The sequence below is a fragment of the Pipistrellus kuhlii genome, unplaced genomic scaffold, assembly GCF_014108245.1.
Source record: "Pipistrellus kuhlii isolate mPipKuh1 unplaced genomic scaffold, mPipKuh1.p scaffold_m20_p_1, whole genome shotgun sequence".
Classification (NCBI taxonomy): Eukaryota; Metazoa; Chordata; class Mammalia; order Chiroptera; family Vespertilionidae; genus Pipistrellus; species Pipistrellus kuhlii.
This window is the reverse complement of record NW_023425404.1, coordinates 10,280,631-10,351,686: the sequence shown is the minus strand read 5'-3', so window position 1 is coordinate 10,351,686 and position 71,056 is coordinate 10,280,631. Positions and strand designations below refer to the sequence as shown.

General features: G+C 50.2%; 1 protein-coding gene across 1 annotated transcript; it reads left to right on the top strand.

Annotated features, from left to right (window-relative positions):
- Positions 1-49,153: 49,153 nt before the first annotated feature.
- On the top strand, positions 49,154-69,745 carry VASH1 (vasohibin 1). Its single transcript, XM_045578414.1, has 7 exons — positions 49,154-50,807; positions 56,939-57,027; positions 58,135-58,191; positions 59,627-59,701; positions 62,351-62,732; positions 64,650-64,762; positions 65,752-69,745. Exons 1-7 carry the CDS (start codon positions 50,511-50,513, stop codon positions 65,822-65,824), a joined length of 1,086 nt encoding a protein of 361 aa, XP_045434370.1. The 5' UTR covers positions 49,154-50,510; the 3' UTR covers positions 65,825-69,745.
- Positions 69,746-71,056: the final 1,311 nt, after the last annotated feature.

Genomic DNA, 71,056 nt, shown 5'->3' with positions numbered 1-71,056 from the left:
TCTGAGATCACAGAACCCTATGCTTTTGCTAAATTCCCAGGATGAATTTTATGAAACACTTTGGACTGGAAGGAGACCCGGACTCAGCTCTAATCTACACTGATTGGAGTGTGTGGCCCAGTGGTTTGTCCCTATGGAGAGTCATGGACCTCTCTGACAATTTGATTGATTAAATCTAAATGCTCTCCCCAGGAAAATTCTCACAAGTGTGCACATTATGGCATATTATAAAGCCCACGCATGGTCACCAGATTAACAATCCATGGTGTAGACTGCAGGCGTCCTCAAACTTTTTAAAGTGGGGGCCAGATCACGGTCCCTCAGAGAGCTGGAGGGCTGGACTATATGAACTACTAATTCCTACTGTAACACCTCAGCTGCGCTCACTGTCCAAAAAACCTGGCGGGCCGGATCAGACTCCTCTGCGGGCCGCATGTGGCCCGCGGGCCGTAGTTTGAAGACCCCTGGTAGAGGGTAAACTCTCTGATTAGAGTTGATCCAAGAAGAAATCAACCTTGAGGGCTGAGGAAAAGGTCAATGTTACTTAGTAGTCACTTTATTTTCTGATCAACTCATGTGACTCAAAAAGACAATGTCTTTAGAGAGAGAGAAAGGGGAGAGAGATAGAGAGAGAGATAGAGAGAGAGAGAGAGAGAGAGAGAGAGAGAGAGAGAGAGAAAGAGATTGATTTAAAACTCCTCTGCATACAATTCTCAACCAGGTATTTTATTTTCTTTACACTTGCCTTGCTATCTGGAGAATCTAACAGTATTTCCATTTCCTTGAAGACCTGGAAGTTTATAATAAATTTAATAAAAAATGTTGGTCTGTAAATGCCCTCTCTCTCCCAGGATGGTTGTCCCTTCCATCCATCTGGCAGCCACGTTCCTTGACCCACATACACAGGAATAGATTACCAAGTCCATTCCAGAATCAGAGCCAGCCAGAATGTGGGAGTCCACCCAGCACTGCAATGCCAACTTTTAAATATCATAGGAGTCAGCTCTGCAAATTTTGACATTTTTCTACAAATTCTTTGGGGATCACTAATGCTTTTTTTAAAAATCTTATAAAATTATGTATCCCCTCAGTAAAAAAAAAACGCACAATGTGCACAGAAAAAAACATTTGCAACCAATTTTAAGGGGATCACAATCTCCCTAAAGTTTACCCCTGAACCATCTAGACTAGCACCATCCAAGATGGCAACCACAAACCACATGAGGCTACTTGAAATGTGGCTAGTTGGAATTGAGAAATGCTGTAAGTGTAACATGCATGATGGAATTGAAAGACTTACTATGAGCAAAAGAATGTACATTATCTCAATATTTTTTTATGATTACAAGTGATAATCTTTGCATATCTTTAGTTAAACAAAATATGCTATTGAAGTTAATTTCACCTATTTCACAAGCCTGAAGAGACCTTGGATTCCCAAATTACAGGTATTTGCTTAACTCCTGTCCTACTATATTCCCCACTGCCCTATTCCTCATGTCTTCACAGTGGCTGTGCTAGGAGAGTGTCCGATGACACACCCCTCCCCCTTCCCTTCCCTAGCAACCACCCCAGGGCTGAAAGGAAGCTTGGGGTCACGGAGAGGCCCTCCTGAGAAAGGTTTCTGGTCAGGCTCTAGGAAGATGGTGCATTCCCTTGGCAGAGACAGACCACCAAGCCTCCAAGTGTGGCCAGGGACCTCTCAGCATGAGAAATGCCCCAACGTGAGTTTCTGCTCTTCCTGCCCATCCACCAGCCTCAGGGAGAAATCCTTAGGCCCAGGGTCTGGGTCCTGCAGCTCCTAAGACCCCACTGGGCACAGAAAGAGCTCCCATGGCCCCAAGGATACGAGAAGACCTTCGGTGATTTAAACCACAGCTCCTGGATGTATTCAGCTAAGAGGACCCGAAATGCCACCTAGTCCAATCCCAGATGTTGAAAAAATTGAGTTCAGATGGGCCAAGTGACTTGCCTAGCCACTCAGCTGCTTAGTAATATGACCAGGTCTAGCACAGAGCCTGGCTCAGTAATTACATAAATAGGAAACAATTGATTCAGGGAGGAATGCAGATTCCTACCTGCACAGGCCAGCACTCATCTTGCTACCCCCACTGACATCCTTTCAGTCTGCAGGCCGACGCTCTATCCACTGAGCCAAACCGGTTTCGGCTCCACTGACATCCTTTATCCTGTTGGCAACCCAGGGGAAAGATGTGGGAGAAAAACGTAAGAAATGGAACAGGATTTGAAAGGAGAGATTTGACTTGACAGTGTCTATTGGTTCTAGTCACCCCTCCCTCCTCAGTGGGGATTGTAGGATCTCTGCAAATCCGAGGTACTCTCACTTCTGGAGACCCCAGCCCCCTGCTTATCAAGCACAGTCAAAGCCTCCCATAGCCTACCTTCGAGAGAATTTATACCTAACTACTTAGGAGTTGATTTGCAATTACAACTTGCTATTGACATAATGTTATGATTTAGAAGTATTTAGCTAAGACAATATTAACTTTAATATTTAGGGTGTATGTTGTTAAGTCTCAAGCATTTTCATAGAACTTTGCAAAGCTCTCAACCCAAAGGCAGGGCAGATATCCCGCTGATGCACTCAGTGCTGCTGTACCTCTAATTGGCCACAGCCCATACCCTCCGGAGGCTAAGTCCTAGAACAATGCCCTTGTCCAAAGGATAAGATGGCCCTGTCTCCCATGGGCCATCTCCAACAAGCAACAGCCTTAATGAACAACCTCTGCTTGTTCTTTTGCAAAAGGAAAGAACAAGTCATGGAGGGTCTAAAACTCAGAGGTCCACTTGGGCCCCATCCTCATGATGGATAACTCACATGCCAACCACATGATTTCACCGCCGCTGACCATACAAGCACCAACATTGTTCACCAAGAACAGTAAGCAATGGACACACACAGAGCACTTCAGGGTTTGCAATGTTGCATGTATATTTTCGCTGTAGGGGGATGGAGAACATGCGAGTGCAACTGCGGACATCTGCCCTTCTCACCACCTGGACACTTAATTCCTGATGCCAACATCTGGGCCCCTCATCAGCTGCCGGGAGGATCACATAACCCCTTCCCCACATCTAGTTCATCTGAGTCATGGGCCTCTGGACCCCATCCCTGTCAGAACATCTCACGGCTGGTGTGTCTGGCTGGTACCATAAGTCATCCAGGGGTAAAGGGTGGCGCATGGGCTTTGCAGTAGGTCCCTCCTCAGTGGGAACCTTGGCTCTGTTGCTTGGTAACTGTGAGACTTGGGAAAGGTTACTAGATAGCGCTTCCGTTTCCCCTCCTACCTCACAGGGCTATTGTGAGGGTTATGGGGATGTTGCTTTTGGTTGTCAATCAAGTCACCTGCTTCCCAGTTCCATGGCACATGCTCTTTGGAATACTCTCAGTCCAGCCCAGGAGTAAGTCACATAGCTGGAGGGTTGAGGTCCGGAAGTCAGGGAGTCTGGATCTGAACCCATGCTCTGCCACTTACTGTGTGACTTTGGGCCAGTTAATTCATTTCTCCGGGCCTCCTCATCTATACAAAAAGGAAATAAAAATACAACATAATTCTAAGCGTTGTTTGGAGATTAAATGACTTAGTAGATGAAAGTATCTGAAACAGTGCCAGGCACATCAGAAACCCTCATTAGCTACTGACTGTTGTTCCTATTTTAGTGGCTGCTCAATAAATTCTGATTGAATTCAAGTTTATCCACAAGATATTCCGGGGAAGAGATGGGACCTCCTCTCTACTAAGATTCCCTGAGTATTTTCATTTTCAAAACCCACACTTCCCTAGTAGAAAACCCATAGGAGGGTGGAGGCCAGAACCTGCCAGGATTCTGATTTTCATGGCAGGTAAGGAAGTGTCATAAAAACTAGAAGCCGTCTTCTTTATTTGTCATAATTCTTTCCTACTATGCTCTCATCTCCATTGTACTAAAAATAGAAGTCCATACAAATGACAGACAGAGAAGCTGGGAAGGGCCATGGAGGGGTGTGACCCATTAGGGAGTCACTGCCACATAGGGATAGTCTGTGCCACCGCACGGCGCCATGGTCTAGAACAGTGGTTCTCAACCTTTGGATGTGAGGGTAGAGCACACTCACGTTGAAATGATGGCGCTGCACCCAGAGCTGTTCCTGCTTGGGCAGGATCATTGCCACCATTTCCCAAGGCTCCCATGTGGACTTACCGGACCAGGCAGCCTCCCTGTGAGGCCCAGGCGTCTTCAAACTACGGCCCGCGGGCCACATGCGGCCCACAGAGGAGTCTGATCCGACCCGCCAGGTTTTTTGGGCAGTGAGCGCAGCCGAGGTGTTACAGTAGGAATTAGTAGTTCATATAGTCCGGCCCTCCAGCTCTCTGAGGGACCGTGATCTGGCCCCCACTTTAAAAAGTTTGAGGACCCCTGCGTGTGAGGGGAGGCCAAGCTGTCCACACAACCCCTGGGAGAGCTGACAGATTAACACTCATGAAGCCATAAAGAGGGTCTCCCTGGAGTATTGCAAAGAATATGGGCTACAGGGCCTAAAAGATATGGCTTTAAATTCTGGTTCTGCCACTTTATCGCTGTGACCTTGAACAAGTCAGCTTAGCTTTCTGAGCCTCAATTTCTTCATCTATACATGAAGCTAAAAATACAGACTCTCCCGGATTATTGTGAGATAACATACTATGTGAGGCGTCTAACACAGCACCTGGCACACAGGTGCTCAATAAATGACGCTGTAACAGTAGTGACTATGATAACCAATAGGATTATTATCATGCCCACTCTCTGTTTTCCCAATGACCACGAGGAGCTTGTTTTAGGCAAATCGTTTGAGGCTGGAATAGCTTAGAAGACATATTCATTCGCTGGCTCATTGTGCAAGCACGTATTAAGCTGCAGCTGTATGCAGGAAGCTCTGTGTAGCAAAAAGAGAACAGACTGTGGACTGTTCAAGGATTCTAGAATGTGTCAGCTTTTATTTTTATTATTTTTTAAAATATATTTTATTGATTTTTTACAGAGAGGAAGAGAAAGGGATAGAGAGTTAGAAACATTGATGAGAGAGGAACATCCATCAGTTGCCTCTTGCACATCCAGTACTGGGGATGTGCCCGCAACCAGGGTACATGCCCTTGACCAGAATCGAACCTGGGACCTTTCAGTCCAAAGGCCGAGGCTCTATCCACTGAGCCAAACCGATTTTGGCCTGTGTCAGCTTTCAGAAGAGGATCAATTCTGTCATCAAATCAGGGGAAAATATATGACTGAGGGCAAAAGGGAGAATAGAAGAGGGCTCAGCATCAGCCCACTTCACAGGGAGTCCGGGGCAATCCCACCCCCAGCACAGAGCAAATAGAGCAGTCTCCATATCAAACCAGAGCAATGTTTGATTTCCGATTCTTTGATAGCTCAGGACACACTGGAAGTCAGGATAATGCTTTAGAGCAGCAATCCTCATACTTACGTGGGTATCAATGTTACCGAGAAAATTTGTTAAATATATAGGTTACAAGCTATAGTCCCAGAGAATCTAATTCAGTAGGTCTTGGAATCACATATATAACACATGTTTCTGATGCAAGCGAAAGAAAACCTGCCTTAGGGACAGAAACCTACTTGTTTTGACTCAACATTCTGCTTTTTTCTATCACACTAATGTCCTTTGGAAGGAAGGATAGACAGATGAATGGATGGGTGGACAGATGGACAAAGAAAATGAATAAGTTTCCCCCACACAGGCCCACAGGCTGTAAAGGAATAATAGGCACTGGGGTCCTGATCTTGTTTGTCTCTTCTGTTTCCTGATCTCGGTTCCTGGGAAGGATTCCGGAGCTCTGGATGCTGGCCAGGTGATTAGGGGACCAAAGCTGGCCCAGTGTGGCTGAGAGGGTCTGGTCTGGGAGTTAGAATACACATGTTCAAGTCTACTGGTCCTCCTCATAGTATGACCACATGGAATTCACACCTTTACTGAACTCTGACTTTTCTTGTTTGTAAAAAGAGAATAAAAATGCCCAGCCCACAAGATTGTTTACTACTAACATATAACACAAGCTAGCTAATTCCTCCAGATAAGGACACAACCTCCAGTCTCCCCTCCCTTTCCCCGCCTGATCTGAAACACCCACGGGGGATCTATTTATCACTCACATTTACCGGGATGTGCGCACCACTTTCAGGTACGTAGTGCCATCAGAGTCTTGACAGTGTGTTGCCTCTTGTGAGGTGGTTGAGTTTCTGATTTGCTAACTGACAGGTGACTGAGGCAGTCGGAATGCACAGAACACACAGCCTCTTCTTCAAGGTCACTCTGAGAGCGGTTGGGGAGCTACAGATCTCTAGGTTCTTTTTCACCTGCTCCCCCCTGCCTCCTCCTGAGCAGGAGCTCTCACATTCAACACTAAAGTTCCTTAGATAGCTCAGGTCACAGTTAAAATTAAATTGGTCCCTTACATTTGCTACTAGATTATAACTGGGCGCATTTGAATTATCAATTCCTGCACATCTGCGTCTTGCTGCTTGAGAGTGGTAAGCTGAAGGCATTCCCAGAGACTCCCTTGAAATATTTCCTTTTTGTTGTTGTTGTTGTTGTTGTTGTTGCTAATCCTCACCAGAGGATATTTTTTCCATTGATTCCAGGGAGAGTGGAAGAGAGAGGAAAAGACAGAGAAAAACATCGATGTGAGAGAAACACATCAATCGGTTGCCTTCTGCATGAGCCCCAACCAGGGCCCGGGCTGGGGAGGAGCCTGAGACCAAGGTATGTGCCCTTGACCAGAATCAAACCTGGGACCCTTTGGTCCACAGGCCAAAGCTCTATCCACTGAGCCAAACCATCCAGGGCCGAAATCTTTTCAAGTCTATTTCCCAGGCCCTTCTCCTCTGGCCTTCAGAAGACATTTGCGTCCTGGTACCTGATAGAGGAGGCGCTGCCAGGGGATAGTCTGTTTATTCTAACTTGCTCCATCGCCTCTAATGTTCTATCACACAAGTGACTTGCTGTGCGGTGCCAGAAAGGAGATAATAAAATGCACGATTAAGAGTGTGGCTAATGCCTCCCAGGGAGTTGGGCTCTCTGGAGGTCACATGTCCCCATGAATTCATTGCCCATGGATGGTTTCCCTGTGGCCTTCAAGGGGGAGTCTGCAGGGGGAGCCTCACTTGCCCTTTTCCCTGCTGAGTTGGGGATCTAGTGGGAAGTGGGGAGGGAGAAACAGAGCAAAACCCATTCTCAGCCCCCTCCCCCAGGGGCCCTCCAAGGTGACAATAGACCTGTCTCACTTTCCCCGTGGGAGGTGTCTCCCTCACTCTTGAATTCAACCCTTGCTTCAAAGAGCCTGTCCAGCTCTGGCTCTTCTGACTCGAATGACCTAGGATAAATACACCCACCTTGAGCTATTATTTTCTGAGTTTTTAAGTAAGACCAAGTCTTCCTGGTTCTTTTGGTTGATGGAGAAACTGAAGGATTAGCATCTTCCTTGGATTCTTTTAACAAAGCAAATTGGCTTGCCAAGAATGTCACTTCCCTCCCACCACACAGTCCCAGCTATCAGGACGACATTACCCCCATATTGTCAACAGATGGGGTGGCAGGGACCCAGGAATAAGCTCCAAGAAGGGAACAAATGTGTATTGCGTGCTGGACGTTTACATGACTGTCTCTAATCTCACACAGTCAGATGTGGTGGCCCCTTAGTCCAGCAGACTGCAAGGCAGTGCTCTTCCTCCGATAATCCTAACTGTGGCCTTCTCTCGGGAGGTCCATTGGGCAAGAGAAAGTCAATGGAATCATTTGCAACAGGCGTATGTGACCCAGCCCTGCTGGGCCTGTCATAGGGAAATTGGACCTCACTCAAGAGGCTGAATCCACGTAGCTGCCCAGTTGTCCTTGACCCCACTTTTGGGGGAGCCCATACACGGAATTCCACATCAAGGGCACATAAGGACAACACAGGGACTTGGTAAATTGTGAAATGGGAAAGTTGGTTTCTATTTCCTTTGCTCTCTAAAGCCTGGGAGCCTGCCTGGCTTATACCCTATTGGCACATTTGTCCTGTCCCTCAAGCCCCCAGGATGCCAGGTGCCACATGGTCCATCTTATAAAGTTGCCTGCCTTCCTGAAGGTCAGCACAAAAGCCAGAGGAGCAGCATTCACGGGGGCTCTGGAGCTGAGATCAGTGCCTGGCAGGCAACCCTCATTGAGTCTCTACCCTGACAACTTCGAGGGGCATGAGGCATGAACACTCACTCATCAGGAGGAGGGGCCATTTGGCATCCTTCAAGTCATGTCCTGGTAGCACAGGGAGCCACACCTTTCAGGCTCCTGAGGCTCCAATCTGTGGGCTGATGCCCTAATAGAATTCCCTCCGACACAGGCTCCTGCGGTCTGAACAGAGGGGCTGGCGTCTCTACCTCCTCCATGTAGCCAGTCACAGCTGTGCAAGGTCCCAGGACAATCACCTGCAAGATTCTGCCTCTCCTTGGAACCCTCTCTTCTATCTCACCTCCAGGCCTTGCTACTCCCACTATATCCAGTCTGAGGGGGGAAGAGGGAGCAGCAAAAACTCAACCCTGCTCATCCTCCCAGCCTCCCAGCCAAGGAAGGTCTCTTTCAGGAACTCATGTGGCCCCTTGAGTGCTGGGTTGGAAAGGGGCCCATCCCTGGGAGGGCTGATGCTGAGTGGAGCCAATTGGGGGGATAGAAGAGGCTTGGCTCTGGGGTAAAGAGTTCCAGCACAGAAGCTGCTCGGCCCCCTGCTGCTCAGAAGGAGGGGCAGGGTTTCAGAGCGGGGCACAGTCCCCCTGGACACTACAGGTATCAAAAGAGACATCAAGAGAGACATCAATTAGGGGTTGTCTACTCAGAATAAAAGAAACCTACACCTGAGTAAAAAATAAAAGTGTGGCCAGTGTGGCTCAGTGGTTGAGCATTGGCCCATGAACCAGGAGGTCATGGTTCGATTCCTGGTCAGGGCAATGATTCTCTCTCATCCTTGATATTTCTCTCTCTCCCTCTCTCTGAAATCAATAATATATATATATATATATATATATATATATATATATATATATATATATGTGTGTGTGTGTGTGTGTGTGTGTGTGTGTGTGTATATATATATATATATATATATATATATATATATATATTTTTTTTTTTTTTTAAGCCCTGGCTGGTTTTGTTCAGTGGATAGAACATTGGCTTGCAGACTGAAGGGTCCCAGGTTCGATTCCAGTCAAAGGCATGTACCTTGGTTGTAGGCACGTCCCAAATAGGAGGTGTGCAGGAGGCAACTGATGGATGTTTCTCTCCCATCAATGTTTCTGTCTATCCTTCTCCCTTCCTCTCTGTAAAAAAAACAAACAAAACATCAATAAAATATTTTAAAAAAAAAGCATAACCACAGGGTTGTCTGACTAGTGATCACCCCCGGGGGCCCCCCCCGCCTGCTTCCAGACACCTCTTCTTCCCCCCCACTCCCCCACAGACACACACCTGGTGAAAGCTCTCCCGACATCCCTTCAGGCCCAGCCTTTGGCAGCAGGGCGCCCAAGAAGCTGAGGACAGACAGCAAGAAGGCTTCCAGGAGAGCAGAAACGCGATGGTACAGACTGTGAAGATTCATATCAGCTCATGTAAGAGCAGGGGCAGAGCATCATTCTTCCCTTTATGTGTGTAACTTGGGGCATCTCAGTCAGCCCAGGGCTGGAGCTGGCCGTCAGTTGGGGGTGGCAAAGGGGTAGGATGGGTGGGCGTGGGGGAGATGGACTATCAGCTCAGAGCAGAAGGCAGGAAGGCCAGAGGGAGAAGCTGAAGGAGAACCAGCCGGGAGGAAACAGAAACACGGGGGGCTCTGTGGGCCTTGCCGCTCCGGAGCTGAACTTGTAGCTCCAACAGAGCTGACTTTAAGCCGACCTTCAGCAGCGCTTCTTAGCAATGTACACCCGGCAATCGCTGGTAAATCTTTATTAATTTTAATTGGCGGCACCCATTTATAAGAACCATTAAAAAGGATAAATTGAGCCCATCCGGCGTAATGTCTTTTGTTAATTAGTTTGTCAGCACTGTTTTAATATCCCCTAATGACTTCATATTTCAGACCTGACATTAAAGGAGACGCTGTGAGAAAGGAAATGGTCTTATCACAGTGTACGGTAACGTTTTTCTTTTCCGAACAAAAAGTGTCCTTCCCAGCGCTGACCAAGGTTAGATGTCACTTAATTCTCAGAGGTGGGTGCTCGGGGACTCCCGGGGCCCCCAATTCTGTTTCCAGGCCCCACCTGCCCATCATCTCTCAACTCACCTTTCTGCCAGCCACCTCACACAGCCCCCAAACACTCATTCATTTCTTCCTCCCTTCCTTCGTTCGTTCAACAAGCATGATTGAGTCTCTCCGAATCAAGCAACACAAATACATCCTAGAAAAAGACGTAAATGCTTCGCATTCTCCATCCCAAGAAGGGCATTTCTCACGAATTCAGGGCCATTGTTGTTTGGGCAGGGAAACAGTGATGGGAAAGAAGAAAAGACAATAGTTCAGATGGGCATTGACTCCTGCTGCCAAAGATTCTGCTCTAAGACCAAATGGAAAGCAAAACTGGCACCAAGGTGGCCTCCCATGGCAGGAACACAGGTGTAGGGGTGTGTGTGTATGTGTGTGTGTGAGAGAGAGAGAGAGAGAGAGAGAGAGAGAGAGAGAGAGAGAGAGAGAGAGAGAGAGAGAAGCACCACCTTTGCCCACACTGTGCCTTGGAGTTCAAAGGAGAGGGCACTTGAGAGCTGGAACGATTGACTCCCTTCTAAGGTCTAAACAAAAAGAAGGAAGGAAGCCTTGACAAGGCGGAATGAAAGGTTTCACACCTCCACTCTGCCCTGGTCTGCATGTCCGAGGGCCTCTGTGACGCAGAGCGAGGGTAAGAGGCAGCGTAAAGAGGGAGGAAAGGACACCACATCCCACGTGGGCTTGGCAGCCTTTCGCATGTAGTCCCACCACAGCTCGCCTTTGCCTCACCCCCCACCACAGCTCGCCTTTGCCTCATCCCCCAGCACAGCCCACCTTCACCTCATCCAGTGAATTTACAGGTCTCATCATCAAGGCTGGACTGAATAGCTCTCACCATTAGAAATCTCGCTTGAAGCTCAAGTTCACATGAAAAATGACAGAGCTGAAACTTCTCCCAGTCCTGGTACAAGCTCTTTGTCAACTGTATTATGAGGTAAAAATGATGTTGATCTAATCACATCTGACAAGCAATTGGCAAAAAAAAAAAAAAAAGGTATGAAAAATTATCAAGAAGACTACTTGAAATGTGGATTTACTAGCTAGTGATCGTGAGACTAATTTATGTTTTATGGATAAATAAGTACATAAATGGAGGTGCATGCATGTTTCAAAAAATTCTTACTGATAGGGAATGAGACAATAAGGATTGTTGTAATGACTAAAGATGAAGCATTAAAAGTGCCCATCGCAGCCATGGCCAGTGTTGCTTAATTGGTTGGGCATCATCCTATGCAACAAGAGGTCACCAGTTCAATTCCTTGTCAGGGAAGCTGCCTGGGTTGTGGGCTCAATCCCCAGTGAGGCATTCAGGAGACAGGAGATCTATGTTCCACTCCCACATCAATGTTTCTCTCTCTCTCTCTCCTTCTCTCTTTCTCTCTCTAAAATCAAAAGCATGCCGGGACCGGTTTGGCTCAGTGGATAGAGCTTCGGCCTGCGGACTGAAGGGTCCCAGGTTCGATTCCGGTCAAGGGCATGTACATTGGTTGCGGGCACATCCCCAGTGGGGGGTGTGCAGGAGGCAGCTGGTCGATGTTTCTCTCTCATCGACGTTTCTAACTCTCTGTCCCTCTCAGTTCCTCTCTGTGTAAAATCAATAAAATATATTTAAAAAAATAAATAAATAAAATAAAATAAAATCAAAAGCATACTTAAAAATAAAAAATATAAAGAGCTTATCACAAAGCCTGACATGGATGTGTAGGGGCATCACAGGAAAAGCTATATATATTCATCCTCATTAGCAAGCAACATTCTATGGTTCCTTTCAACATAGTCTATAGCGACTATTGAATCACTGAAGATTTAAAAAGAAAAGAAAAAACTCAAGTCCCCTTTAAAGAGACAATAAGAGTAGAGTTTCTTGCAGGGCGTGAAGCTTTCTGGATTCCCTTTCTCAGAACCTCCTCCTCTCTCCTTCAGCTCATGGATGCTGTGGAGAGGGCTCAGCAACTCCAGCAGACGGATACTGGTAATGCATTCTAACGAAGACAGCCTGGGGTGGACCATCTCATACTGTGCTTTTCTTTTCTTTTTTAAAATACATTTTATTGATTTTTTACAGAGAGGAAGAGAGAGGGATAGAGAGCTAGAAACATCGATGAGAATCATCGATCAGCTGCCTCTTGCACATTCCCCACTGGGAATGTGTCCCCAACCAAGGTACATGCCCTTGACCAGAATCGACCCTGGGACTATTCAGTCCGCAGGCCGATGCTCTATCCACTGAGCCAAACCAGTTTTGGTATCATACTGTGCTTTTCAACTCTAGATATGCATTCGATTCTCTTTTCTATCATTAATTTATCCCATTGTGATCTCATGTTTTTCTTAAATCCATGAGTATTGGGCATTTTTTTTCTTTCAAATATTATTTTTAGAGTAGTTTTAGGCTCACAGCAAAACTGAGCAGAACGCACAGAGTTCCCATAAACTCCCTGCTCCTACTCTCAACACCCCACACCAAAGTGGTCCATTTGTTACCACTGATGAGCCTGCACTGGCGCCTTATTATTACCCAAAGTCCACAGTGCGCATCAGGGTTCACACCGGGTGCTGCACATCTGTGTTTGGACAAACATATAATGATATGGAGCACACGGGCTAGTTTCAATGCCATGAAACAACCCTCTGGACCCAACTAACCAGGAAACTGTAAGCCAATTGACCCGGTCCCTCCTCTCTCATCCCTGGCAACCCCTGTCCTTTTCACTGTCTACATAGTTCTTGCCTTTTTCAGAACTTCATAGAGTTGGAATCATACAGTGTGTAGCCTTTTTCAGGGTTCCTAACTTAGTAATATCCATTTCTGTTTCCTCCATGTCCTTGTGTGACTGGGTAGCCAACTTTTTTAAGCTCTGGATAACTACATTTATTTATTTGTAAATTTATCCATTGTAAATCCTGAGTGTCTAAGCTAGGTTTTCCCACAACAACCAGATGTCATTCCCGAGTGACCTGACAGCAAACTCCAGAGACAGAAAACTGCTAGCAAAACATAGCAGTCACTTCTCCAGCTTCAGAAAACAAAAAGCTTTTAGATGTGTTCCTCTTGGGTCATACCCCCGTGCTTCCGCGGAACCACCCTGTCAGGCTCAGAGCAGCAAGTTTTAACTGGCACGTCTGCCAGGTGACTAACTGCACATCCACAGCCCCGCCCACACACAGGCACAGGCCTGACCCCACGCCCCTCTCAGTGCTGACAGGGGTTCCCCCACAGACACGTGGCAGCTATTCTTACGGGTAGCAGGCCTGCCTCCCGCCATGGAGGCCGGGACAAGGACCGGTGACCTAACCTTGGGACCCACGTTGATGTGGAGGAGTGGGGACTGAGATGATCCTGCCTTAGTGATGACAACAACCCCCAGTTTTCAGGAGGGTGGCCATGCCTGCAGCCCCATGCCCGTGTCTGACAGCGAGACCCGGAAAACGGAGCGTCCCATGTTTGACAGCAGCGATGGCAGCTCTGTCGTCATCGGGCTGCTCCATGGGACCATCTCTGCACTTCTAGATGCCTGGTCTCCATATCTGTCTACACGGATTCCCCACCCTTCCCCAAAGGCTGGAGGCTTCCCAACATCCATCCCAAAAGACCTACTTTCGTAACTTACAACTAAAGCATTCCTTCCCCACATCAGCCCTACAACACAACTTCAATGTAAGCTCAAGGTTGAGTGAGTGAATTCATAAGAGCCAAGAACCCCAACTAACTGTCATCATCACCAGTTAATGGCTGTTTCTCATGACCTGTGCAATGTTGTAGGCAATGTCATACCCCAGAAATGATTAATGTTTTTAAAGTGTAACCTTCTATTTCAGAAGACATAACAGGTACACGGGAGACAAAAAACAGAGAACCAAAGCAAAAAATAAAAAAGAAATATAATTTATGGAGTACATAAAAGGCACAGAAAAACAGTCTTCAAAGTTATTGGCGGGGGGGGGTCGGGGGGCAGAGAATAAAGAGAAATGTTGCTACTTTATTAAATGGGGCCAGAGAGGAATGAGTAGCAGATGATAGAAAATAAATAAATAATATTTTGATCTGGTTTGATCTTGGTCAATATTAAAAAATGATAAGGTGCAGAAAAGCCTAGTTAACACGTGGACTTGGAAAAGGAAAGATAAAGTTGTAGTCAGCTTGAAACTAGGTAAGAAACAAAGACAATTCATTTAAATAAGCCTGCAGACAGTGATCTTCGGAAGCCAGCAATTCCAAGCTCGACACATAGGTATGGAATGTTATTATGTTCACAGTGCTGGTGATTTCAGACACATCCCACTTGATCCTCACAGCAGTGTTTTCCAGTAAGAATTCTTACCCCTAATCTAGAGGTAAAGAAATTGGGGGGGCAAAAGTCACGTGATAGAAGTGGTAGAGTTGGGGCTGAAATGCCAAGTCTTACCTAGTGCATCCTTCCCAGGTGGGGAGATGGAGAGATAGAGAGGAAGACACCGAGAGAGCCAGCCTTGACCCTGGGCCAGACTCAAGTTAGCAGACACTGGTGGCTAAGTAACTGCTGGCAGAGACAGAAAAGCCCTCTGGGCCACCAGTCAAATCTAGGTCCTGCCCCAGCCCTGCAGTATAAGCTGTGTGACCTTGAGAATGTTCATCTGTGCTGGGCCTGTTTCCTAGTAAGTTGGATCCAGATGACCTTTTCCATTGATTCAGAGTCTAAGTCTATGGTCTTGGCCATGATCCCAACATTCAGAGACAGATTCTGGAAAAACCTGTGAAGCCGAGAAAGACTCTAGCTTTCCATTTGGGGAGCAAATACATATTTATCTGGATTTTTGTTGCTTTGCCCAGCATCTTTTTCATTTTCTTTCTGAGGATAACACCCTGCTCTCACCTTCCTGTCTTTGTTTTGATGCACTACCCTTCCCATGTCCCATGGAATTCTGAAAGCCTGTACTGAGCCCACCCCTGGACATAGCAACTGGCCCAAAGGTTGGGCATCTGACCTAAGATGACCAATCAGAATCTTTCTCTGAATGTTTATATGTGGACACAGATACTCACCTTTGGGGTTGTAGGACTGATACACAGAAAATATCCTCCACCCACCCTCATCCCTACCACCACCACCCTTCCATACAGGCACTTTCTCACTTTCACTTCACTGAGGCTTACCTAGGGTAGGAGAGAGAAGCAATGGCAGGAGATAGCAGGAAGGAGGGAGGACAGGCTCTATTGGACCATATTGCTTGAGCACCTCAGATGTCAGCTCCATTCAAGGTTCCATAGCATATAAACCACCAAATTCCACCTACTTGGGGGATATTCGTTTCCTATGGCTGTTGTAACAAATTGCCACAAACTTGGTAGCTTGAATACAATATTTTGAAACAACAAAAATTCATTATGTTACAGTTTTGGAGCCCAAGAGTCTAAAATTAGCATCACGGGGCCAACATCAAGGAGTCAGGAGGGCAGTGCTCCCTCCAGAGGCTCCAGGGGAGAATGTGGTCCTTGCTTCTAGCTCCTGTGGCTGCCGGCATCACTCCAATCTCTGCCTCTGTGCTCACACTGCCCCCTTTCTGTCTGCATCAGATCTGCCCCTGCCCCTCTCGTAGAGAGCACCAGTGATGGCATTTAGGGCCCACCTGAATAATCTCCATCGCAGGATCCTTAATTTAATTGCATCTATCAATATATGGTCAAATCCTCTGTGACGAAGGAGACAAGAATATACAATGGGATGAAGATGGTCTCTTCAATAAACGATTCTGGAGAAACTGGACAGAATATATGCAAAGAAATAAAATAGACCACTTTATTATACAATATACAAAAATAAACTCAAAACGGATTAAAGACTTAAATGTAAAATCTGAATCCATGAAACTCCTAGAAGAAAACATAGGCTATAAGCTCTTTGGCATAGGTCTTAGCACTATGTTTTTGGATATGTCTTCTGGGGAAAGGACAACAAAAGCAAAAATAAACAAGTGGGACTACATTGAACTAGAAAACTTTTGTGCTGCAAAAGAAATCACCAACAAAACAAAAAAAGGCAACCTACTGGGTGGAAGATATTTGCAAGTGATATATCCTATAAGGGGGTCAATATCCAAAATATATAAAGAACTTATACAGTTCAACATAAAAAAGCACACATCCAACTAAAAAATGGAGATGACATGATAGTCATTTCTCCAAAGAGAACCTACAGATGGACAATAGACACATAAAAAGACACTCAACATCACTATGGGAAATGCAAATCAAAACCCCAATGAGATATCACCCCACACCTGTCAATAAATCAACAAACAGTAAGTATTGTTGAGGTTGTGGAGGAAAGGGAACCCTTAAGCACTGTTGGTGGGATTGTGAATTAGTGCAGCCACTCTGGAGGACAGTATGGAAGTTGCTAAGAAATTAAAAATAGAACTACCTCCCCAGTAGGGGGTGTGTAGGAGTCAGATGATCAATGATTCTCTCTCATCGATGTTTCTAACTCTATTCCTCTCCCTTCCTCTCTGTAAAAAAACAATAAAATATATTTTAAAAATAAAAATAGAACTACCGTAGAATGCAACAATCCCGCTTCTGAGCATTTATCTGAAGAAATCCAAAATTCTAATTTGAAAAGATACATGCACCACTATTTCCACTGCAACATTAGTTACCATAGCCAAGATATGGAAGCAACCTAAGTGTTCACCCATAGGCAAACAGACAAAGAAGATTATATATATATATATATATATATATATATATATATATATATATATATATATATGGGACTGTTACTCTGCCATAAAAAAGAATGAAATCTTGCCATTTGCAACAACATGCGTGAACCTAGAGGGCACCATGCCAAGTAGAATGTCAGAAAGAGAAAGACAAACACTGTGTGATTTCACTTACATATGTAGAATCTAAAAAACAACAACAAAGTAGAAACACACTCAAAGATACAGAGAACAAACTGATGGGTCACCAGATGGGAGGGGGTTGCAGTGTGGACAAAAAGATGAAAAGGATTAAGAAGTACAAATTGCCAGTCATAAAAATAGACACAGGAATATATAGGGTCGGCAACTAAGTAATTGCGGGTTTCACACATATATGGCTTCAGTTGAATTTTTAGGTTTGCAGATGTAGTACAAATGTAAAACACATTTTGTTATTTGATAGTTGGCTATTCAGCTGTTAATCAGTAAAAAAAGTTTTTTGATCTGTTTTGTAGTTTTCGTTTGGCGTTCGTTGAAAAATGGTAAATCAAAAGGAACATTTTCGTCATATTTTGCTTTTTTATTTCCACAAAGGGAAAAATGCATCGCAAGCTCATAAAAAGTTATGTGCTGTTTATGGTGACGAAGCCTTAAAAGAACGGCAGTGTCAAAATTGGTTTGCCAAATTTCGTTCTGGTGATTTTTCACTCAAAGATGAAAAACGCTCTGGTCGTCCAGTTGAAGTTGATGACGCCCTAATCATAGCAATAATCAATTCGGACTGTCACAGTACAACACGTGAGATTGCAGAGAAGCTTCATGTATCACATACATGCATTGAAAATCACTTAAAACAACTTGGCTATGTTCAAAAACTCGATACATGGGTTCCTCACGAACTGAAAGAATCACAGTTAACGCAATGCATTAGAAGCTGCGATTTGCTAAAGAAACGTAATGAAAATGATCCATTTTTAAAACGACTGATAACTGGCGATGAAAAATGGGTTGTTTACAACAATATCAAGCGGAAAAGATCGTGGAGCAGGCCAGGTGAACCAACTCAAACAACATCAAAAGCTGATATTCATCAAAAGAAGGTTTTGTTATCAGTTTGGTGGGATTACAAAGGAATTGTCTACTTTGAACTCTTACCACCCAACCGAACGATCAATTCTGATGTCTACATTGAACAACTAACGAAATTAAACAATGCAGTTGAAGAAAAGCGGCCCGAATTGACAAATCGAAAAGGTGTTGTATTCCATCATGACAATGCAAGGCCACACACATCTTTGGTCACTCGGCAAAAATTAATGGAGCTTGGTTGGGATGTTTTGCCACATCCACCATATAGTCCTGACCTTGCACCATCTGATTACTTTTTGTTTCGATCTTTACAAAACTCCTTGAATGGTAAAAATTTCAATAATGATGATGATGTCAAATCGTACCTGATTCAGTTTTTTGCTAATAAAACCCAGAAGTTTTTTGAACGTGGGATTATGATGCTGCCTGAAAGATGGCAAAAGGTCATTGATCAAAATGGGCAATACATTACAGAATAAAGTTATTTGGTTCCATGAAAAAAATTTTTAATCCGCAATTACTTAGGTGCCGACCCAATAGAATGCAGCAAAGGGAATATAGTCGATAATATTGTCATAACTATGCATGGTGCCAAGTGGGTTCTAAACTTATCAAGATGATCACTTTTTATATATAAGATATATAAATGTTTAGTCACTATATTGTATAGCTGAAACTAATATAATAGTGTATATCAACTAGAACTGAAAAATACATTTCAAAAAATCATCTATTAAAAAAAAGGAAAAGGAAAAGGAAAAACTAGGAGGAATTAGACCAAAAAGTTAACAATAGCAGTCTCAGTAAAATAGAATTGTGGGTAATGTGAGGATGTGGGAATATGGACCATTTTTATGTTTTTTACAGTTTCCAAATTTCCCTGGCATGTGATGCACTGGGTGGGGGCAGGGAATTGAAAGGAAAGTGTCATTTTCTCCCATTCCCAATTCAGAAAAAACACCAACATGAACACTGAATGTATTTTTAAGGTCTCAGCAGTGAGTATTCAATGTGTTTATAGAGATAGCCATGTGGAACTTATTAAATTATTGTAGCTGCCAATTAATTAATGGTGATAAAAGAAAAAATATTTATGATTAGCAAGTTGATTGCTTTGAAAAGAATCCTTCTAAAATTCTTGAACTTCTTTTACCCTAGTCTGTTTGACTAGGTGGATATAGTTCCAGCCCTCAGACGGAAGGTTCCAGGGTTCAATTCTGGTCAAGGGCACATACCCTGGTCAGCGCATGTGCAGAAGGCAGCCAACCAACGTGTCTCTCTCACATTTATGTTTCTCTCTCTCTCTCTGCCTCTCCTCTTCCCTTCCACACTCTCTAAAAATCAATGGGAACATATTCTCGGGTGAGGATTAACAAGAACAAAAAGGTTCTTGAACTTCTTTCAAATGCACTAATCGTTTCCCATACAATCCTGTTTGTATTACCACTTTTGGGCTGCTTTAATAGGTTAAAAGGAAAACCTGCCTAATCATCACCTAAAGTAGCACAAATTCATGGGATCCACATACATCTCACTTAGCCTGTAGCGAAGGGGAGACCTCCCTGAAGAAAAAGGCCAGGAGGCTCTCATCCCAGCTGTCCCGACCCCGGGGACCTTTGGGGGTCAATCCCTGTCCCCGCTTGGACCCAGTTTCCCACCTTGTAAAAGGAGTGTGGCCCGGGTGTGTCGAAGGTCTCTCCACGTCATTCATTTACTCATTTTTGCTCAGTGAGCACCCGCGGGCACTGGATATCACTGAACAAAGCAAAATCCTGGTTTTGTTGGCATTTGTTCTTCTTCCCCCACACAGGCAGCTCTGGCCTCCTCTCACCTCGGATGCGGGCCAGGCCCTCTGCATGTAAGCAGACACTGTGTCATGTGAGTATAACTGGCCTGCCGACTCGATTATGAACCTCCGGGGAGCAGAGACCAGGATGGCTCCTGAGTTACATAGTCCTTAGCACAACCCTCGGCACCCTTACCTTTTCACAAGGAGAGCACAGTACGGGCATAGGGTGAGGATCTGATGAATGTTCGCTGAGTGACTAACGAGGATCACACAATATGTTGAACACTTAAGGGCATTATCTCCTGCAGTCCTCATGGCAGCCCTAAAAGGTGGCAATTTACAGACAGAGAAAGAGAGGTTAAGTGACCAGCTCAAGACACACCGTTCAGAACTGGTGGATCCTGACAGCAAGCCCAGATCTCTCCGTTCATGAAATGCACGCAGTATGAAACAAGGCCATTTTTGAGGCGTGTCACATGCACAGTGGGGACAATAAGTTCCTCGGAGAAGGGAAGGGTTTGTGAGGGCCGAGCGGGCAGGGAAGAAATTTCTGCAGAAATGGCGCCTCAGCTGGAGGGACTGGGAGGGATGGAGGCGGGGAGAAGGGTGGCAAAAATAAGACAGCATCAATCGGTGAGGCCAGCTCCAAGTACCTTACCCAACCGGTCAGTCTGGTGCACGTTTCTCTAACAGCTGGAAAGTGATGAGGAAATAATTGTTCAATATGTGCAAAAGATCACGCACCTAACCAATCATGTGGCCGTGCTTGAAACGGAGCCAGATGCTCCCTGGTGTGGACGCCAGACTGCAGAGCAGAGCTGGTGGTGGTGCAGCACCTGGGCCTGACCCCAAGCAAAGTACCCTGGAGAGGCCAGGAGTCCCCCATGCCATGGGGTCTTCAGTGAGGTAAGGGGGCGCTTTAATGTACTGCTTCGGCACAGCCTTGACCTCTGCCCTGTGCACTCTGACCCACTGCCCTCCCGGAAAAAGGTTATTTGCCAGATGTGAAGACATATCCACAGGCCTCGCAGGATGACATGGACAGAGCAGCCTGGACTTCCGTCCTGGCGATCAGGGCTCTAGAGCCAGCTCTGCCAGATATGGATAAGTGACTCTAAACAACTCACACCATCACTCGTGGTCTCTAAACAGCAGTCTAGAGCAAGAGCAGTGGCTGCCTCGAGCAGGGCAGGGTCCTCACACGTTAAGATCAATTTAGAGCATCAAGATCAGGACTTCTTAGAATGGCATGAAATAGAATCCAATGAAAATATCCGCATACATTTCATGTTGTGGAAACTAGAGGATAGTGCCAATCTACAATATGAACAGCATGATATACACACACATATTCAGTATGTATGTCACAGACACTAATTAGTGAATACTGTGGGTAAACCTATTTCCTTACAGCTTCTCCAGCATTGGATTCTACTATTTTATATTTTCAAATGTAATAAGCAGGTAGGGGTCCCTATTCTAATCTATTCTCTGTAAATACAGTAGAATGAAGCCGACTCCCTAGGCATTCACTATTCTTCCTTCCCAACATGTAAGCCCAGTGACCTTACAGTCAGTGATACACGTTAGAGAAACCAAACCTACTGACACCTTGATTTTGGACTTCCAGCATCCAGAACTCTGAGAAAACAAATTTCTCTTGTGTAAGCCACCCAAGGTTACGGTATATTATTAGTACAATGACCCAATAGGAACCCAAGATTCAGGACACCAAATCATGGGAAACCCTAAAATAAAGTTTAGGTCTTAGGCTCTACAGCAGCAATTCTCAACCTGTGGGTTGAGAACCGCTAGCAGAGTCCCCTAAGACCATCAGAAAACACAGATTATGATTCATTAACAGTAGCAAAATTACAGTTATGAAGTAGCAACGAAAATAATTTTATGTTTGGGGGTCACCACAACATGAGGAACTGTATTAAAAGGTCTCGGCATTAAAAAGGTTGAGAACCACTGTGTTAGAGCATCATGCAGTCTTCTCCTCCCAGCTGTGGCCGTTGTGTATACAAGGACTAAACCAAATTAAATAGCTCACTACTGCCGTCTCCACAGACCCGTCCACTCCAGGCCACGGCTCTGGGATGGTCATGACAGAACCAGCTTTACCACAACTGTATCAACTCTTCCTGACTCTCTGAGCAAAGCTTTGAGTGGGGACACATGAAGGAGATGCACAGAATGTCCCTGCAGGTGGCCAGGCCCTGCACTCACTCAGCTCCCACAACCCAGATACCTCTTCCATTGAAACCCAACCCTCACTGCTCCCCAACCCTCACCCCTCCACCTCCAGACCCTCTGCCCAGGCTTTTGTTCTTTGCTGTATCCCTTCTAATGAGTAAACACCCAGAAATCCAAGGGCTGGGGGTAGAGCTCCAACAATCCCCCTTTGAAAGAGACGTTGTAAGGCAGAACTCCAGCTGGCGTCCCTCCCTGGAGCCGGAAGTTTTGAGGCAGAGACAGTATCTTATGGGCACTTATCATTTTAGCCTTCCTGTTAGTCTGTCCAAGTGCACATTGAGGGCACGGCAAAGCCTGCAGGCAGAGTTCTGTAGCAATTAACTATGAATGCAAGACGCCTCCCTTCTCGTGTGTGCAGCCAAACTACAAGTGTATTCCTTTCATTCATTATAATCTAGTAAGACAATCAAGCATTGTAACCGTGGCACAATTAAAACCCTTGTAATTAAAGGAGGTGGCGGTAGGGAGAAAAGGACTCTGGTTCTGAAAGATCAGCCCACGAGATTGAGCAAAAGAGCAATATATAAGTTCACCACTAGATGGCAGGCAGATGCTCAAATTTAAATCCAGACATGATCCCCACAACCAGCACCCCAAAAAACCAATCCTCCAACGTACCCAAACACACTGAAGCTCATGGAATACCAAGGGTGGGCAAAAATTGAATGAAAAAATTTTTTGGCCAAACATTACAATTACAAAAAAAAAGGAAAAAAAAAAGAAAAAGAAAAAAAGAAACAAAGAGAGCCCAAGAGGCCAGGAGATCAGGTTTATAAATTCTCCCAGGACAACTTATTAATAAACTAGAGGCCTGGCACATGAAATTAGTGCGTGGGTATGGTCCCTCGGTCTGGCCTGTGGTCAGGGCCATCTTCCCCGGCAGCCCACAGCCAGCCCTGCCCCCGCTGCCACGCACCCCTGATTCCCCGTTTGCCATCTGGTGATCTGAGCCTGAAGGTCAGGGAAGGGACCAAGAGGTCAGCTGTTCCCACCCATTCACCGGCCCTGCCCCCACCATGTGTTGCCTTCTGTGTGTGGGGTGATGGTGGGGTGGGGGCCTTGGCCTGGCGCCACCTGCATCCCCCGCCACCCATTCCCAGTTCCCTGTTCACCATTGGGTGATTGGAGCCTGTGGGCTGGGGAAAGGGACGGAAAGGTAGTCAATGTGCCTCATAGTGACTGGTAAAGCGGTTGTTCTGGTCATTCCACCATTAGGGTCAATTTACATATTACCTTTTTATTATATAGGAGTCTCCCTGTGTCTTAATAAAAAGTCATCCAAAAATCTCATTAAAAAGAGATATGGTTCAGGCACTTTTCTGTGTTTATGTAATACTGAGAATTTTTTTTTTTTTTAAGAGTCTTGCCGAAACCAGTTTGGCTCAGTGGTAGAGCATCGGTCTGCGGACTGGAGGGTCCCAGGTTCGATTCTGGTCAAGGGCATGTATTGATACATTGGTTGCGGGCACATCCTCGGTAGGGGGTGTGCAAGAGGCAGCTGGTCAATGTTTCTCTCTCATTGATGTTTCTAGCTCTCTATCCCTCTCTCCTCCTCTCTGTAAAAAATCAATAAAATATATTAAAAAAAAAAAAAAAAAAAAAAAAAGAAAAGAAAAGAAAAAAAAGAGTCTCGTGCTCTACCGACTGAGCTAGCCGGAAACTTGCCACTACATATTTTTAAAGCAGCATTTTTCAGCTGGCATTTTAAGACACACACACACACACACACACACACACACATACACACCAACTCCCCAGATCTCACACACTAGGGCCAAGAGGCCCACCTGTCTTTTTCCACTTGACAAGCCAAAAAGCTTTCTGATTGTGAAAAGCCAACCTCCTCCAGCAGACCCCCGCAGAAGCCATTGTCTCATAGGCTCCCAGGAGCAACCCTGACAAATGGCAAATCCATATAAACACACAACTGCCCGGGTGCCACGGCATTGCCAGAACAGAGGGAACGTGGTCAGAGCTTTCAGCCTGTCAGCTGGCAGCAAGGGTCTTTTGTGAGAGGGCCAAAACTCCCCCCACCCCATCCCCAGGAGGTTCTCCAGCACCCCACCTCTCCTGCACGGACCGCCTCCACCGCTTCTGAGGTTTTGAAGTGAAAAACATGGCCAGACGGAGGATGCATGCTTCAAGGACTCCTTAGCTTCAGCCAATGAGTAGTCCTGTGCACATCTCCCCCAAACCCATCTAGGGCAGGGTTTTTTTCTGCCAAGGGCCATTTGGATATTTATAACATCATTTGCCGGCCTTACAAAATTATCAACTTTAAAAGTCAGCCTGCTATATTTGGTCTGGTCCAACATTTAATCAAACCATTCCTAATGCCATGGCAGGGCCAGACCAATTGATTTTGTGGCCATATACGCCCGCTGGCCTTCTGTGGCCCTCAGGGTGGACGTTCCCGCTCCTGATCTAGGGTAATTCCCCTTCTTAACTCCAATACGGTTATGGTACTAATTCAGGCACCCAGGGCACAGCAACGTGTGCACCGGGTGGTTGAGATGGCTTTATTCAGGCTATTGCAATAGGGTGGACATTCACTGACGCAGAGGAGCCCCTCAGAGAAAAGGAAGGACGGCCCGGGGCTCTATAGAGACGAGAGAGCAAGGAGGAGGAGGAGAGTGGGCAAGTCTTATGTGAGGGTGGATGGCTCCCGTCTGAAGGGGGGTGGGAGATGTGCTGAACGTGTGAAGGCAGGAGGGTCCTTTGAAGGTTCCCTGCTCCTGGCTCTCCAGCTCTCGGGGAGCCCAGGGCTCAGATATAAACTGCAGCACGGTCAACGGGTACCTAAATCCGGCCTTCCTTGTAGCTTAGAGGGAAGGCGATACATGGTGAGTGAGGTCCCACATGCACCCAGGGGAGGGGGAGGGGACCGTAGGCCGAGGAGCAAGGGTGGCAGACACATCTCCAGGAGCTTTTCTGGCCACTGAAATTTTACTCCTCAAATTCTCCCATGCTATGCTCGCTCTCTCTCTCTCTCTCTCTCTCTCTCTCTCTCTCTCTCTCTCTCGGCAGGTATGGATATTGTTGAAAGAAAGCCAGTTCTATTTCTTTTATTCCCCCAAACGCAAACACGTGAAGGAAATGGGCCACTGCCAGAGACTCCAGCCAAACACTGGGCCCTTAAAAACGCCTTTTGTGGAGGGGGAAATGCTGAGAGGGTTGAATAACTACAGTCACAATGGAAAGCTATAATTTCCCTGCTGTAAGAATAGCCTTTTTTCCTAACGTCTTCCTTGCTGAAGGCCAGCCCTCCCCAGCTCTCTGCCCCAGCACCCCCCTTTCCACCAGTCCAGGCAGATGTGTGAATTTTTCCCATTCACACAGCACAGGGTTTAAGGACGGGAGAAAAGGTGAGCCATTTCCCCCATGAGTGGCTCTTTCCAGTCCTACAGCGCCAGGGAGATCTGTGCTGCTGGCTGCAGATAAAACAATGGAAGGGGAGTGGGGGGGGGGGGGGTCTCTTTGGAAACAGGGGCGGCACTGGGGGTTTTTCCATCTGGAATCCCAAGGCCTTTGGTGGCAGGGCCAGATGGAACCAGGGTCTGTCTGTGGAGACAAAGCTTCTCTTCAAACCTGTCATGCAAACAAGAGTATGAGTTTTTTGGCATGATGGCCAAGCGATAGGAAACTGAGATTGGTTATGAAATGCCAAGGACAGATGGCTGCGATTTTGGTGAATTACGCCCCTCGGGTAATGCAGTAAGGGGCTTCCTTGAGCTGATGAAAACAGGGGGCTGCAAAGCTTCGCATCCACACTGGGACGTAGGAAGAAGGGCCCGCCGCCAGCCAGCTTCCGTCCCCGGAATGAAGTCATCTTTCAGCTGGGAGCGAGCAGGCTCCCATACTGCAGAACAATGCGGGACTGTGGAGCGTTTCATAGAGTCCCTGTCGACACCATTAATGAAGGTCCCCCTCCAGGCCACACTGGAGCCAAATTCCAAAGTATAATCAGGGAAAATGGATGACGACAGAATGGAGATTGCACGTTTGCTGGAGCTCCCAACATCCAATGAGAGAGAAGGTAGCAGATTTCCCAGAGCACGGAGCTGAAAACCATCTGTCACAGCCTGCTTCCTGCATCCTTCCTCCCGGGGAGCTCTGTGTCACCCAAGAATGATGAAAGAAAGGCCGTCTTGGCTCTCAAAGCCCCTTCCAACCAGAGATGAGCTGACAAGCTGTGTGCCCTCAAGCAGGTCACTTCCCCTCTCTGAGCCTTAATTTTCTCTCCTAAAAAACGCAGCAGTTGGACATGGATGGTGTGTGTTTTTTTCCAGTTTGTTTTTTTAAAAAGCCTTTCCCCCCCCCCCCAAACAAAAACTTTATAATGGAACCCAATTTGTAAACATCTTCTGTCACTTAAGTGCAGTCAGCATGTCACGGATCAGACTGATGGAGGGAAATGGTTCAGCTCTTTGTGTCTTAAATCCCCACGTAGACTGGCAGTCCCAACGTACTTGATCACTCCCTGCAGGTATTAAGTGCTTTATAAATGCTGTGTGTGGGGGGGGGGGGGGGGGGGGGGTAGGTGTCTGATTCAATGGAAAACTGTGCATCATTTAGAATGCACTCTTCTGGCTGATGTGATTGTGATGCTAGAAGGCCCCTTTCACTGCCTTTGAGCTATGTTACAACTCTGTGGATTGTGGGAAGTGGCAGTAATATGAATAATTACTGTTTATAGGCATAAGTAAATTCCGTCCCGTGGAGCGTTGATTGATACCCCTCCCCACCCTCCAAGGGAAAAGTCAGTTTCCTTCCTTTTAAAAATGCGCTGTATTGTTCATTTACTCCACATAGATGTGAGCTTTGCTTCTCATTTGAGCTGGAGGTGACACCTCACCAGCTCTCATTAGCAGTGAGCTAAGCAAAGTCTTTTGTGCATTCATTTATATTGGTATGGGCGTCATGATTCAGTCTTTCTCTGGTAATTACCTTATTTTGAAAACAGATTAGTATTTTGCCATGATTCTTACCAATCCTACTCAAACATGCCACCTCCACCTGAAGCCTGGCTGTAAAATCTGACAGAGACCCCAACTTTGCTTTCCCGCTTTGGGAGGTTCTGGGCCCCACGGAGAGGTTCTCCCCTACCATGGGGAGCAATAAACTCGGCCTTGCCATATCCACGTGTGGCTGTGGTGACAGGGGAGGTGATATTTGACAGGAGGGGGAAGTGGTTGGAGACAACGGTGTGTGAGCCTGGATTTCTGAGGAGGGTCCTTTCCTGCTCAAGTTCAGTGGGATGATGGCATCAACACACTTTCTTTTTCCTACATGGATGCAAAATCTGGAGCTGGAGGGGCTGGAGGGAATCGATGATCTGATCCTGCCCCTTCTTTATGGATGAGGTCACTGGGACCCACAGGGGAGGTGGGTAGGTCAGCAAGGGGCTGGGATTCGAGTTCAAGCCCTGCAGCCATAGCCCGGGTGTCCTGCATTTATTCATTGTCTCCCTCGCTCATTCGTTTTCTTTCTTTAATTTTTATTTATTGATTTGAGAGACAGAGACACACATCCATTTGTTGTTCCACTCATGTATGCACCCGTTGGTTGCCTCCCCTACGTGCCCTGACCTGGGCTTGAACCCACAACCCCGGCACATCGGGACACAGCGCCAGCCAACGGAGCCACAGCCAGGGCGCGCGTTGATGTAACACTCACTCCCTGCATGCTAGGCACCGTGCCCCGGGACAAGAGCTCAGAAACAGGGTTACATTTTTGAGATATCTGTCTCCTCTGCCCTCTGCCCTTGCAAGCAGAGCCATAGTCCTTGCCTCTAGAAAGTAGTGGAAGGACAGACAGCTGAGAACAGCTTGTGAGAACTCTCGGCCTCCGATTCCTGAAATCTAAACACTTGCAGAGAACAAGTCTGAGGGATGACTCAGAGAGTTGACTTGTAGGCCAATAACCAGGACCAAATGCCCTGACATCATTAGGATCTCAGAACCATAAGACTCAGAAACTTAGGAGGAGGAGGAGGAGGAGGAGGAGAAGGAGGAGGAAGAGGAGGAGGAGGAGGAGGAGGAGAAGGAGGAGGAGGAGAGGAGTTGATGCTGCAGGCAGAGGGGCAGACCCCCGGAGCGCAGAAAGCTGCAGGATTTCTCCCCAAAACAGTGTCTCTTCCCGCTAGGCCCAGACCAACCAAACGCTGCCCAGCCCTGGGGCGGCTGATACACAGGAGAGAGAAGGAAAAGCCTCCTGCGTTGGGATTGGAAGGGGCTCCTCAACTTGAGCAATCCTGCGCAAAAGGACGCTGGGATGACGGATGCTGGGGCTGCTTTTAAAATAAGCCCTGACCTCTGAGCGTGACCTCAGCCCAGGATCAGGGGATGAGGTGGGGAGGTCTGCCTGGGAGAGTCCCCTAAGCTCAGGCAGCCCTGCTTCCTGTCTGTGGGATGTGACCTCGCTGTGACCCCACAGGTGTTCCCCTTCCCCTGCTGGCTGCTGGCCAGACCTCAGATTACAGTTTTTCCCACTGCTCCTGACAGCCAGACTTTTCAAAAGGGGGAAGGAAGGAAGGAAGGAAAGAGGGGGAGGGAAACAATAAGATAATGGGGAGGTGAGGAGAGGAGGGGGATGGGGATACTGACTGGAGGGAGAATCAGACAGGGGGAGAGAAACCAGTGAGTGATTTGTTGTGAAACTGGCCTGGGCCTCTGGGTCAGCTCTTGCCTGCTCTGAGGACTGTGTGCTAAACCTTGGTCATGCATCACCTCAAATTTAGATTCACAACGACCTCCAAAGGAGCTACTGAGAAGCACAGACCTGCATTTCACGAAGCGGCTGCTCCACCTTCCACTTGAGCTTGTCCCCGCCCTGGTCACGCCAGGGCAGCACGCTGTGGATGTATCCGTTTGTTCGCAGACTCTGTGATCCTCCCGCCCAGCTGTCCTGCGGGCTCCCTGCGTACTTAATGAGCTGATCTGTGGGAGGCAAACATTAAAAATAAATCACAATTTTTAGAATGCTGCTAGGGTTCTGCTCTTCATTTTTTAATTAACAAGAAGCTTTTGAAAACACAGGGGACCCAAGTCTCCCCCACTCTCTGAGAGGCCCTGACGCCACCTCTCATAGCCCGAGGCTTCTGTGAGGCCAGAATTTCCCTGGAGGACACCCCAGGAGAGTCCCAGCAAAGGCTCAGGAAGGAAGCAGTCTGTAACTGTTACAGAAAAACATTGTCCTGACCCTGTCAAAAGGGTAAGGAAGCCTTTATTCCGCCATGGGTGTTAAGACCATTCAATAGAGGAGACTGGGGTCAACTCCAAGTACAAGAAGAAATGGAGGTTTATAGCCAAGAGTCAGGTCTGGGTGAGGGTCAGGGAGTGGGAAATTACTCAAGGAAATGTCAAGGGTAGGGGTGTTGCTACTATAGTGACTTCACGGGATTCCTGCTGATGGCAGCCAGGTGACCATGTATCCGGGGTGAGAGGATTCTTTCTAAACGGACTTAGGATTCTGGCTCTCACTGGCCTGTGCAGGCCCAGCAAGGATGGGGCCAAGCCTCAAGGAGAAAGAGGCTCAGGGGAGCCTGACTCAGGTTTGGTGGGGGAGACCGTCTTTGTCCGTCATGGACATTTTATCCCAGAGAGCCCCACAGCTACTGGGACACACAATTAGTTTTCTTTCGAGAGGGACTAAGAGGAGGGGAGAAAGGAGATCACCTGTATACCAACTCAGGGCTATTCCTAGCCCCAGCATTGTGTCCCCATGCATTGGTGGCCCACCCAACAGCCTTTCCTTGATGCCTTCCACCATGAGCCACCATCTCGCGGGAGGGGATGAAAAATGCCAAAGACACCTTCCCAGCCTCCTCTGCAGCTGGAGGTAGCCTTGTCACCCAGTTCTGGCCACCAAGAGAGAAGGAAAATCCTCCTGAATGACTTTCAGGAAATATTTCTGGGGGTGGGAAGACAAGATGCCTGGTGCTGAGGCCGCCATCCCCCTGTCGTGAGATGGCAAGCCCCAGGACAGGAAGTGTGCTGGAGATGGATGAGACAAGGAGCCTGGGTCCTCAGGGACGCTGCTGAGCTGGGGCACCAGCCTCTGCACAGTCTACACCAGGGCTTCCTAATGATGTGAGATCATGAAGTGGCTCTTACGTTTAAGCTGCTCTGAGTGGGTGTTCTTGCTGCACAAAGCATTTCTGACCCCCGGGACCGTGCAAGGAATGTTAAGGATACAGAGACATCCAGCCTTGGGCTCCTCCTTCTAGCCTAGAAGTTTATAGCTAAAGTGAGGAACCTAGTCAAATGTTCATCATTCATTGCCCTTCAAAATTAACTTATAATGTAATCAAGTTTTAAACTAAAATAAACAGAGCAATCCCACTCCCACGAATTTTCCTGCAGAGAACGTGTATAAAGATAGCTACTGTACTGTAACATATAATGGAGAAAATGTAGACATATCCAAATGTTCGATAATAGGGGTTGAAATGACAGCCCAGACATAGATATTCTGAAGTCATTAAAGATGATGTTGACCTATACTTAGTAAAGGGGATTCTTTAGATAATAATCAGGGGAAAGAAAACACCCTGTTATTAAATATGTGTTATATCAGCCTGCCCTTAGGCAGGGATATCTGAGTCTAGGTTAAATGTAAAGCTGTCTGGGGTGATTATTGTAAAAAATCAAATTATGATAGATTTTTATTTCCTTTACACTTTTCTTTACTTTTATGTTTGTTGTAATTAACACACATTTTTTAATAGTTCCAGTACTAATATTTATAGATACAACTGATTAGCAAGACTATGTATGCTAATCGAGCGCAGTAAATAAGCTATCGTTTGCAGAATTACAAGATATATGGAGGGGATGGGAGTGGAAAATACCAAAAATAGACCCACAGCTCAAGGTTTCAAAGAACCAACCACCTTCTTGGGGAGCTAAGACATAGAAAGGGGAGCTGGTTCCACCCAGTTCTGTGGGCTGTCGCTTATTTGCGACATATCCCAATTCCCCAGTGATATAACGTAAATAGAAGCAAAACAGTGACTTGTAAGTATCTGGTCTTACAAAAAAACTCTAAACAAAACATTTTGTGTTACACATGGTACAGACTGAGTATGTCTAATTCAGGCATTGTGAATGGCTCCTAGGAAATGGCTTCAGGCTTTGGAAGTGTGCCTAAGAATTGCTCAAAAATTCTGATTTGACACCCTATTTGTATTCAAGAAACCTCATTCATACCAAAGCCCAGGTATGAGGCAGGATCTCTCAATGTTTATAATACTTCCAAATCATAAATAGTGTTTTCAGCTTAAACTCTGTGATAAACTTACTTCACCTGACCTGGATGCTGCCACCAGCTCAGCTTAATTCCCGAGTCTGACCCTGTTTCCCAGTATATTCCAGCAAAATCAGTAGCATGCCAACACTCCTGACACTGGAACAGCATTAAGACAACTGTGATTACATTAACATTTGAGTACAGGAAAATATCTTTGGGGGGTGGGAGGGGGTGGCGAGCGCAAGGGGCTGAATGCATCACCCCAAAACATCAAAACATGTTCTTGGCATAAGGACTATGTTGAGCTAAAGACACTTAAAGAAGAGATGCAAAAATGTCATCTGGCCTCCCTTTTATTTCCTGAAAGCAGGAGCTAATGATACCCTCCCTATACAAGAGGGAAAGAAACACCATCATCACCAAGACGGAGTCAAGGTCGAGAGAAATCTGTACAAACAGACCTTGTTAAGGTAACTCCTACCTTAGTCTACTTCCCCACATATCTTAGTCATTTTACCACAATTGCTACACTTTGTTCAACCTACTATAGGAGCACTTGGTCCTATCTGCTTTGGGGGTCTTCATTTTCCTATGGCAGCTCCCAAGCATATATAAGGTCTGTATGTTTTTCTCCTGTTAATGTCTTATGTCCATTTCATTCTCAGGGCCAGCCTGAGACTCTCAAAGGGTAGAAGTAATGTTTTGTCTCTCTTACAATCGTTTGTGTTAATTTACTAAAACTATTGTCTGGCTTCCTGAACCACCCAAGGTCTGGATTGTATTCACCGACCCCACATTCTCATGGTTCCTTTGAGTTTTGAGCTGCTTCCTCTAAATTAGGGGTGTCGAACTCAATCAGAGAAGGGGCCAAAATCTAAAATCCAGCCTAAATCGCGGGCCGAATGGTTTACTGAACAGTCATAAACTGTCATTGTGATGGAAACGCAGCGGAGTGCAGTGATGACAGCGCGGTGTGGGCCACATTGCAAGGCCTGGCGGGACGGATTTGGCCCGCGGGCCTTGTGTTTGACACATGTGCTCTAAATTGTTTAATGTTAGGAATCACCTTACCGTCCCTTCAGGTAGTCATTTGTCTACATATAATGAACCCAAGTACTGTGCTCAAATCACTTCCCCAATTGTGCGTGTGTGTGTGTGTGTGTGTGTGTGTGTGCATGTTGAAGGCTCTACTAAAAATCAGTACACAGTCCTATCACCTCTTTCTTCCCACTCCAAGTGCAGGAACTGGTTTGTCTCTTTTGTTGCTTAGACACCTGCTGGCCAGTGCCTTCATCATCTCAACTTCTTTATTCATTCAGTCAACAAGTATTTATTGAAGGACTACTCTGTGCCAGGCATTGTGCTAGGTGCTGGGGGAAATAGTCATGATCCCTAACTTCAGAGAGCATACAGTCTCATGTCAAAGACAAGCATGGTTCATGCCCAGCTGGTGTAGCTCAGTCATTGAGCATCAACCTATGAACCAGGAGGTCAAGGTTCAGTTTCTGGTCAGGACACATGCCTGGTGTGCAGGCTCGACCACTAGTAAGGAGCATTCAGGAGGCAGCCGATCAATTATTGTCTCTCATCATTGATGTTTCTATCTCTCTCTTCTTCTCTCTTCCTCTCTAAAATCAATAAAAATATATTAATATATATATTTTTTTTAAAAAAGACAAACCTGATTCAAAGAATCACACAAATAGTTTCTCTAAATGCTCTTAACTTCTTATTTTGAAGTAACTTCAAACTCACATAGAAATAGTACGTAATTCCCATGTACCCTTTGCCCAACTTCCTTCAATGATAATATCCTATATAATCACAGTATAATTATCGAAACCAGAAAATTCATGTGGATACCATGCTATCAACGTATTAGATTTCTCTAAGTGCTTTTTATCACACTAATTCTTTAGTAATTACAACAAATAAATACTATCACCCTTATTTTGTAGATGCAGAAACTGAGATTCAGACCAGCTACCTAATGTGCCAAAGATTACAACTTGCAAGGTGCAGAGTGAGGGCTTCGAACCCTGGCTATAGAGCATCTGGCCTTGCCAATGAACATACTGCCTCCAAACATCAGCAGCACTGCCAGAGCTGAGTTTTTTTGCTGAGACCCAAAAATGTTTACTGTCATAGCATAACAATAAATGGCTGGATAACTATTAGAAGAGCTTGTAACATTTGGATACCATCTTTACAGCCAAAACATTTGCTTCCAGAATCAAAGTTTGTTTCAATGACTTAGGCTCCCAAAGGAAGTTGCTCTTTAAATCACTGTTGATGAAACAATGTTCTTTGGGCTGAGCTTTCAAACATTTCCCTCTGGTTGGAAATAACTTCAGCTGAAACATGTTGACTCTCAAAAGGAAGTTTCTTTGTAAGAAACTGCAAACAAAAACAAAAGTTTCAGAAAACACTGGCTTCCTCTCAAAATCATACCCTGTTTCCAACCGTCTCATTCCCACATAACTCAAGCCAAATGAAATCTGCAAGAATACATATGTGGTTTGATCTGCTTTGTGTTGGAGAATATCAACCCCAAGGTCAGTTGGAGATAAATAGGAGGAAAAAAAAAAACAAAACTGAACAAAGAAAAACACCTTTTTTTGCCCAATTATGTGACCAGGCCAGCAGCGGAGGGCAGTTAGGGGTGACCAGGCCAGCAGGAGAGGGCAGTTAGGGGTAACCAGGCTGGCAGGGGTGGGCAATCGAGGGGGCAGGGAAGCAGTTAAGCATCAATCAGACTGGCAGGGGAGTGGTTAAGGGGTGATCAGGATGGCAGGCAGAAGCGGTTAAGGGCAATCAGGCAGGCAGGCAGGTGAGCAGTTGGGAGCCAGCAGTCCTGGATTGTGAGGGGGATGTCTGACTACCCGTTTAAACCCAATCCCACTGGGATCTCTCAAGGGGTCCCAGATTGGAGAGGGTGCAGGCTAGGCTGATGGACACACACACACACACACACACACACACACACCTATGCACAAATTTTGTGCACCAGGCATTTAGTATTTTTATAAAAACTACACATATGTATGTATTTTGTGTACATGGGATACAGGGGGAACAGGAGGATTCACAACAAAATATTAAAAGTGGTTATTTCTGCCAGGGTTGCATTATGACTTTTGTAGGCAATAGGCACTTTGCCTTCATGGATCCTTTCCTCCGTGAAAAAAAAAAATAGTTGAAAACTATATTTTATGGTGGCAGTGGTATAAAGATGGATACAAGCCAGGCTAGGTGCACTGTTATATGTTCATTGCTATGATAGTCATTTTCCCCTTCTTATTTTAAGATGAAGTACAATTAAAACATTGTGGGCCCTAGGCTGTATTCCTCCTGGGACTATTGGGAAAGTCAGCCCTGATTTCTAAGTAATGAGATTATCTGATGTGTTTTTTCCCCCCTTCTTTTGGCCCATCTGCACTTTCTACATATTTGATACCAAAAAAAATATTTTTTTTCTTATATTGAAAAACAATCTGAACAAATAAAATGGTGAACATAAGTTAAAGGCCCAATTTATGTCATGCCAACACACACAACTGACAGCCAAGGCAAACTCTAGGGCAACACCCTCCGGGGACTGTAAAGCACCCCATTGGGTACAGCTTGGCACCCGTATGGTGCTGCTGATCTGGCCCATCAGGTGACTCCCTGCTTTAACCAAGCAACAAGACAATATCTTTGGTTTTCAGAACCAAGCAGCTCTCTGCTGACCAAAGAGAAAGGTCCCACGCCCTGTCCTTCGCCCACAAAGATGTACACCACCCGCCCACACTGGCCCTATTTCTCCAGGGGTGAAGATGGTTCGCCAGATTCCAACACACTCTCAGACCCAGTCCGACAGGCATTTAGACAGGAAGGGTGGCTTCTTAATTATGGAGAGGCACTAACCAACCCTTCCAAGGTCACTCATGGCACCTATGCACTGTAGCTGGTCTTTTTTTTCTTTCTTTTTTTTAATAACTGTACCTACAATACTTTATTTATTTTTAAATAAATCTTTATTGTTCAGATTATTACAAAAGTTCATTTTTCCCCCCTCCACCAGGTTCCCACCCCACCCTCTGCCCTTTCCCCACCCCCATTATCCTCATCCATAGGTGCACAGTTTATGTTCAGTCTCTTCCCTCACCCCCCTCTCCTCTTTTCCCTGAGAATCATCAGTTCTCTCCCCTTCCATACCTCTGATCCTATTATATTCACCAGTTAATATTGTTCATCAGATTTTTTAATTCCCTTGGTTTTTAGATTCACTTGTTGATGGGTATGTATTTGTTGTTCATAATTTTTATCTTTATTTTCTTCCTCTTCTAAAGAACCCCCTTCAGCAATTCATATAATTCTGGTTTGGCGGTGATGAACTCCTTTAGCTTTTTTTTATTTGTGAAGCTCTTTATCTGGCCTTTGATTCTGAGTGATAGCTTTGCTGGGTAGAGTATTTTTGGCTGTAAGTTCTTGTTATTCATCACCTTGAATATTTCTTGCCATTCCTGTCTGGCCTGCATGGTTTCTGTTGAGAAATCAGCTGACAATCTTATAGGTGTTCCTTTATAGGTAACTACCGTATTTTTCGGACCATAAGACACACTTTTTTCCCCCCAGAAGTGGGGGGGAAAAGTCCCTGCGTCTTATGGTCTAAATATAGCCTACATATACTTTTTAAAAAAAGTTTTTTTACTTGCCCGGCTCTGTGTGGTCTCTGTGTGCTTGCCCGGCTCTAAAATGGTTCTAAATGCTGCTGTTTACTTTACAGGGTTGATTACATGTGTTTATGACTGTGATGTTGGGTTTTAATGCACATAAAATATTTTAGGACACTATTTGTTTCAGAATCTTTTTTTCTTCATTTCCCTTCTCTAAAAACTGGTACGTCTTATGGTCCGAAAAATACGGTACCTGCTTTGCTCTTGCTGCTTTTAATATTCTCTCTTTGTCTTTTGCTCTTGGAATTTTAATTATGATGTGTCTTGGTCTGGTCCTCTTTGGATTCCTTTTGTTTGGGGGTTCTGTGCGCTTCCTGGACTTGTAAGTCTATTTCTTTCACCAGGTGGGGAAAGTTTTCTCTCACTATTTCTTTCAATATGTTTTCGGTATCTTGCTCTCTGTCATCTTCTGGGACGCCCATAATTCTGATGTTGGTTCGCTTGAAGTTGTCCCAGAGGTTTCTTACACTATCTTCAACTTTCTGGATTCTCTTGTCTTCTTGCTTCTGCAGAGGAGTGTCCTCTGGCTCTTTGTGTTCCAAGTCTTTGACTTGATTCTTGCAATCTTCCATTCTGTTTTTAGGACACTGTATAATATTTTTTATTTCAGAGAATGTATTCTTTACTTCTTGTTGATCCCTTATTATTTCTTGTTGATCCCTTATTATTTCTAGTTGATCCTTTATTATTTCTAGTTGATCCCTTTTCATATCTTCATAGGTCTTGTTTATTTATTGGCCTTTTCTAGGAGATTCTTGAAAAACCTTATAAGCATGGTTTTGAACTCTATATCCAGTCGCTTTTGTCCTCCATTTCTTTCATTTGTGAACTGTTTCCTTGTCTCAGCATTTTTGCTGCTTCCCTGAGTTGGTAGGGTGGGAGGATCAGCTGTATCTATGCCAGGAGATAGCCTTATTCGACTAGACTTGGAAAACTGCAAGAGCTCTGTGCTCAGCTTGGATGGGGCAGAGTTTCAGGGAGGAGCCTACAGCCTTGGCTTCCGGTTAGCCCTGCCCTATGAGGTTCCTGAGTCTCAGTGTTCCTCAGTGTCCTTTGGTACTCACTGCAAGCACTTCTGAGAGAAAGGTGCCTTAGAGTTTCGCCCACTACCAGACAGTCTAGTGTCTCCCCCAAAGAGCCCACAACTGGGGTTCAGTGCAGTTGGAAGTGGGTTAAGAGCAGTCTGGAGTTTGTCTCCTTCCCACTAGGGCAATCCAGCAGCTCAATCAACAGTCTGTCTTCTGCGTGAAATGTGCACGACTCCAGGGCTCTGCCTTTTGCCGCTCCCCTGAGCTTCTGCCTTACAGCCCAGATTCCCTCTGTATGTGTCTGGGTCCCCAGGGTCTTGCTCAGAACTGAGGTTCAGTGCTGTCGGAACTGGGGTTCAGCACAGTCTGGAGCTTTTATCTCATTCCTGCTAGGGAACGCCAGCCAGGCACTCAGCCGCCCCTCCTCTCCAGCTCCGTCCTCTCTGTGCATGCAACATGTCTCCATACCTTAGGCTTTTACAGCTCCTCTGATTTTCCTTCTGGTTTTCTAGTCGACTTTCCTGTAGTTCTGGATAATGTCCACTTTATATTTTAGTTGTATTTTTTGAAATTGTTGTGTGAGGCTGCAGTTAAGCGGTTACCTATGCCGCCCTCTTGGTTTCTCTATCCGTAGCTGGTCATCTTTGCCACCCTGTAAAGTTTGTCAAGCCTTGAATAGGTTTGATGTTACAAAGTCAGCCTTTCCAGGACAGATTTGTAACGTGTACCTTCCCTTATTTATTGGTGTGCTCCATAAATATTGATAAAGTTTCTACTCTGTGCCAGGCGCTATTCTACACGCAGGAGACACAGTGGTGAACAAGATAGACACAGCCCCTGCTCCCATGTCACTGGAAGGAGAGACACAGAACAAGGTGCAGCGTGCTCTGGAAAGGGAGAAGCATTGGGTGCACTGAGTGTGTGGGACCAGGGGACTGTACCTAAAGAACTCAAGGACCCATCTCCCCAAGCAATGAAATTTTAAACCCAGCCTGGAAGGTAAGTAGGAGTGGGCCAAGCAGGAAGGGAAGGAAGAAGAATGCACCAGGCAGGAGAATGTGCCAGTGCCCAGAATCTGCACCTAGCGTCTGTAAGTCACTAAGGACTGAAGGTGTCCCAGAGGGCTGGGGAGTGAGGCACTGCTGGGAAGGCAGAGAGGAGCCAGAATGTGCGTCCAGTTAAGGAGCTGGGGCTACTGCCCTGACTGCCAGGAGAAGCCATTGCAGAGTCCTAAGCAAAGGGCTGCTCTGCTCTTGGGTAAAGAATGGATTGCCTTGAACTCTACTCGTGGCCCTTCAGTCACTGGTGATGGTGGTTATGCAGCATAAACCCCCTGGGAAGGCTTACTGCAGCCTGGGTTAGACAACAGGGATGTGCAGGGGATCTCTATGCTTCCTCCACCCTCCGACCAGCCTTCAGAGCCATACAAACAAGTAAAACTTAGACTCAAATGGGGCAAAGGAGGGTTCCGCGCTGTCCTCCGTGCCGCAGATTTATAGCACGTCTCAATTCTTCTGGCATCCATCTCCCAGCTTCCTTTTTCTTCTTCCAGATTATCCTCACTCTTCCTGGCTCTCTGAACTTCCATATGAAGTTTAGAATCAGCTTGTCAAGTTCCACAAAATAAAATCTGCTAGTATTTTGACTTGGTTGGCATGAACTCCAAAGATTGATGTGAAGAAAAATGACACCTTTGTGGTATTGAAGGTTCAACTCTACGAATGTGGGCTAGCCCTCCATTTATTTCAGTTTTCATTCATTTCTTTCCATAATGATATGCCATTTTCAGTAAAGAGGTCTTGCATGTGTTTTGTTAAATATATTCCAAGATATGTGATGTTTTAGGTGATTATAGTAGGCAAATACTAAAGATAGGAATTAAATGAAATAGCACCTTGGGGAAGTACTTTACAACATGTAAAACTTGACACAAATTTGAGATTCCAGCCCCACTGAACACATCATTTTGGAAAGCCAGTCTGCACATTCTTGAGGCATTTTTCCCCAGTAGCTATTAATGACCCGAGATGCTGAAGCTATACAAACCAGGATGGCCAAAAAGTGACATCAGAGGTCAAGAAGAGAATTACTGACCTGGAATAAACTCTAAGGGAAAGCAAGTTCTCACTCTGAGTTTGAATTTTACCCAACAGCACCAGATGGCCTGGGGGACAGAGGGGGAGGATGGATCTCAAAAAGGACACCATGCAGTCAAAACTCAGGGACTTGCTATACTTGATACAAGGTCTCATTCAACCCATGAGTTCCTGAAACTCTTGCTGAAAATTAGCCTAGACCAGCCGTCAGGGGGAGCTGAGGCCTGACCTCCATTCTCTGCCCTCCTGCCACCTTCACGGGAATTCTCATCCGCAGAACAGACCAAGGAAGGCCAGGCCTGGCTTCTTCCTGGGAACAGCCCCCAGCAATGCTGATGCCAGTCTGACCCAGGGACTCACACCACCTTCTCAGAGCCCAGCCTCCCAGGCAGCCACCCACCCTCCCTGCACCTGCCAAGCCCTGCCCACCACAGACCCAGCTCGGGGTCTCACCTCCTTCCTCTTCCCACCAGTCTAGAGAGAAAATGGCCAAGAATGATCATTATTCATTGAGTCAACAAATATTTACTGAGCACCGACCATGAATCAGCAAATGTTTTAGGCACCTGAGGTGCAGCAAGGAGCTGCACAGTCAATCCCTCTCTCCTGTAGCTGCATTGTTGGGAGGAGGGGTGAGCATGCCGCTGGGGAAAGCCAACAGGGGCAGGGAACAGGACCATCAGTTACAAAACAAGAGGATTTTGGGGGCCTGGCAGGCGGGGCTTCATGGCTGAGCATCGACCTATGAACCAGGAGGTCACGGTTCAATTCTCAGCCAGGGAAGATGCCCAGAATGCAGGCTTGATACTCAGTAGGGGGTGTGCAGGAGGTAGCCGATCAATGATTCTCCCTCATCGTTGATGTGTTTTTCTCTCTCTTCCTCTCCCTTCCTCTCTGAAATCAATAAAAGTGAATTTTAAAAAGCCCGGGGGCTTAGTTTGGGTCCCCCACCTCAAAAGTAGATGCTAGGAGGATTTGAGAGCCAGGTGCCTATTGAAGAAGGGATCCCAGGAAGCCGAAGTGAGCAAGCAGGGAAAGTGACAGGAGGAGGAAAGCCAGCTTGTTAGTGAGAGGGTTACCACGAAGGGTTCAGTCCTTGGGGGACCTTCAAGCGATGGCACCCAAGGTGCCACAACAGTTTCCCACTGAAGGGCAAGGAAGTTCAGGGGTTTCCCCCAACCCCCACCCTCACTAGTGGAGGGTCGCTCCTCAGGTCTGCCCTCCCTGGCACCTCTGGCACCTCAGGCAGAGAGTGGCAGTATCCCACGAGCATGTACAGGAACTGTCTGCAGGATCCCTGGGGATGGCCTATGAGGATGTGGGTGCCCCTGGCAGCATCAGCTACTCCCAATCATCTCGTCCCTGTTTTAGGCCCAGCACTAACGGGGTTTCAGGTGCAGAGCAGGCACTCGATGATATTGATTGAGAGATTGGATGTTTCTCACCTGGAGAGGTCCTTACAGCTATTTCAGAGTCAGCAGGGTACTTAGAAATAGAGGGCTCAAAGCACATCAGGCTGTGTGACCAGAGAAAGTCCCCTCTCCTTCCCCACCTCTGCCTGCACAGTCATAGAACAGGGACCCGCAGACCTGCCTTGCCAGCCTCATAGACAGTAATGGGGAGTCAGTGGGAGACACATCAGGAAAGTGCTTCTAGACACCAAGACATGCCAGACCATTTTCTTGCGGAAAGAGCCGGGGATATGAAAGGAGATCTGAAAAAGCCAATTCTCGGCCAAGTAGATTCCCTGAGTCCGTGTCCTCACTTGTAGAGCAGACACAACAACAGTCAGGCCACAGCATGTCTCCCAATGCTGTTCCGGGCCCCAGAGGCCAGATGATGCATGCCTTGTGTGCCGATCCTTCCGGAACTCTGTCAAAATGACAGCGAAGGGATGTGGGTTTTTAAAGGGGGATCATAAGCCCACAATGACAAAGCAACAGGCGAGGAAATGAGAGCAGCAACAGGCTGGAAGCCAGCAAATAGAGGGTCGATGGGCACACGGCTCAATTAGAAGAGAAAGTTAAATATGAAAACCGCCAAGAAGAAATGCAGCTTGCCCAAACATTAGCCACCAGACAGACACCTCTAGACGTGAGGGTGAAGGTGGGGCAAAGAACAGGAAAGCCCTTTTAAGAGTCCTAAATCCTCCCCCTGCCCCCAACTCCCTAGCAGAGACTCCGGGTGGGGCCCATGAATCTGGGTTTTTCAAGCCCTCCTCATGACAGGGGGCAGGGGGGCTCATGGACAGGACTCTCTGGGACGTACCTGATTCCATTGGCTTGCACATGCACACTATGGTTGTCTTTCTATGTACTCGGCTATTTTATATCCTTATAAGGTTACAAGTTTAGTTGTAGAAAAACTGACAGTAATGCTATTTTCTATTGTCCACAGAAATGCAAGTGAACTTTGCCCAGTAGAGAAGCATTGGTTTTCAGGAAAGACAACTTTATCCTAGTTCGTTATCCCATAGGATATTTACAACCACTGGCAGATTCATTCCAGGATGATCAATGGTATATGTCTATTCAGATTTTCCCCTTAACTGGTCTTAACTTCCTGTTCCCCTCAGTAATTAAGCTAAATAAATGCAATCTTTAATACAAATTCATTTATCTATATGAATGAAAGCCATACTTCACCTTTTTGAAAAGTATACTTTAGCACAGTGATTCTCACAATTAAGTCCTCCACCAGCCGCAGTATCACCTGGGGACACGTTAGAGATGCAAATCCTCAGACCCCGCCCAGACCAGCAGAATCAGAGTCTCTGGGGGAGGGCCCAGACCTTCCCCCTTCGCCCTTTGCCCTTTGCCCTTTGCGCTGTGGGGAGCCCCCAGGTTCTGCTGCACGCTGGAGTTTGAGAAGCACTGTGTTAGCACATCCATCACAGGCAGTCATGATGCTGCCTTATTCCTGGCTTGGGTTGAAACTTGGAACCTGACCATCGATGTGGTCTCTGTCACAGCCTGTCTGTAACGAATGAGAACAAGCCAGGCCACCCTCTCTCATTGCCAGAGACAGCTCGGCTGCCCCATTACCCACTCCCCGTCTCTCCCTGCAGCGCGAAAGGATGGAACAAGGATCTTTTGTGGGCCGGACAGAACATGAATTTCAAGACATCCTTGAGGAGGTTCATCTAGGGCCTGTTTGCACCTGCTGGCCTGGCTCCGTGGCGACCAGAACCCCCTAGCTTCAGAACTACTGGTCCCACAGGGGCCATCACCCCAGAGAGAAGTGAAGACAGAGAAAAGCCGATCTCAGCCCCAGCCCCAAATGTGGTGTTTAGTTCTTCTCTGCCTCCTGCAGTCATAGAGTGTTATTCCGTTGCCGGCAGATGCAAACTAACAAGCCCATTGTCCGCTGGTCTGGAGTGCACAAGCCACCCATCTGCCTGCAGCCTGACTGGAGCTCTGCCCTGGTCCAGGAAGCCCTCCCTGACAGCCAGAGAGCCTCATACCTGCCCTTCGCTGGGGAAGACCAGCGAAAAGTCTGCCCTTCCTCCGCACAACTGAAGGGATGGCAGAGCATGGGAGCCGCTCCTCACTCCCACAGCTAACACTGGCTGCTGCCCGTCGCTCTCCTGGGCCTCATCACAGGGACACCTAACGCCCATTGGGCAGCACAGTGGGGGAGGGGCGCCCCTGGGAGACAGCAGAGCACAGTGATTAAGAGAGGAGATTCAGCAAATCTTCCTCTACCACTTAGCAGAGGAGTGAATTCGGGTGTGTTGCCTCCCTTCTCCCAGCCCCCATTTTCTCTGGGGGTGCTGTGAGGGCTAAATGGGTTGATGGTTATAACTACAGCCCTAAACACAGAGCCACTCCCCCAGTAGGTACTGGGTGGGCGTTAGTGGCGTGGTGGTGGTGGCTGATGATGAAGCAGATCCCCCAAAAGCCCCTGGAAGGAGGAAAACAGGCATCCAGTGCAGGCTGAGCTACGAGGCCAGGAAGGAGCTGGTCACAGGAACTGTGCCACCCACGAGAAGCATCCCCCACGCACCTCGGTCCCGTGGCAACTTCCCGGGCAGTCATTGACCTTGTATGGGGACACAGCAAGCCTCTGTGCCAGTGGAAAGACCAGGTTGGAAAAATCTAAGGGGAAGCTCTTTGTCAAGTGGAAAAACACTAAGCAGATGAATTCCTTCCTCCTTTCTTTAGTTACCAAAATCCTTGTATTGTCTCTAAGAGCCTCAGAGGCCCAGGTGGAAGACTGCTTCTCACCTAAAACCAGTGGTTCCCAATTGACAGTGATTGTCCCAGAGGGGGCTTACTATTGGCCTCTAGTGGGGTAGAGACCCTGGATGCTGAGCATCCTACAGTGCACAGGACAGCCCCCCTCAACAAAGCATTGTGCGTCCCGAATATCAACGGTGCCCAAAGCCAAACATTGTTGCCTGATTACAACAATCTCTATCTCCTGTACGCCCTTCACATACCTTGTCTGAGCCTGCGTTGGGACACTGGCCTGACCCTGCCAGGTGCTGTAGTGAGCTGGTGGCCTCCGGGCACAGCAGAAATGGCACGGGCTCTGAACCCTGGCTCAGTCCCTCACTGTCTAGGACCCAGAAACAGTCATTTATCTTCTCTGAGACTTTTCCTGCATCTGAAAGGGGGAAATTAGAATCCCTATTTACAAGGTTATGGTAAGGATTGCATAAAATAATCCATGTAGAACACCTGGCTTACTGGTGAGTGCTCAGTCAGTTATAGAGGCATAGCGCTAGAGGCAGCCCAGAAGGCCATAAGGCCTTGCATATCTTTGCATCTCATCTGCAGCATCCTAGGCTATGCCATGCACATAATGGGCACTCAAAGCTGTTGTCGAACTAAAGCAGTGGTCGGCAAACTGCGGCTCTCGAGCCACATGCGGTTCCTAAGCCGTGGTTTGCTGCTCTCCTGACTAATGAGTTTGCCGACCACTGCCTTAGGGAAAAACACTTTAAAAAAATTTTAAATAATGTACTAATGTCTTTAACCTGAAGTCAAAACTTCTGGGCCTTACACAGTGGTCGGCAAACTCATTAGTCAACAGAGCAGCAAACTGCAGCTCACGAGTCACATGTGGTTTGAGAACTGCAGTTTGCCGACCATTGAACTCAAGTGAAGTATTCCCTGGAAGCCACAGTTTGAGAAATAAGCCCAGCCAACCGCATGATCTATCATCCTGCAATTTTAAATGGTTTTAACCTCGTCCTCAGGATTAACTGATATCTCAGAACAGTCTGTTTCTCCCTATCTCAGGTCCCGGGCCCTTCTGGTGAGTAGGGAAGTTGAGACTTGCCTTTTGGTTATTTCTGGACCTGCCAAAGCGTAGGCCACTGCCTGGGAGCCACTAAGCAGACTGGCCATTTCTCGCTGACCGACATGATAATCCACCACTAGCCAAACACCTGCTACTGTGCAAACAGTCCATGGGAAAGCCAGCTTTCTAATAGGAGGGACGCAGGCCTGCTGAATGCCACACAGACAAGCCCTGATCCGACCCAACTCCATTGCTGCTCTCCGAGGCTGGGTCTCCTATTTCTGTGCGAGGTGGCCCCCTGAGAATGGCAGGCGAGAGATAGCTCCCTGACTGTTGAAGTCCTCTGGCGTGGACACAATGAGTCCTGCCCCTTCTCAGCCCGCCCCGGCCAGGCCAGGCTGCCCAGGAAGTATCAGGTGGGGGCTCAGATTGCAAAGATACATGGCGACATAGACATCCTGCCAGCCCACAGGAATCCAGCCAAGAAGAGATAGTGCTTATACTGAGCGTGCACCATAATTGCTAGCTGTCTAGGAGCTAACTTCTCCCAGCACAACGCTGCTCTGAGCTGCTTCCTCCAAATCCTTGATAAAAGGAACCCAGGCACAACCATTAACGAAAAGGAGAACTCTGCTCCAAAACCCCTCGCCTGTCAGACCCCTGAGGCCCCTTCCCTCCTGGCCCCCAGCGCTTTCACTCAGCACAGGGTCCAGGTCATATCTGCTCGGGGCTTCCCCTGGCACTTACCTTCCCAGAGCTTTCTTCCCTGTGCCACCCAGAGCACAACACCGCTGCCTGCCAGCTGCCCTGCACTCTCTGCCAAGGGCTAGGCTCATGGTTGGCAAATCGCGGCTGTCGAGCCACATGGGGCTCTTTGGCCCCTGGAGTGTAGCTCTTCCACAAAATACCACAGCCTGGGAGAGTCTATTTTGAAGAAGCGGCGTTAGAAGAAGTCCAAGTTTAAAAAATTTGGCTCTCAAAAGAAATTTCAGTCATTGTCCTGTTGATATTTGGCTCTGCTGACTAATGAGTTTGCCGAGCACTGAGCTAGGCGCAGGGTGGTGGGGAGGAAAGGACACAGATGCTGCAGTAGGAACCCCAGCTGTGCCAACTTGGGCAATTAGTGTCCCTAACCCCTCTGCATGCCGGTGTGCTCATCTGTAAAGTGGTGTCAGCCAAATTCGTCTCCTAAGAGTGTTGTGGCGCTTACACAAAGCTGCATGTGACGTGCCTGGCCTGCTCAGAAAAGGCACTATTTTTAAAGGCATTTCACCCACTTGGCTGAAGAGTGCAGTTCCAGGCCTGAAACACACCGTTTGAGAAAGAAGCAATTTACACCAGCAGTTCTTTGGGTGCTTTATTCTCAGTGGATTGGATTCCCTGTGGATTAAGGGAGAATAGATGTGTTCTCCCCTAAGAATTGTGCCTCCATTCACACAGGTGCTGAGTCTACGGAGAACATTGATTATGTCACAAGAACCCCAAAGCAGAGGTGAGACCCACCTGGATTTGGATCTGCAGGTTATCTGAGGCCAATCACTTCACCGGTCCAACCAGACGGTGGTGGTTTTCAAGCCTGGCTGCATAGTAGCATCACCTGGGAGCTTTCCAAGCCCTGGTGAGCAAGCCCCACCCTAAACCAATCTCACCGGGATCTCTGCTGGGTGGGGCCTGGGTATCAGTGCTTTTAAGATGATTCTACTGCAAGATGCACTGGACAGGAGTTCTCCAACCTCCCTTCCAGGGACCCTGGTGCCTACAACAGTGTTTGATTCAGGGTATATATTTATTATATGTGTTAATAAATGAATAAAGATTCTGACTCACCTCTTTTGCTATTTCCACCTTCCCAGTGTCTGAGGCAAGAGAAGAATTGAATTCTAAGTAAGAATCTCAGAGCAGATTGAAATCCCTGCAATGATGGAAATGCTCTATAGTCTATGCTGTCAATACAGTAGCCACAGCCATAAATGGCTCTTGACTGCTCAAAATGTGGCTAGTGTGATTGGGGAGCTGCATTTTTAATTTTATTTCATGTTGATTCCAGTTAAGTAGCCACCTATGACTCTGGCTGCCCCATTGGACAGTGCCGACATGGTATCTACCTTTTACAAACACATCTCTATCTGTATACCCCCGTGCCCCTCTTTTACTAACTGTGCCCATTTGCATTTAAGAAAGCCCCTTGCCCCCACTGGAGAGTAGTCTTTGGAGGGCAGCTTGTGAAGGTGCTTTGCCCTTCTCCAGCAAGGGGTGGGCCCAGGACCCAAGCTACGTCAGCCAGACTCTCCTCTCTGGGAACTTGATTCTAGCTGCAGTCTTGTAAGACTAGAAAATGAGTTGGAGCAGATTAATACAGATGTTGATGCCCAGAGACACTGTGTTAGCTTCCAGAACATCAGTCTTAGTCCAAGCTTGAAGATAACAACCGTGACAGGTGATGAGGGAGGCATCGTTAGCATCACCATCCCTGTCATCGTCAAAGTCACTGTACAGAGCAGCTCTGACGTGCTAGCTCCTGGACTAGGTGCTCATAGTGCCTCGCTTCCTGTGCATTATTTCTTCACCTTTGAAACGGGAATTAACTTCTCCTCATTTCTTCCAGGGTTCTTGTGAAGACAGGCAAGGATCCTAAGAGCTAAGAGCCAACAAGAAGTTACCCAAGTGTCTGTTACAGGTGTTGTTCTGGGTGTGAGAGTGGGAGAATCATGGGAGAGTATGATGCAGGACCTAGTATCTGGACTCAATTCACAAGCTGTGTGATGCCAGGCAAGACACTAGTCTTCTCTGGGCTTTTGAGATTTAGACACATCCCTTCCCAGTTTCACCTTGTCTGACTCTGATTCACTCCCATTTCTATGAAGAAAGCTTTCTAGCTTAGACCATGCTAGCCTTGTATGCAACTCATTTCTTCTTTCCCCAGCAAACTACCTGAGCAGGGAGTTTCCCTGGGCAAGAATTCCCATAGCTTTGTGTACTAAGTCTCTGTCAAAGTACTTTATTGGAATTGTGTTTTAACCGTCTCCTCTACTAGCAGACCGTAAGCCCTAGTAGGACAAAGACCATATCTCTCTTGTTCACAGCTGTGTCCCCAGGGCTGGTACAGAGCTAGTGTCTGAATAAGTGAAGACTTCAGTTCAAGTTGTTAGTTGTGTGATCTAGGGAAAATCACTCTCTGAGACCGAGTGTCCCCATCTATACAATTAGCATAATGCAATCAGTGGCCCCTAGTGGTTTTTTACATTGAGGTAAAAATGAGCTTAAGAAGACCACCTAACCCGCTGCTTTGCCTGGCTGGTGTGGCCCAGGGGTTGAATGTGGACCTATGAACCAGGAGGTCACAGTTTGGTTTCTGGTCAGGACACATGTGCAGGTTGTGGGCTCCATCCCCAGTAGGGGGCATTCAGGAACTCCCATCATTGATGTTTCTATCTCTCTCTCCTTTTCCATTCCTAAAATCGATTTTTAAATTTTTTTAAAGAGGATCCCCCCCCTTAATTAGCTTTCTGGAAGTCCTGTGACCCTTCACTGATCACCCTTGATTTCTGGAGGCATCAAGAGGCTGCTTTGGGAGCTTCCCGGACCTATGAAGTTTGAACACCAGGAGCAACTTTAAGAAACAGATGGGGAACCACTGAGGACCTCAGATTCTCCAAGGCCTTGTCTGTCCCAGCCCAGGTGTGGGAACTTGTGTTTATCAGAGAAGGGGATGGTGAGAAATGCCATCACCTCAGACCCAGGAAGCCGAGTCTACCTGCAGGCGCCCAGGGGTCCACATTGACCCCATGATCCTGTTATACACATGTAAACGTGGTGGGAGAGTGAGGAGGAGTTTTAAAGCAGTCTGGCTGCTTCAACTTAGTGAAGTTCCCATGCCTTTTCCGAGTTATCATACATCTGTGAGGAGGGGTGGGGGCATTGGGCCTCTGCATTCCTGAGCCCAATCAACACATGGGTGCCACTACACCTTCTTCTGGGACGGCTGACCATCCCCAAACCTTCCCATGGGTTGTAGTCCCAGGACTGGAGGGTGCAGCTTGCTTCCTGCGGGGCGGGGGGGGGGGGGGGGGGGGGGGGGGGGTGGGTGTGTGTGTGTGTACCCAGAGCCCTGTCCAGGGAGGTGGGCTAGAAGAGAACCCTGGACACCACGTTCCCGAGGGGGCAGGTTTTGGGGTGGAACTGTGATTTTAACCCTTTCGCTTCCAGAGAGTGACCCTATCCCCCAGCTATCCATCCACCTTTTAGGAATGCGCGCGCCCTTGGGGCTTCACGCTCACCCAGCGCGATGACCTTGGGTCCCTTCTATGTCAACTGAGGCCCCCAGAGGGACGTGATCTGTTAGATGTCCCGCAGGAAAACAGTCGTTGAGTCCGGTCTAGAATCCCGGTCTTCCAGGCCATGCCCTGGCTTCTACCCCAGGACTGAGGGTCCCCGCGAGGTGCTCCCCTTAGGACATTCCCTACCGCGGACCTTCCGAGCCCGGAATCGCCCGGGGGTGCACACCGTTTGGCTTATTGTAAACTTCCTCCGCAGCTTCGGGCGCCGGGATAGAGGGGTGCCAAGGGAGCCAATGCTCACCCGCGTCCTAGAGGCAACTCGGAGCGGGAGGCACCGGACCCGCGGGACGCGCTGTCCCTTTAAGGGGGGGACAGAGCGCATGCGCGGTGCGGGCCAGAGCCCAGCCGGGTGGGCGGTGGGAGGGCTGGGGGGGGGGCGGGGAGGCGGGCGACAGCCGGGCCCTGGGGCGGCGGGGACCACAGCGGGCCCGGCTCCGCCTGTGCATGCACCCCGCGCTCTGCGCGCTCTGCGGGCTGCTCTCCGGGGACCAGCGCAGCTCGCGCTCGCCCAGGCTTTACCACTCGCATCAGCTCCGCTCGCCGGCCAGAGACTGGCTCCCGCGCCCCGCGGATCCTTTCTCCACCTCCTCAGCCGGGCCGCAGGAGCCCGAGCGGGCGAACCGCCCCGAAGCATCATCCCCGGCCCGCCCTGGCCGCGCCGCCGCCCATGCTGCAGCCAGTCGGGGGCGGCGACCCGGCAGCCGGAGCCTGCAGCGCGGTGACTCCAGCCTGGCCCCTGCGCGCCGCACGGGGCACCGCCGCTGACCCCCGCTCCCCGGGGAGGGACCCGCGCCCCGCGATGGCCGGGCTGGCGCCGCGCCGCGCCCGGTGCCCGCTCTCCGCCCGCTGAGACGTGCCCGGCTGCGGATCCGCCCCGCGTCGCCCTTCCCCCTTCTGGGGGCTCCGCTGCCGCGTCCGGGGAGCGAGGGGACAGGGCGGAGACAAAGCCCGCTCTGTGGGGGGAGCTGGCTGCGGGCGTGGGATGTGCGCGTTGGCGCGGGCCCCCTCCCCGCACCCCGCCGGCTGCGAGTCTCGGCTCCCGGACGGGTCCCGGTGAAGAAATCGCGCCCCCTCGCCCCTCCCCCCCCCCCGGGCCCCGGACAGGGTTTTGGGGGTCCGGGCTCAGAGCTGATGCGGCCTGAAGTCGCCTCGGTACCCCCCAGCCCAGGAGCGCGCGCAGGTGTGAGCGTGCGGTGTTTTGCCGAGGACTTTGTTCTCTCCACAACCAGAACCCGGGGGGCCCAGCTGGCCTGGGCATCCGTGCCTCGGCCCTCTCCACAGCCGCAGGTCTGAGCTGCTGGGCCTCAGCCCCCGTCCCCCCTTCCCCCCGGACTGTTCTCTCTGAAAGCCCAGACGGCTGCCTGTCATTGCTCTCGCTGTCACATTGCGGTACTTTCTGAAGGCTGCCACGTTGGGGTGTTCCCTCTTTATCCCGTTTTTTGTGGGGTTTTTTTTTTTTCAGAGAGTTCAAGGCCTTTTAGGATGACCCTGGATCACTAACCCCTCGTGTCCCCCACTGCACGCTGAGGCACTGATTATTTTCTTATTGAGTAGTATTGTATTGTACGGGAGCCACGCCCTGGTTTCTTAAAGGCGCCTGTGCTCTGTTTGGCCATGTGTTATCGCTGCAGCTGGTGTGTAGGAGGCCGCCTGTAGCCACCAGTGTTTCCTGCCTTCTGAAACCTCCTTCCTTCAGGCCCCTGGGCCCCTGTCAAGGATTTGGGGATGCCAGGAGGGAAGAAGGTGATAGGGGGCGGTGCTGCCCCCACCGCTGCCCCCGCTGCCTCCCCTGGGGCCAGGCGGTTGGAGACCAGCGAAGGGGCATCAGCCCAGAGAGAGGATGAGCCAGAGGAGGAAGGGGAAGAGGACCTGCGAGATGGAGGTGTCCCCTTCTATGTCAACCGGGGTGGACTGCCTGTGGACGAGGCCACCTGGGAAAGGATGTGGAAGCACGTGGCCAAGATCCATCCCGATGGAGAAAAGGTGGCCCAGCGGATCCGTGGGGCCATGGACCTGCCCAAGGTGAGGGGTGTGCGTGTGTGTGTTTTGGGGGCAGGGTGGGGGATCTGGGTTTTCGTGACCTTGAGGTTGAGAGAGCAAAGCCACACTTTGCTTGGTGGAGTAGGGGGCTGTCATGGTAAGGTAAAAATGCAGGCAGGTTGTGCTTTCCAGAACTTTCTCCAGCTGCAGCTGAGGTGGCTCTGTGAGGCCCACAGCCTCATTTCCTGGAGGCCCTCCTCTGTCTTTTTAAAAATGCCCATGCTTTATGGGCAGGGCAGCAGATTGACAGGTACACTAATGTGGATTGATGTCTTATTTGCTAAACCAGAGAACTGTGGGCAGAGAGAGAATGAATGACTAAGGAGGATACAGGGCTTCACATATTGAAAAAAATGTTCTCATGTGTTATGCCACTGAATTCCCCAACGGTCTTGTGAAGTAAATGCAGATTGAGGCCCATTTTCCAGATGGGAAATATGAAAACTCAAGTCGGAACTCAGGGTCCCATAGGCAGTGGTAGAACTGGGCCCTCAGGCTCCAGGCCATCTACTGTGCTGGACACAAGATGGGGACAGTAAGTTGTGCCCTGGCTGCTGTGGCTTGGTTGGGTGTTGTCCCATGCACCAATAGGTTGCCAGTTCGATTCCAAGGTTGTGGGCTTGATCCCTGGTGGGGGTCATGCAGGAGGCATCCAATAGATGTTCCACTCTCACATCAATGTTTTTCTCTCCCTCTCCTTCTTCTCTCTATACAAAGCAATAATTAAAAAAAAAAAAAAAAAAAACAAAAAAAAACCTTTTTATATAAAAAGAACCAGCTGGAGTGGCTCAGTGGTTGAGTGTTGACCTATGAACCAGGAGGTCACAGTTCAATTCCCAGTCAGGGCACATGCCCAGTTGCTGGCTTATCCCCAGTGAGGGCTGAGCAAGAGGCAGCCAAAATCAATGATTCTCTCATTTTTGATGTTTCTATCTCTCCCTCTCCCTTCCTCTCTGAAAGCATTATTTTTTTAAGGGCCTATGGAGAGGAGTACATTAAATAAATTTTCTGTGCACAGCTAGAAGTCCCCCATGATGGCTGTCTTAAGTGGTGTCACCCACAAAGGCTGAGGCTGTGTTGCATTCCTCTTTGTTTTCCCAAGGTTTCCTGTGTGCCTAGCACAGAACAGGCATTTACATGTATTTGCTCAGTGAAAGGGGTTGCTGGAGACTTTGCGTGCTGTACAGTGGGAACACATGCCTGGTTTTTCTCTCTAACATCTATGGTCAAGTTAACTAAAGAAGCAGAGGCTTGAACTCCCCAAATAAAAGCTCTTGGGACAGAGGTCAGAACCCAGAAGTTAGCCCTCATGGCTCAGGTGAGAAGGAAGGGTCTAGGCAGAGTGACAGTTCAAGTAGATTAGGCAGAGACAAGAGTCCTGTTTTGTTTTTACTACGTTACAGGTAGAGCCGTGAGACGTTGCCTTCTGGGAAAAAGGAATTCAGAGGTTGGAATTTGAGCAACTGCCTGATGTTTCCTGAGTAAATAAAATATGGACTGATTTTGAAGGGCTACACAGTTGCCCTCTTACTAACTTAGCGTTTATTTAGCTAATCCACTATGGGTAGACAGTTTGTCCTGTAATGTATTCTTAAAATAAACACTATGGCAAACTTGGGGGTCCATCTCTGGTTATCTCCTGGAGATAAATTCCTAGAAGAGAAAGTATTGAGTCAGAGGATATGACCCTTGTGTCCAGGTTGCTCACCTATCTACCTGACCTTAAACAGGTCCCTTGAGCCTACCTGAGCCACAGTTTTCTCATCTGACACCTGGGGTTGATGGTGGTGAAAATTAAGTGAGAGGCTGCACTAAAACATCTGCTAAACGAAAGCCTCAAACCAACACTGGCTATTGGGTGTTCATTTCCACGTCCTTCATCACGCAGAACATATGAGCTCATGAGGCCAGAGCCACACACTTTTGCCACATGAACAAGTTGGTGTTTAGCAGACAGCTCTCCAGCCAAAATCAATGATTCTCTCATTTTTGATGTTTATATCTCTCCCTCTCCCTTCCTCTCTGAAAGCATTATTTTTTTAAGGGCCTATGGAGAGGAGTACATTAAATAAATTTTCTGTGCACAGCTAGAAGTCCCCCATGATGGCTGTCTTAAGTGGTGTCACCCACAAAGGCTGAGGCTGTGTTGCATTCCTCTTTGTTTTCCCAAGGTTTCCTGTGTGCCTAGCACAGAACAGGCATTTACATGTTTATGTCTAAGCCATGTTATAGAAGAATGTGAATGGTTCTAGAGACTAAAAAAAGAAGGGAAAAAAATGAATGAGTTCATTAGGGACTGGTCTATAATGTCATCCTCAACCGTCATGTATAGAAAAGATACCAGTGAAGGACGGAAGCGGTTGTCTGTCGGTGGGGGGAGTGTGTGTCCTGGCCAATAGGAGTATGGTAGTGTCACGGGAATTTTGTTAGAAGATTAGGAAAATCCAAAACTTCCCCTCCTCAAACCACAGGAAAAAAAGTGTTGCAGAGAGAAAACCCATCCAATCTGTGTGGGGTTCCTCGTTGGCTTTGGCCCAGAGGAGAAAGCAGCCCCAGAGTCTGGGAGGCATCCATGGTTGGATCCTACTGTGCCAGCAGAGTGGACTGACCACTGGACTGGTCCCTCCTGACTGGCCACGTCCTTGGAGCTGGCATTCTCTGCAGAGGTCACACCACGGTGGGCCCAAGGGGTGTTTTGTTGGGACAGCACAATGTTTTAGAAGACCCTTGAGCTAAAATTTAAAATTGGGAGATTTCACGGGAAGATTTTGGGCATCTTTTCAGAGGAAGATCTGGGCACAGAGAATCGGCAGTCACACATGGCAGAGGCAGCTGGAGCTGAGGGGTGGTTCCCCCTCCCCCCATTGGCCACAGTCCCCACCACTCACTCCCAGCCTGTCTTCCCCATTTGTTACCCGCATGGTCCCTGCAGGTTGTTGAGTCTGGGATTCCTGCCATCCCTGCCGTGTAGTGTGACAAAGAGAGAGAGCTCTGCTCTCAGAGGCAGCACCATGTTAAAATCCTGGCTCTCCCATGATGCCTTTTGTCTGCAGGCTCCTCTTGTGCCTCCATTTTCTCAGCTATAAAATGGGGATAATAGCAATATCCTTTTCGAGGATGTCGGGAAGAACTGGTGAAGTAAAAGCATGTGAAACGAGTGAACACATCATTCATACCCAGCAAATGGAGCGAGGATGGAGGGTGCAGCCACTCTACAGGCGCTGTAGAGAAACATCCTTTAAAAGGATGGTACCCGTATGTTAAAAGGCTGCCGTTTCTAAAAGGATCCCAGAGCCAGGGACAGTTTGTGCTCTCTCATAAGAATCTCACCTTGATGTTCTAGGCTGCCACCACCTCTAAAAGCTCAGTGGCCACGCAGCCCAGAGCCAGCTGCTGAAGGCCTTCTGACTGCAGCTCTCTGGCCCCAGGGCTCCTGTGAAATACAGGTTTGGACTTCAAGCCAGCGTGTGCTGACCAGTGGTTGGCACACACGGGAGTGACAGTGACAGCAGGAACTGAGCTTTGCCGTGTGCCTGAGCCTGTTTTGAGGCCTTGACATGAGGATCCCAGTTAGGTACTATGGTTCTATTATGGTGCCCCTTTTACAAACGAGGTGTCTGAGGCACACACTCACTAGGGAGCTTGATGCCAGACAGTGAATGGCAGGTCTGGGATTAGACAGCGATAGTCCGGTTCGGGAACCATCTGCAACCTCTAGGCTTCTCCTGCTTCTTACCCACACCCTCAGCTGTCCTCCCACCCCGAGCCTCCCTGTTGTGATGGACTGAAATGGACTTGAACGAGTCTAATGGAATGAGCTCAGGATTTAGGGGTTCCTGCAGCAAGGCCAACCCTTGGCCTTGGTAGTGGAGGAGGAGTTGTCTGGGAAGCCAAACTCGCTCACCCCCAAGGCACCCCAACCCTCAACAGTGAGAAGCATTTCATGGCTTCTGATTCGGGAGGAGGGAAAGGTGTCAGGGCAGATCCAGCTACCAGTCCTAAAGTGGGCCTGGTCGATGGGACGTACAGAAACTTGCCCATTTGTTTCTGAGCGGGTGGGTGCATGCTGTGTGACTATCCAGAAGAAAGGTGTAGTGCTGTCTGCAATGGTTGCATGCGTCAGCCTGGGTCTCGGAGCTGGCCGCAGTGTCTTCCCGCTGAGCCTCAGTGATGTGGCCTCCGAGGCCCTGCTGGGAGTCCAGGCCCTTTGCTCTTCAGAGTCATTTCCTTCTCCCGGAGCGGCCAGTGCCCGGGTGCTCTGTCTGGGCGACCCGGGATGATTTCCTGGGTGCTGCCACTCCTAGCCCAGGGCTGGGTGAGCTTGGGCACAGGATCTTTAGGCTGCAGCTCCCTCCCTGGTTGGAGTGTCTCAGGGGGTGCACTTACAGTCTGCAGCCATGGCTTCTGGGAATCACGGGGTGCCCTCACCGGAGACATGCAGGTGGCCTCTCAGGGACCTTCCCCCTGAGGAGGTGGGGTGCTATGTGGTATAGTAAAGTGAGAAGTGATTCCTCTCCCACCCCCACCCCGTATACTGGCCCAGGGGACATTGGCACAGGGTGGTCAGGCAGGAAGAGGGAACCCCCCACCACCCTGGCAACTGTGAGTGGTGGCCAGGTTCAGGCAGCTGTGTGATGTGAAAAGGGAAATAGCCTCTTCCTGACAGAGGAGTCAGCCTGGGGGCTGCCCAGCCTGGGAGGAGGGGCCCAGCGAGCTGGGAGAGGAAGTTCATGCAGGGCTGTCACTTCCTGCATCCGGGCCCTTTGGAGTGAGCAGGTGTCTACCACAGGCTGTCCTGGGACCCTGGCCACCAGGGGTGCAGTGACCATTGTGTGTCATCTCCTTTGTCAGAAACAAAAGGCTGTGCCCTGTGGGCTCAGCACCTTACTACAGGGAGAGCCTCCCCCACCCAGCCCTGCTTTACCCTCCCCTTCACACACCCCTGCTCGCCAGACTGGCTCTCAACAGCCCCAGCCACTGGCTCTCTGAAGAGAAGCTTGGCGGGGACCTGAGACATGAGGGTGGGGAACCCTCAGGCCATCCCACAGCTGGCAGTAGCCAAGGGGGAGCCCAGAGGAGTGGGACTCACTCCTAGAGATCTGGTTCTTCTACCCAAAGAAGCCTGTTCTGTGGCCCCAGAGAACCAGCCGGTGCTCCTCTGCCGCCTCCCTCGCTGACTTGTTGTAGCCAAACTGCCAGGATTTGGGCTCCGAGGACCCACACCCGCGAGGTGGCCCTTGCCCTGGAGGCCACCTGGTTGTTGAGGGGACAGCCTCAGGGGTCTGCAGCTCTGACCTAGCTCCTCACAGCCCATGTCCAGCCATTAGGAGGTTCCTGCTGATGCCCCTTCTCTCCCCTTCTGGGCTGAGCACTGGAAAGCCCCTCCTGGCGGGAGGACTGCCTGGTGACCTGTCACCGGGCTGCTTCCGGGTGTGGTGGCGGCAGGAAGGGGGGTTTTGAAGGGAAGCCAGGGCTCCTGTGCCTCCACAAAACCCCTCCAAAGTGGTTAGACCGTGGCAAGTAGAGCCACAGCAAGACCTGTCGCAACGTGCCCCTCTGCCTGCCACCACCGCAGTCCAGCCCAGCAGGAGCTAGAGGCCTGGTCAATGTGCCATGACGGGTGGGGAGCACCTTCTGCCAGGGGTTGGGGGTGTTCCTCCATCGCTGGAGTGCTCCCCCAGCCCAGGGCCGGCCCTGCCAGGATGAGACACCAGGTAAACCGGCTTTGATCCCGCACTTGAACCAGAACCAGCCCCACATCCAGATGAACTTAACCGCAAAACTGACATTCTCTTTAAGCCGTAGAGTCGATGACTGTTTAAGATTCAAAACAGTCGGTGCGTCAACCTGTGTTTTTCTAAAATTATTAAGGAAAACAAAACGGGAACAGCAACCGGAGCTCCAGATTAGGAATGCTATGAAGCGCCGGGAGGGAGAGGGATGGTCCTGGGGGAGGTCTGACCGGAGCCTCCATAAAGGGTTGCCAAGGAGAGAGGCTCGGGGTAGGAGGGAAGTGGGGAGGCTTCTGGGCAGGGGAGGGGAATCTGGGTTTCCAGGGGCCGGAAGCTTTGGGGAGCCTTCCTCTGTGACCAGGGCTCTTTCTCTGTCCCCAGATTCCCATACCGACTGTGCCTGCGTTCCCGCCCTCCACGCCCGTCCCTGAGCGCCTGGAAGCCGTGCAGCGCTACATCAGGGAGCTGCAGTATCCTCCCAGGCCGGGCCGGCTGCTGGGCCAGCGGCGAGAGGGCCTTGTTTTCAGACTGGGCTGGAGAGGTATCTGCAGAGCAGCACCGGCCCCGGCCCAGCCGCAGCTCACAGGGCATCTCGCGCCCCTGGAGGTGGGCAAGCCCAAGGGCTGTGATGAGTGCCAGATCCACTCTCGCCACCCGCTTCCTTCTCCGTGTGATGGGGCAAATGTTCCCTGTGCTGCCTGCTGGCCGTGGCCCCGTCTAGGTCCACTAGCCCAGACCTCCTCAGCCCAGCAGGAGGGAGGGGGACTTTAAACACTAGTAGTTTAAAGGCAGTGGGGGTCTGAGTCGGGGGACAGGTAGAAGCGGAAAAGGATTTTATGCTCCGGGAGGTGGCACCACATCTTGGCATGCTCTCCCCGTTCTGTGCCTGCTGCTTCCCTGGCAGGGGGCCCGTTGCCCAGCCATGCAGAGCTGGACCCCCATGAGCCCAGACCCCACGGGTTCCCTGCTCTGGGCCCCTCTTGCTCTCTGCCCTGTATGTCCCGGGTCTCTCCCCCAGCCCCTCCGGTTACAGGGAAGGCAGAAATGGGAGGACCGGGCCCTGAGCAGGAGAAAGCCAGGCTGGTCACTGAGAATCAGATCCAGCTCCCCCTTTGTCAGTGGGACATTTCGGCCTTGAAACGGGAGGATGGCCCAGGAGCAGCACCTAGCAATTTAGCCATGCTGGACCCTCCCCGCCTTCCTCCTACACCCCCCAAACACACACCAGCCTCTTCCTGGGGTTCATGCTGCTTCTCGCTGTCTGAGCCCAGCCACTTTCCCAGCCCCAGCTGGCCTGGCTGCCTGCTCCATGGCCCCCTTCCTGGGAGGAGAGGCTGGGGGAGAGCAAGGTGGAAACCACAGAGGATGGAGAGGACGGGGGGGCCCGTGTGGAGCATGTGCTCCTCCAGAAACTCAGCGTGCCCCCCCCCCCACCAGGTTCCTCTCAAGAAACACTTCCTGGGGTCCTGACCCAGCCTGCACCCCTGGGCATGCTGGGCCCAGGGTCTGATGGATGGGTGGGGAGGTGGGACATGCCTCTGCCAAACCACGTGGGAAGCCCTTAACCAGCCCTGCAGGTACAATCACACAGGGACCCAGTTCTTTGAAATCAAGAAGAGCAGACCCCTCACCGGGTAAGTGTGGGCGCGCTGTCCCTCCGCCAGGCGGACGATGCTCCTTGGCGGGTTGGAGCGCCTCGGGGCCTTGGGGTGGAAGCTTGTGGGGCAGGCAGGGCCTCTCCCAGGGAGCAGGCCACAGAGGCGTGGCCCCCTGCGCCCCATCTCCTTCACCGCACACCTCAGGGGCCCCAGAATGCCATGAAGAGGAACTGGGGCCAAGATGACCACCGGGCTCCCGTGCTGAGCTGGGGTGATGGGCAGCCCCCCTGCTTGCCTTGGGAATGACAGGGTGGTCCCAGGTAGAAGCCTTATTGGTTTCTTTTTTAATGAGGGGAGTCTAGCAGGAGAGAGCTGCCCCCATCACAGGGAACCTGTGGTCACCCCATTCTCCTCATTGGACTCCTCTGGTCATTTAGTACAAGACCCCGTGTCTCTCACTCCTAACCCACCAGAGCCCTGGTTGGCTTGGCCCTGAGGAAGCCCCGGGACAGGAGAGAGAGGACTGAGTGCCACCTCCTCACTGGGCCTGGGGGGCTGGGAGCTCACCCCAGAGCTGTCCATGGGCTTAAAGCCCTGTGTTTTAAAAATTAATGTGGATTTTACATCTCCTTCCACCCATAGCCTGTCCAAGTCCGCTTTCCAGCGAAGAATGCTTTTAGTGGGCTACTAGCTATTGTACATTCCTTAATGACCCCCTGGTGGAAGGCAGCCTCTTGCACCCTAAAAGCTTTGCTCTTGTCCTGGAGCTGCGGAGTGACAGGCCTAGCCTCGTGGGTGGAGGAGTCCAGCTCCGTCCTGGGCGAAAAAGCCAGCGGCCAGGCTGCATTCTTAGACCTGGAGGCAGCATTCGGGGCGGAAGGAGGAACCAGGCCTCAGGAACAGGCTGTCTTAAAGTGGCCTGAATTCCAAGTTCAGGACCTGCTGGGGAGTCACCAGCTAAGCGCCTGAGATGCCATGTCCAGGACTCGGGCGGCTGGCCAGTCTTGTGGGAGCAGTTGCAATCAATCACAAGCTCTTTAGAGGCACCGGGGTTGGGTCAGGAGCATCCACTGTGCTCCAGAAGGGACAGGATCAATGCCAAGGTACCCAGCATCCATGGCATGCTTTTCTACCGGCCCCCACCCCGCCCCCTCCAGTGGCTGGCTGTGACTGCGCTCTTCATTCATGCTCCTGCCCCCAGAGGTCAGGAGCCTGGGTAGGAAGAGGAAGTGAAAGGAGGAAAGGGAAGGGACCTCATTCCTTATCTTTGGTTGGCTGTCTCTTCTTTTACCCTCTCTGGCTCAGGATGGACCTGGGGGAGGGAAGGGAGGTGCTGGGCCTGAGCTGAGGCAGTTTGGATGGGAGAAGAGTCTCTGTCCTAGCACTTCTCATCCGCCTGCCCGCTCCTGACACTCCCCCACTGGAAAGGGCTAGAGGCTCTGTCCTCATGGCTCTGCCTTCCTGCCCCCAGGCTGATGGACCTGGCCAAGGAAATGACCAAAGAGGCTCTGCCAATCAAATGCCTGGAAGCCGTGATCCTGGGAATGTATCCTTCCTCAGCCCTGGGAGGGGGCAGGCACACTCTGGGCCCCAGCTTCCTCCTCTGGAAGAGGGTGGGGGGTGAGGGGAGGGGCGCTCACAGCTCGCTCTCCCAGCACTTGAACTTGGCTCCAAAGTGAAGGGGCTTGAGTGGGTCTCTATCCCCCCATGCCTCAGGCTTACCGGGAAGCTCTCTTGAGTCTCATGGATACTGTGACCCTGTTCTCTGACCCCTGGATCAGGGCACATTGTCTCACAAAGGCTACTGTGCCATTTCCAAGGGCCAAACAGACTGGGAAAAGCAGGGTGAATGCCAACAGGTTGGCATTTCCAGGGCATGGTGATTTGTGAAGATGATGGGTAGGGTCGTTGGAACAGAACTTCCTGCCTTTAAAAAGGAAAGCAAATAGGGTTTCTCAGTCATTCCTCCCAAAGGGCAGAGCTGGAACTATGGCTTGGCCCTGAGGTGGGCAGATAAGCCTCCAGTTAGGGCAGGGTGGGGAGGCAGGTGCATAGGGCCAGTTCTCTGACCTGATTGGTTCATGAAGGAGCCCTTTTTTTGTTGTTTTCTTTTACTATAGAAAAATTTAAGCCGGTATGAACATAGTAAAATATAATAAACCCCATGTGCCCAGCACTCAGTTTTACCAGTTCAGGGCCAATCTAGATTCATCTCTTTGTATCCCTCACATGCCCCCTTTCCCATGGTGCCATCGGCTTTTAGATATTCTGCCTGCCCCTCTGGAGCAGGCCCCTGGCTCCGTGTGCAGAGAGGATGAGGGGAGGGGCCTAACACAATAATAAGAGTCCACTCGCTGGAATAGGTCGGGGAGAAGATGGTCCGAGGACAGGGGCACAGCCTGTCCGAGCAGGACCGCAGCCAAGGGGACCACCCCTCCCCCAGAGCATAGCTGCCTTAGATCATACAGAGACCGCGGGACCTTCTGGGCGGGCGGTCCCCACTCCCAGAGCCTGTCTGAAGGGTTCTTTGCAGGGACGAGGGTGAGGCCAGCCCGAGAACTTCCGGTCACTACCAGCGCCTCCTTCCTGACCCCATATTGCTCCTCCTTCAGGGGTCACACACCAAAGTGGGGCTCCCACCCACAGTGAAGGAGGGAGACACCTCTCCTCCACTGACACATAGAAGCAGGTCCATGCAGGGTCACACCATCTCCAAGGCCTTTGCTGGGTTACCTGGTGGCTCGTGGGCAGGAAGAAAACAGGACAGCCCCCATCTGGGCGGAGGTCCTCCTTATACTGGCCCCACAGCCACTCCCTTAGACGCTGCACATATGCTGCCACTGGACTGCGTCTGTCCCTGCGCCTCACCCTTTGCAATGAGCCTGTGCCGTGCCCAGCTCTGTGTCCTCCGTCACTTGCAAGGAGTCGCTCAGAAGTATGGTAATGACTTCGGGCATTGGCTTCGGGGTCCTGAATCCTAGTTCTCACCCACTTACTGTGTGACCCCGAGCACGTTCCTCCACATCTCAGAGTCTCATTAGCTTCTGTGCAGTGGGGGACAGGGCCATGCCTGCCTCACAGGTTGCTAGGACAACTGAATGAGTGGGTACATGCAGGACACGTGGCACAGTGTCTGTACACAGTATCTACTCTGAGTTTTTATCTCCCTCATCTTCTACCCACTCGTTCAAGAAGAGTTTGATTGAGAGACTATTACGTGCCCGCCTCCGCGCTGAGTCCCAGAGGTACGGCAAAGTGCATGACAGACATGGTCCCCGTTCTCAGGAGTTTATAAGCCAGAAAAAAAGCTAGTAAACAGGTAAAATAGTGACAGACTGTAGTGAGCATGCCTTGGGGAGAAAGAAGAGTAGAGCAGGCCTGCTTTAGAAAGGGAGGTCAGTGATGATGGCCAGGCCTGAGGCATGTGGAGGAGCCAGCCCAGGGCGGGGGGCAGAGGGGGGAAGCAGCCCTCCGGCAAAAGCTAGTGCAGAAGGTCCTCTGGTGGGAAACCCAGGTGGATGGGGAGGCTGAGCAAGTGGCGGAGCGAGGAGGAGGTTGGAGTGGGCCACTGGGCCAGGCGGCATGGCCTCCGGGGCTGGGGGAACAGGCGTGGTTTTATTTGCAGGGTGATGGGCAGTAAGAGAGTAGGGAGGAGCAGCGGGAGTGGAAGAGAACAGGGTTGTCTGCATCTGCGAGGAAATGGATGCCTGAGAGAGAAAAGCCACGTGAGAACGCATCTGGGAGGAAAGGCAGGGGAGAGGGGAAGTGTGTGTGAGACTGATGGGAGGAAGGCGAGAGGGCGAAGGGGGGCAGTGGATGCAGCCAGCAGGCCTCTCTCATGCCTCCTTAAGCTGCAAGGACTTTGGAGAGCCTGCGGTTTGGAGTGAAGGACTCACTTTTAGCTGTTATTCTGTGAATGGTGCTTGATATGGTAGCAGCAGCCTCTAGTCATTGAGAGCCCTGCCCCTTAGAGATTCTGTTTAGTGAGCACCTACTGTATGCCAGGCACAAGGCTAGGCAAGAGGATATGGAGGTGAGCAAGGCATGATGTCAGGGACGTGGGGACGGAGGGGTGTGAGCGGGGACCTCACCCAGACTGTCCCTGGGGTGGGGGGCGTGCAGCCCCAGTCCTGCCCCCACGTGTTGGCCCCGTGCCTCACCCGGGCTGGCTCCTTAGCTGCGCTGACATGGCCAGTTACCTCACCAACAGCATGCCCACCCTGGAACGCTTCCCCATCAGCTTCAAGAGCTACTTCTCAGGGAACTACTTCCGCCACATTGTGCTGGGGGTGAACTTCGGGGGCCGCTACGGGGCCCTGGGCATGAGCCGGCGCGAGGACCTGATGTACAAGCCGCCCGCCTTCCGCACGCTCAGCGACCTCGTGCTGGACTACGAGGCCGCCTACGGCCGCTGCTGGCACGTGCTCAAGAAGGTGAAGCTGGGCCAGTGCGTGTCCCACGACCCGCACAGCGTGGAGCAGATCGAGTGGAAGCACTCGGTCCTGGACGTGGACAGGCTGGGCCGCGAGGACTTCCGCAAGGAGCTGGAGCGGCACGCCCGCGACATGCGGCTCAAGGTCAGTGCGGCCCCTCTCCCCCGGCCTCCCCCCCTCCCCGCCACCCCAGGTGGAAATAAAGGGGCTGCTGCTTCCTACAGGGATGCCATCACCCCTCCCCCACCCCACAGCCACCCCAGCGGAGGGGGAGGGGCTGGTGGGTGGGAAGGTTGAACAGTGCCTGTGCTCAGAGGTCACTGTTGTGAGAGTCCCTCAGGCGGGCAGGCCAGGGAAGGCTCCAGAAGGAGGCGGCCAGGGAGCTGGGCTTGGGGAGAGGGCAGGCCTTGGTGGGGAGGGGAGAAGAGGGGGACACTCCAGGAGGAGGATAAAGATCTCTGAGTAAAGATCCACAGGTGGGAAGTCAGGGCCTGACAGGAGGGACTGGTGGATTGGGTACAAGTGGCCTCTATCACGTGACCCCATGCATCCTACCTCTTTTTCTTTTTTAAAAAATATATATTTTTATTCAGAGGGAGAATAAAAACATGGGGTACACAGTGGGGCTGCTGGAGAGAGGCAAATACTATGGGGACTCTTCAGCACTAAACAGACTGAAAATCACAGCATTAAAGATGAGGTAACCACTGGTTTCAACATATTTTTATGAAGAGGGAGAGAAAAGCATCAGTGACGAGAGAGAATCATTGATCAGCTGCCTACTGCATACTTCCTACTGGGGATTGAGCCCTCAACCCGGGCCTGTGCCCTGACTGGGAATCGAACCATGACCTCCTGGTTCATAGGTCGACACTCAAACACTGAGCCATCCTGACTCTTGACCCCCTCACACACACCCGCCCTCCAGTAAAGGACTAGGAGGAAGTCAGAAAAAGAAGGAAGTCAGAGCATGGGAAGACAGTGAGATAGTAGTTCCTTCTGCTCCCCCACCCCAATGAGCAGGAGTGGGAGGGGCTGCTGCCCCCTGAGCAGGGGCGCTGAGCTGCTGAGGAGTTTGCCCCCGAGCTTGAAAGTGGACAGAATCTTGGCCTCTCCCTGGACTGAGGGTGCCTCCCCTGGGGCCTACCAGGCCCTTACTGGGGTTCAGCCCCTCCCCATTGCTCAGTCACTGCTGTGCTGTGATCTGCCCCTCCCAGCAGCCTGGTGCCAAAGCCATGACCTCAGTACTTTCACATCCACTGATGCTCCCCACAGCCCGCCCTGCCAGCCCGAGGCCATGACCTTATGGGTGACAGCACTTCCCCAGGGCAGAAGCAGCCGCAGCCAGCCTGCTGCTTTCCGGGCTGCTCTCCACTGCCCTGAGCCGCCCTTCCTCTGTAGCACTGGCTGCCCAGCTCCCCAGCTTCTGCTGCTGGAGTGTTTTACCCCTTCCAGGGGGCAGTTTGGACCTGAGTTGAAACCAGTGGTTACCTCATCTTTAATGCTGTGATTTTCAGTCTGTTTAGTGCTGAAGAGTCCCCATAGTATTTGCCTCTCTCCAGCAGCCCCACTGTGTACCCCATGTTTTCAGAATTCAGATCAAGCTGATTGTACTGCATAAAGGATAATTCATTTGCTTTCCTCAATTGTTTCTGACTAGCTACCAGTCTGAGCTTCGGATTGGCTGGAGATAACCAGTGTCACCCTTGGGGCTGGTAGAATCCCAGCCCAAAACTCAGACATGGGCCGCTTCCCCAGCTGCCTGGCATGGCGAAATGGCCCTTTTCTCGGAGGTCTCTTATCACGAAAGCTCAGTGGCATCCCCCAACATCCACACTATCTTAGGGGTAACTGGGATTGAGGACCCCTTGCCCTGGCAGCTTTAGTGTCCAGAACAGGTTTGGGAGGACCGGGAGGCTGGGCAAAGTGGTGGCTTGATCTTCCTGGTCTACCCAGTGCAGCCTTGGGGCATGTGGCTCCCACAGAGCAGGCCAGGCTCTGCCACAGCCTGGAGGGCGGGCCCTGGAATGAGTCTCTGTTTCTCTCCCCTCCTCCCCCAAGATCGGCAAAGGGACCGGCCCTCCCTCCCCGACCAAGGACCGGAAGAAGGACGTGTCCTCCCCACAGCGGGGCCAGTCCAGCCCCCACCGCAGGAACAGCCGCAGCGAAAGGCGGTGAGTGACGGGGGCCGGAAGAAGGCTCTCTCCTTTCCTCTCATCTTCCGGGTCCTACTTTTGTTCACCTCACTTTTCTCATTCCCACTGTTCTCTTTGGCCCCCGCTGAAGAGAGGTGATTTGGGGTGGAGGGTTTGTGTGTTTATGTGTTGACACCTGCCAGCAGCGACGCAGTTCCATTTCCCCAGAGAAGGCAGCACTCCCTGGCCCTCTCGTTACCCTGGCCCCTGGCGAGAGGTCTGAGGCCAGCGTGGGTGGGAGGGGCCCTGCCAGACAGCGGTTCTCCCAGGATATTGCTGGGAAAGGTGTGAACATCAGGTAGCAGGCTTTGGACAGAACTTTTGCCCCTGGGAGTCTGTGGTTTTTGCCTCTATCTGGATGGCAGAAATATCCCATTAAAAGGTCAAGCTACCACCTCTGATTTGTCTCCTACCTGTCTGGCTCTTGCTTTCAATATCCTTGTCATTCAGGAGCCACCTGTCTGGTATGATCTAGGGCAGGAGTCTTCAAACTTTTCTCATTATGAGAATCACCTGGTGGAGGTGTTAAAACACAGATTCCTGATAGCACTTCTTATAGTTGGGATCCGGGAATCTGTGTTTTAACAACTCCACCAGGTGATTCTCATAACGAGAGAAGTTTGAAGACCCCTGATCTAGGGGCACCAAGCAGGCTTCCAATATCCAGCATCTTTCGCTTCCATCTGAAGAACTGGGTCCCCTCACAGAGATTTACACCTGAAGCTTTTATAGCCAACTGTGGCCGGATTAGCTGGCCTCCGGCAAAGGGCGGGAGCTGTAAGGGATCGGAGGGTCCACACCCCGGACAGCACCGGCCGGGATTCCAGAAGCACACCCCCACGTGGACTCTGCTGTTGCATTTGGGCACCACGAAGAATGGAGCGGGGAGGTCCCGGGGGCAGCCTCCTCCCCCACATCCCTGATGGACCACTCACCCTTCTCCTCCCTCCGCTCTCTCCTCCCTGCAGGCCTTCGGGTGAGAAGAAGCCTTCCGAGCCCAAAGCCATGCCAGACCTCAATGGGTACCAGATCCGGGTGTGAAGAAGGTGGCAGCACCCGGCCTCGCCCACACCGGGGGGGGCCAGGATCTCCTGCCAGAACCGGCCTGGCACCTGGGGCAGGCAGGGCTGGCGATGGGGCAGGTGAGCGGCGGCTGGAAGAGTGTGTTCCAGCTGAGCCACCCAGGCTGCGGCCCCTCCCTCGGATGAGGCCAAGCTCCCAACTTTGGGCCGAGAGGCAGTTAAGTGTTTTACTTGGAGTTTTTAAATTGACACTACAGTTTACGGTATTTGGGGAAAACTAAAAAATGTGATGGGCCTGGCAGGCGTGTGCTTGGGAGAATTGCCATGCGGCTGAGTGAGGGGGCGTGGCTGGCTCTGCTGGCTCCCCTGCCCCTGGTGACTCTGGGATGTGGGTCTGTCCCACGTGCGGGAAATCTCCCAGCCCACAAGGCCTGTGGCAGAGCGGCAGAGGGTGGGGGTGTTTCTCCACGTCCGCCTGCCCTGGCGGCATCTCGACACAGGGAAAAGGAAGCAGGGTAGGAAACATCCTGGGAGAGGCTGTGCCCATCTCAGGAGGTTCACACAGTGACATCTCCCCAAGGGCGAGAGTCCACAGCCCAGGAGAGCCTTCCTGACCTTGCAGCCCACAGACAGATGGTGCTTTGAGGACTGACACTGAGCACTGGCACGCCCCCTGCTGGGGGGCTGAGGGAGAGCACACGAGAGAACCACTGGGGGAAGAGTTGCGGAGCCCCTATCCCCTCTTGCTCAGCCCAGATCTGCCTCTTGCTGAGGCTGGGCTCACTGCAGAGGCCTGGGCAGAGCCAAGGGCTCAGATTTGCACTGGGCTCAGCATGACTGTGGGGACTGAACAGAGCTGGTGGCCCAGGAGCTGTGGCTGGGGACATACACGCAGGCCTGGGTCTGTCCCCTTTCCTCCCCCCTCCCATTACCTCAGCCCTTGTGGGGAAATGAAACCTGGCCAGAACGCTTGTGCCCCAGGTCCACCTCCCCTCATCTAGCAGCTTATTTAGGTTTGGGGGTTCCAGCCGATGTCAGGGAAGAATTTGAACAGCCGGAGTTTGCACAGCCCTCCCACTGGCATGAGAGAACTGGCGGGCAGGTGAGAGGTAGTAGAAAGAGGTTGGTAGGGTTGGGGGAATGTTCCAGAGTTTTAAGCAACAAGGAGGTGGAGGGCAAGGGTGCAGTGTGGCCCCTGAGGAGGGGCAGAGTCTGAGAATGGGGGTGGATGTACGTGAGAAAAGGATATGGGGGAGAATTTAGAGTCAGGCTGCCTTGGGGAGCGGTGAGTTCCCTACTGCCGGAGGGACTTAGGCAATGACTAGATGGCTACCAGTACTTGTCAGAAAGCAGTTGAGAGGACTCAGGTTATGGAAGGGTAGCTGGATGGAAGGACCATTCAGGTTAATTTTAACTGAGAGGCTCTGATTCAGCCAGGGGCAGCTGTCATGAGGCAGCAGAGGGGCTGGGAGCATGGAAAAGGGAGGGTCAGAACTAGATTTGTAAACTCAGATAACCTCACAGGGCCAGGCAGGTGATGGAAAGGAGGACCGCAGGGCTGGGTGGGGACGGTGGCAAACTAAAGAGGGCAGAGGTCCCATTAAAGCAGCCACTGCTGCTCAGCTGTTAGAGCGCAGGCCCTGCATTGCCAGATCTTCTGAGATTTTCAGAGGCCAGAACTCTGAATTTTTTATGTGAAATATCCTGATTTTTAAATGTTGGCAATCAGTTCAGGAAATTTTAAAAACCAACATGAAAGAGAAGGCCTCTTTGTAATCTCTGAAGAGGAGAGCTTGTGTTGGGAAGCAGGGCTTTGAGGAGGGAAATGTGAAAGTCCTAGGCTGCCCAGGGCTGGCCGGGCCAGGGCAGGGGCCCCCTGCGGAGGCTCCCGGAGTGGGCAGTGTCCCATGTTCCTCATGCTCCCTGCAGACCAGACACACCGGAGACTCCATGGCTGCTGTGTCACCAGACGGGGTGGAGTGGAGTAGCGAGAGTGCAGTTCTCAGCTGCTCTGGAGATGGATGGGACTCGGGAAGCAAAGAAAGGAGGAGGGAGAGGGAGACAGGCTTTCTTTGCTAATGGGAGTGTGCATCAAGAGTGGCACCGGGACCGGCAGCTCTTCAAATCTGCAGCAATTAGCCCAGAGCCCAGCCCAGCAGGGAGGCCAGCTGGCCAGTCCCTGGGGTTCTTCATGGATTATTGGTCCCTGGGGAGGTACTTAACCTGCCTCTGGGCGACACCGCAGCCAGAGGAAGCGAAGGCCACTGTGACCCCTGACTCACCATCCCGTCCAGCTTTCAGGGAGTGGGTGGTGGTCCTCATGTTGCCACATTCACCTGAGACAGGGGTGGCTCACTTGGGAGGCATGAGGCTGAAAACGAGGCCATTTCCGGGTCTGGATGTGAATGCCTCATGCAGGCCGCTCAGCAGGGAAGTGGCTCCACCTGCCCCAGTGGACCACAGAGCTTGAGACACGCAAGAGGCAGCTGGGAGCTGGAAGCTTAGGTCAGGGAAACAGGGAAGCTGCTTCCAGAACAGAAGCCAGGAAGAATGCTCCAACCCACAGGTCCCACTACAGAGTCCTCTGGAGAGAAGGAAGCAGAATGAAGCCCCCGCCCCCCCCCGCCCCCCAATTGCTGTCTGTCTGTGAGGGAATGAGCTATAATTCTAGCTGATAATCCTCAGCACCCCCCTCCTGGCTGAGACCTAGGGCCTGGGGAGATCACCACGGATATTGGGAATGTAGATGCAGTGGTGCTTTTTAATTTATTTTTAACTCCTCTTTCTCATATGTAGCAACCCCTCCTCCCCTCCGGGCGTGTTTACACAGGCTCTGCTTCCTGGGGCTGGCCTGGCTGCAGTTTCTGGGGAGGCAGAGGCAGGGACTTTGAGGCCTTAGTCACCATCCTCATTATCACCTCATCTCACTTCCTGTGAGGACCAGCAGCCTGGCTCCCCCGACTCAGGACTGCCTGCCAGCTCTCTGCCCCTGGGGTGTGGGCTGCTGGCTGAGGGGTCAAGGTGAGGTCAGAAAAAGCTTCTGAATGAAGGTGGGTCAGGTGGGGTGGGGGGTGATTGCTCCCCAAGCCTGGCTCCTTGTGCTCGGTGCCCACCCCCCTAACTGCCAGTCCTCTCCCTCCCATGGCCTCAACACATAGTCACTCGCACCCATCACACCGGCCAACCCATCCTTCGTAGGCCTGGCTAAGTGGGGAGTGCGGTAGCCCCAGCCCTGGTACAGTGGTGAAGCCTAGGGCCAGAGGAGCCGTGTCTGCTTTTGGCCCTGTCATCACACCCACCCCTCCCAGCTGGGACCCCACTTCCTGGCTCTGGGATGGGACTGATTCTGGTCAGCAGCCTCTCCAGAGGCCTGTGCGCGCCTTGGCCTCTTGTCTGGGCTGTTTTCTGGCTTAGCCCCAGAGCATCCGCAGCCCACCCTCTGGCCTCAGAGCGCAGGGAGGGAAAGCTGGGCTGGCCTATTGATTGCATAGCCAGCTCCGTGGTGTTCACATTCCCTCTTCCCTTGTTCCCAGTGCAACTGGGAGGTCCTCCGAGGAGTGTGGGGAGGAGTGTGGGATTGGAGCGGGGAGGGCTGCCCAGGCCAGGCAGGGCTGCTGTGGTGCTAGCTGCAGGCCCATCCGTATTGAACCTCTCACCCCGCCTTGGTGCTCCAGTGTCCCAAGTTCCACTTTTTCTTCAAATTTGACCAGAGGGGGAACCGGGTGTGCGTGGCCCCAGGCCTGGAGATGGCAGCCGACCTTTTCCCTTGAGTTTGTGTTGGGCTGTGTGCTGTACTAGTTTTGTTCTTCCTCTTCTCATATCAGTATTGCGCCTCCCCTTCCACTTTTACACTTTGTCTCATTCCTTTCCCACCCTGCCCAAATGAATAAAGTCTCCCCAGCTCCGGCTGCATGGGCTGGCTGGGAACCAGGACCTGCAAGCCTTGTCTCCTTTCCTCTGGGAGCCGGGGCTGGAGCCCACCGGGCCACCGTCAGCCTCGGCGTCTCTGGGAAGAGCCTGACCGGAGGTGAGGGGAGCCCCAAACCAACCAACAGGAAGCCCCACAGCCCCTGCAGTCAGGATGGAACTTCAGGGTTCCTAGTCTGTCCCCCTCAGCCTGCTGAAGCCACAGAGCTCTTAGAAAGCCTATCTGGGAAGACCTTTCCTGCTGGCTGTAAGTGCACCCCTTCTCCTTCGCACAGCCAGCCTGGTCCCCGCAGGGGGGCTGGAGTCTGCTCCCCGGAGCCTACATTCCAGAGCCCTGCTCTTCCTCTCCTCTTCCCCAACAGTCAGTCCTTCCAGAACAGAGAAAGGGTGAATATCCTCCTGGAAGATGAGGTTATTTCAGGAAACCATAGCAACAGGGACCTGAAGTCCTTCTCATCAGTTACCAGTACAGAATCTATGGTGGTTGAAGCCGCAGCTTTGGAAAACACAGCTGGGTCCATCCGTCACCCATTCCGCTGCATCATCCCTCCAGCTCTGGGCCTCTTCCCAGGCTTTAAGATAAGCCCAAACAGTTGCAAGCAGCTTGCACAGAAATCTCTCAGACCCAGAAGCATTTTTCACCTTTAACCCTTTCTCCCCTCTTCCTGCTCTCATTCAACTGGAGAGTAAAACCTAGACTTATCAGGGGTGGAATGCTTCCTACTTCTTATCCCAGCAAATCCTGAGAAGTCCTAACTAGAAGCGTAGTTGAGCACAGCAAGCTCCCTCACTTGCAGTGTGTGCTGGTGAGGCATGGCAGCTGGGAAGAGGAGACGCCGGCCACTGGGATCCACAAATGTCACCATTAAATAGGCGCAGCTTTGTTACATACAGGCTCATATAAACCAGGTTAATACCAAAAAGCACCTTTCGATAAAGGTAACAGAACTTGGGACTAACTAGGACCAACACCTTTACCCAAAGGCAATGTTGTCATTGACACATTCAATCCCGCTAAAATACCTTTAAGTAAGGGCCTCTGGGTGGGCTCCAGCGAGATGGACTCACAGTGGGCCGGGGCTGCTCTCTTGCAAATGAAAGCTGAGTAAGGGCTGGGGTGAGCATCTTGAGTCTAGCAAGCTGGTGCTGGACACGCTTGGCTGCTCAGAGCTGATGCAGAGGTAAATGTGGCTCCAGGAAGGTCAGAACCCAATCTGCGGGGGTTCCGCTTGGCCTGCTGCCCTGCTACTTGCTGTCAGGCTCCCAGCAGGTGCTTGCCGACTTTTAGCACATGACTTGGGGTGAGCCTTTGGATGGAGGTAGC

What these genes read in the sequence shown, in the direction of transcription:
- VASH1 (XM_045578414.1), top strand. Translation starts at nt 50,511, where the DNA reads ATGCCAGGAGGGAAGAAGGTGATAGGGGGCGGTGCTGCCCCCACCGCT. An exon ending in CCCGCGACATGCGGCTCAAG is followed by an intron (nt 62,733 to 64,649) that starts GTCAGTGCGGCC and finishes TCCTCCCCCAAG; the next exon opens with ATCGGCAAAGGGACCGGCCC. An exon ending in AACAGCCGCAGCGAAAGGCG is followed by an intron (nt 64,763 to 65,751) that starts GTGAGTGACGGG and finishes TCCTCCCTGCAG; the next exon opens with GCCTTCGGGTGAGAAGAAGC.